This window comes from Lolium perenne, chromosome 4 (genome assembly GCF_019359855.2).
Source record: "Lolium perenne isolate Kyuss_39 chromosome 4, Kyuss_2.0, whole genome shotgun sequence".
Classification (NCBI taxonomy): Eukaryota; Viridiplantae; Streptophyta; class Magnoliopsida; order Poales; family Poaceae; genus Lolium; species Lolium perenne.
The window spans coordinates 230,020,960-230,093,048 of record NC_067247.2 but is presented as its reverse complement, the minus strand read 5'-3'; positions in this window follow the sequence as shown (position 1 = coordinate 230,093,048).

Genomic DNA, 72,089 nt, shown 5'->3' with positions numbered 1-72,089 from the left:
GGGTAGATTTTAGAAAGGGATGTGCATTGCATCGTAAATTCCGGGGAAATTTCGCGCTTTTAAAACAAAACTGCATCGAAGGGGGACAGGTTTCTCTCTCGACATCTTACAGGGTTAGGGTTTCGAGAGTGCGACGAACTTGTTCCTATTCAACTACATTAGGGTTTTGAGAAGAGAGAAGTGATATTGCATCACAATCCTAAGTTGCATAATTGAATTCCAAATTAAGTTGTATGATTGAATTCAAACCAAATTTGAATTTGAATTTCAAATTCAAACATCAAATTGATACTCCATAATTCAAACTTGAGATAATTCAATAAAAAATTATAAGTAAATAAGAATATAAATAGTACAACACTTAGATAAAGCTCATTAAGGAAAATTTGAGCTTTATTGATAAACACATATAATACATTGTTATTTACAATATCCAGATTAGAAATATGAATTATTACAACACATTACACAAATTGGAAAAAAATAGAAAAGAAAATAAAAGAAAAGTACAAGGTGAGATTCTATCCTAAATACTACAAAGTGATCTTCATTTGAACTTGGATTTGATGATCTTCATGTTCATCCTGATCAACTTCTTGATCCCTGCACACAAACAAAACCAACACAACATTATGCCAAGTGGCAATGCCACTTGGCAGGTTAGCAAAGAATTGAGAGGATATGAACAAGGCTGTCGAGCTGATCCATCTCACCACCAAGTTCCAAGCCAAGTGCATAGTATCAGGTTACACACACACAGCCTGCTCACAAGGCTGTGTGCATGGAGCACAACACACACACACACAGCTAGTGAGTCACCCAAGTATGCCAGGCTCAGCTGTCGACCATGGGAGCAAAGCAAAGATGGTATAAAACCTTTTCCACCGCCAGAACCCACAGATCATCGGCAGAATTCACTGGGTAAGTCCACCAGAAACCAAGAACTAGCAAGAACAGCTCAAGAACACCAAGAACAGGTGAACAGCTAGAGCTGTTTCACCTATTTCCCAATCACCAGAAAGTAAACCAAGATATCAAGCTTGCAAGGAGGAGCAGGGCAAGCCAAGAACTCAATCAGCAGCTGAACCTCTACACCAATACCCATTTCTAGGAGCTGGAGTGAGGTATACACAAAGAATCATGAGCAAGCATCTGTCTTGCTCATAAATAAGCATGAGCATCAATCACACACAAGCAAAAGGGTGTGAGTACCCAGTTTGTATCATCATCTGGCTACTAAGCCTTTTGGTGCAAGCAAACTAAAGAACAGTCAGAAGGAAATTACCAAGGGAACCGTGGTATGTCAACATGGTGACATACCAGAGAAATCCAACCTGGATGAATCCCTAACTAGCCATTCAAAATCATCTAGCACCTAAAGCCAAGCAAGCCATCAGACTGATAGACAATATGTGTCTATCCATGATTGTCAACATCAAAGACCACTGGGAATCCATAAAGGTGGGAGCTACCCTAACAGCAAAGATTTGCTGTCAGGGCCACCTCAACCACTTTACCAAACCCAACAGAGAAGCCATGCACAGATATCATCACCCAGATGGGTTAAAAAAGGAGCTAGGGTCCCCAACAGAAGTTGGCATCCCTCTAGCTCAATCAAATTAACTGTAAGATGATCACAACTGCCAGCAGTTCACATCATTTATCCACTTAGCCAAGCAAGGAATTACAGATAAATGAAACAGATAAGTAACCCAAAGCACTAAAATCTTGCCAGTGACCCAATGGCTCACTGCAAGCATCAGGTGATGCTTGAGCAAGCATCAACACACACCAGCACAGGTATGTGTGTCACACAGACACCAGGATGAGCACCAGATAGGCACAGGCAGTAGATAGTGAGCAAACAACATACAACAGATGACCACTGGATCATCAGTGCTTGACAAATTATGCAAGTGCTTGTCAGAGACAAGCCTAGCATCAATTCATGAATTACATAAATGAAATAGCCCAATTAAACAATAGATGCTTCTCAGATAATCACATAATAATTCATGATTGTATCCAGAGCACATCAAAGGCATGATGAGCCACTGGATCAAGATGCACAAGCAAGGCACACATCAAATCCCTATTTAATAACACTGTTAAGCCCACAGTAATGCTCAATTGAGCACAATCATAAATCTGAGCACCAGAATAAGCCACAATGGCTCTGGCACTTTGATACGCGTACAGCACGCGTCCGTTGGGAACCCCAAGAGGAAGGTGTGATGCGTACAGCGGCAAGTTTTCCCTCAGTATGAAACCAAGGTTTAATCGAACCAGTAGGAGCCAAGAAGCACGTTGAAGGTTGATGGCGGCGAGATGTAGTGCGGCGCAACACCAGGGATTCCGGCGCCAACGTGGAACCTGCACAACACAAACCAAGTACTTTGCCCCAACGAAACAGCGAGGTTGTCAATCTCACCGGCTTGCTGTAACAAAGGATTAGATGTATAGTGTGGATGATGATTGTTTGCGAAAAACAGTGAGAACAGTATTGCAGTAGATTGTATTTCAGTATAGAGAATTGGACCGGGGTCCACAGTTCACTAGAGGTGTCTCTCCCATAAGATAAACAACATGTTGGGTGAACAAATTACAGTTGGGCAATTGACAAATAAAGAGGGCATGACCATGCACATACATATTATGATGAGTATTGTGAGATTTAATTGGGCATTACGACAAAGTACATAGACCGCTATCCAGCATGCATCTATGCCTAAAAAGTCCACCTTCAGGTTATCATCCGAACCCCCTCCAGTATTAAGTTGCTAACAACAGACAATTGCATTAAGTATTGCACGTAATGTAATCAGTAACTACATCCTCGAACATAGCACCAATGTTTTATCCCTAGTGGCAACAGCACATCCATAATCTTAGAGATTTCTGTCACTTCCCCAGATTCACGGAGACATGAACCCACTATCGAGCATAAATACCCCCTCTTGGAGTTACAAGCATCTACTTGGCCAGAGCATCTACTAGTAACGGAGAGCATGCAAGATCATAAACAACACATAGACATAAATTGATAATCAACATAACATAGTATTCTCTATTCATCGGATCCCAACAAACGCAACATATAGAATTACAGATAGATGATCTTGATCATGTTAGGCAGCTCACAAGACCCGACAATTAAGCACAATGGGGAGAAGACAACCATCTAGCTACTGCTATGGACCCATAGTCCAGGGGTAGACTACTCACACATCACTCCGGAGGCGACCATGGCGGCGTAGAGTCCTTCGGGAGATGATTCCCCTCTCCGGCAGGGTGCCGGAGGCGATCTCCTGAATCCCCCGAGATGGGATTGGCGGCGGCGGCGTCTCTGGAAGGTTTTCCGTATCGTGGCTCTCTGTACTGGGGGTTTCACGACGAAGGCTATTTGTAGGCGGAAGGGCAGGTCAGGGGGCCACACGAGGGCCCCACACTACAGGTCGGTGCGGCCAGGGCTTGGGCCGCGCCGCCCTAGGGTGTGGCCACCTCATGGCCCCACTTCGTCTCCTCTTCGGTCTTCTGGAAGCTTCGTGGTAAAATAGGACCCTGGGCGTTGATTTCGTCCAATTCCGAGAATATTTCCTTACTAGGATTTCTGAAACCAAAAACAGCAGAAAACAGCAACTGGCACTTCGGCATCTTGTTAATAGGTTAGTTCCAGAAAATGCACGAATATGACATAAAGTGTGCATAAAACATTTATATAACTTCATTAATGTGGCATGGACCATACGAAATTATCGATACGTCAGAGACGTATCAGCATCCCCAAGCTTAGTTCCTGCTCGTCCCGAGCAGGTAAACGATAAACAAAGATAATTTCTGGAGTGACATGCCATCATAACCTTGATCATACTATTTGTAAAGCATATGAGCTGAGATCAAATCATTCAAAGCAAGTATCTATATTGATATAAGAGATGATAATGCAAGAGTTAGACAAGCTAGAAGTTTTCATGAACTATTGCTTTAAAGACATGCAACCGTACAAAGTTCATTAAAGATGTATTAAGTATTCAGCATAGAATTTCTATCCTTCATTCCAAGCATCAAGTAAATTTTCACAACATAAGAAGGATTCAGTCAAGTAAACATAAACATGAACGTCATGAATCAACTGTTTCGAAGTCTACTCAACCGGTGAGCGCAAGCATTTGATATTAGCACCAGGATGTTATGGCATAAAGAATGTTAATGGGGGTTTGGAAGGCCAAATGGAAGAAAGGCTTGCAAAGCTGTAAATGACCATTAGACAAGAGGAAGCCTTATGATCGATGCTATGCAAGGAGTAGTGATTGCCATGCAACGGATGCACATAGAGCTATATGTGTATGAAAACTCTCCAATGGAACTAGTGGGGGTGCATCCAACTTGGTTGCTCACGAAGACCTAGAGCACTTTTGAGGAGGCTCATCATTGGAATATACAACCCAAGTTCTATAGTGTAGTTCCCCACATAGTTATACTAGTAAAACATGAAAACTCTCTCATATGAATGTAGGTGCTGAACATGAGCACAAATGATGACTATGAATAATGCGGGTGCTAAAACATGAGCACAAGTGTGGATAAAAGATAGTAATGCTGCCCCCTTTTTCTTTATTCTCTTTTTTCTTTTTTCTTTCTTTTTTTTTCTTTTCATTTTTTTCTTTTCATTTTTTTCTTTCTTCTCTTTTTCTTTTCTTTTTGGTGGCCTCCACGGCTCTTTTCATTTTTAGGGGCAACATCCTAATATGACAACAGACTTTTTGGTACAAATAACTCATAATGAATGAAACATGATGTATGAAAATGTATGCCTCTGCCAGTGTAGCAGGATGTGCAATGATCTAGCGTAACATGGGTAAACCACACATCAGCTGTATATGATCATGCAAAGCAATATATAAATAATAAATGACAACATGGCATGTAATGTAAAATGGATGTTGCATGGCAATATATCTCGGAACAGCTATGGAAATGCTGTGGTAGGTAGGTATGGTGGCTGTTTTGAGGAGATGTATGGGCTTATGTGTAGGAGAACAAGAGAAAGTTCTCCCACGGGTTTGGATGTACCGGCGAAGTATGCACAATTCTCAATGTGAGCAAAAGGCAATGCACAGTACCGAAGAGGCTAGCAAATTTGGATGGTGGAAGTGCCAAAAACCGTAGCTTAACATTAGTCAAAAAGAACTCACAAGCTTATTGCAAACAACTAGCAGGTTCATCATTAAGAGCATGATTAAAATTTACTCCAAGGAGGGCCGTTCACGGTGGCACAAGTACCCCGCTAGCTCCCTCAACCTTCAGCACAACTTAGTTATTACGATGAACTCTCAGACATGGAAAGCTATCAAGTCCAACTACGCCTTCAACTATTTAAATAGAGTTTGTAGTACGGCACAAGCTTAAAGACAACAATCCACTACTAATTTTAACTCATTTATCCAGCAAGCCTTACCATCTAAATATCTCAAAATATTTGCAAAGAATCAAGTTATCAAAGCTCAATGTTCTACAAGTATTTATTATTCACTACCACATGCAACATTTCCCGTTTCCAACCATACAACAATTTAACGAAGAAGAAACTTCGCCATGAATATTATGAGTAAAGTCTAAGGACATACTTGTCCATATGCTACAGCGGAGCGTGTCTCTCTCCCATAAAGTGAATGCTAGGATCCATTTTATTCAAACAAAACAAAAACAAACCGACGCTCCAAGAAAAGCACATAAGATGTGATGGAATAAAAATATAGTTTCAGGGGAGGAACCTGATAATGTTGTCGATGAAGAAGGGGATGCCTTGGGCATCCCCAAGCTTAGACGCTTGAGTCTTCTTGATATATGCAGGGGTGAACCACCGGGGCATCCCCAAGCTTAGAGGTTTCACTCTCCTTGATCATGTTGTATCATCTCCCTCTCTTGATCCTTGAAAACTTCCTCCACACCAAACTTAGAACAACTCATTAGAGGGTTAGTGCACAATCAAAATATACATGTTCAGAGGTGACATAATCATTCTTAACACTTCTGGACATTGCACAAAGCTACTGAAAGTCAATGGAATCAAAATATCCATCGAACATAACAAAACTGGCAATGCGAAATAAAAGGCAGAATCTGTCAAAACAGAACAGTTCGTATTGACGAATTTTATCGAGGCACCAGACTTGCTCAAATGAAAATGCTCAAATTGAATTAAAGTTGCGTACATATCTGAGGATCACTCACGTAAATTGGCATAATTTTCTGAGTTAGCTACAGATAAAACAGCCCAGATTCGTGACAGCAAAGAAATCTGTTTCTGCGCAGTAATCCAAATCTAGTATGAACTTTACTATCAACGACTTTACTTGGCACAACAAAACACTAAACTAAGATAAGGAGAGGTTGCTACAGTAGTAAACAACTTCCAAGACACAAAATAAAAACAAAGTACTGTAGTAAAAACCATGGGTTGTCTCCCATAAGCGCTTTTCTTTAACGCCTTTCAGCTAGGCGCAGAAAGTGTGTATCAAGTATTATCAAGAGACGAAGTGTCAACATCATAATTTGTTCTAATAATAGAATCAAAAGGTAACTTCATTCTCTTTCTAGGGAAGTGTTCCATACCTTTCTTGAGAGGAAATTGATATTTTATATTACCTTCCTTCATATCAATGATAGCACCAACAGTTCGAAGAAAAGGTCTTCCCAATATAATGGGACAAAGATGCATTGCATTCAATATCCAAGACAACAAAATCAATGGGGACAAGGTTATTGTTAACGGTAATGCGAACATTATCAACTTTCCCCAAAGGTTTCTTTGTAGAATGATCAGCAAGATTAACATCCAAATAACAATTTTTCAGCGGTGGCAAGTCAAGCATATTATAAATTTTCTTAGGCATAACAGAAATACTTGCACCAAGATCACATAAAGCATTACAATCAAAATCTTTAATCTTCATCTTAATGATGGGCTCCCAACCATCCTCTAGCTTTCTAGGAATAGAGGCTTCGCGCTCTAATTTCTCTTCTCTAACTTTTATGAGAGCATTTGTAATATGTTTTGTGAAAGCCAAATTTATAGCACTAGCATTAGGACTTTTAGCAAGTTTTTGCAAGAACTTTATAACTTCAGAGATGTGGCAATCATCAAAATTCAAACCATTATAATCTAAAGCAATGGGATCATCATCCCCAATGTTGGAAAAAATTTCAGCAGTTTTATCACAGTAGCGATTTCAATGATTTTAGCGGTTTAGAGCAGTTTCTCGCGCTTTGCATTAGAAGTGGAAACATTGCTAACACCAATTATTTTATTAGTAATAGTAGCAGGTGCAGCAACATGTGTAGCATTAGCATTACTAGTGGAGGTAATAGTCCAAACTTTAGCTATATTATCTTCTTTTTCATTTTCTTCTTTTTCCCACCTAGCACGCAATTCGGCCATCAATCTTATATTCTCATTAATTCTAACTTGGATGGCATTTGCTGTAGTAAAATTTTTATTATTAAGATTCTCATGAGGCATAACTTTCGATTTCAAAAGATCAACATCAGCAGCAAGACTATCGACTTTAGAAGCAAGTATATCAATTTTCCCAAGCTTTTCTTCAACAGATTTGTTAAAAGCAGTTTGTGTACTAATAAATTCTTTAAGCATGGCTTCAAGTCCAGGGGGTGAATTCCTATTATTGTTGTAAGAATTCCCATAAGAATTACCATAGCCGTTGCCATTATTATAAGGATATGGCCTATAGTTGTTACTAGAATTGTTCCGGTAAGCATTGTTGTTGAAATTATTATTTTTAATGAAGTTCACATCAACATGTTCTTCTTGTGCAACCAATGAAGCTAACGGAACATTATTAAGATCAACATTTGTCCTATCATTCACAAGCATAGACATAATAGCATCAATCTTATCACTCAAGGAAGAGGTTTCTTCGACAGAATTTACCTTCTTACCTTGTGGAGCTCTTTCCGTGTGCCATTCAGAGTAATTGATCATCATATTATCAATAAGCTTTGTTGCTTCACCAAGAGTGATGGACATAAAGGTACCTCCAGCAGCTGAATCCAATAGGTTCCGCGAAGAAAAATTCAGTCCTGCATAAAAGGTTTGGATGATCATCCAAGTAGTCAGTCCATGGGTTGGGCAATTTTTAACCAAAGATTTCATTCTTTCCCATGCTTGTGCAACATGCTCAGTATCTAATTGTTTAAAATTCATTATGCTACTCCTCAAAGATATAATTTTAGCAGGGGGATAATATCTACCAATAAAAGCATCCTTGCATTTAGTCCATGAATCAATACTATTCTTAGGCAGAGATAGCAACCAATCTTTAGCTCTTCCTCTTAATGAGAAAGGGAACAATTTTAATTTTATAATGTCACCATCTACATCTTTATACTTTTGCATTTCACATAGTTCAACAAAATTATTGAGATGGGCAGCAGCATCATCAAAACTAACACCAGAAAATTGCTCTCGCATAACAAGATTTAGTAAAGCAGGTTTAATTTCAAAGAATTCTGCTGTAGTAGCAGGTGGAGCAATAGGTGTGCATAAGAAATCATTATTATTTGTGGTTGTGAAATCACACAACTTAGTATTTTCAGGAGTACCCATTTTAGCAACAGTAAATAAAGCAAACTAGATAAAGTAAATGCAAGTATCTAATTTTTTTGTGTTTTTGATATAGCAAACAAGATAGCAAATAAAGTAAAACTAGCAACTAATTTTTTTGTATTTTGATTTAGTGCAGCAAACAAAGTAGTAAATAAAACTAAGCAAGACAAAAACAAAGTAAAGAGATTGCGATGTGGAGACTCCCCTTGCAGCGTGTCTTGATCTCCCCGGCAACGGCGCCAGAAAAAGTGCTTGATACGCGTACAGCACGCGTCCGTTGGGAACCCCAAGAGGAAGGTGTGATGCGTACAGCGGCAAGTTTTCCCTCAGTATGAAACCAAGGTTTAATCGAACCAGTAGGAGCCAAGAAGCACGTTGAAGGTTGATGGCGGCAAGATGTAGTGCGGCGCAACACCAGGGATTCTGGCGCCAACGTGGAACCTGCAGAACACAAACCAAGTACTTTGCCCCAACGAAACAGCGAGGTTGTCAATCTCACCGGCTTGCTGTAACAAAGGATTAGATGTATAGTGTGGATGATGATTGTTTGCAGAAAACAATAGAACAATATTGCAGTAGATTGTATTTCAGTAAAGAGAATTGGACCGGGGTCCACAGTTCACTAGAGGTGTCTCTCCCATAAGATAAACAGCATGTTGGGTGAACAAATTACAGTTGGGCAATTAACAAATAAAGAGGGCATGACCATGCACATACATATTATGATGAGTATTGTGAGATTTAATTGGGCATTACGACAAAGTACATAGACCGCTATCCAGCATGCATCTATGCCTAAAAAGTCCACCTTCAGGTTATCATCCGAACCCCCTCCGGTATTAAGTTGCTAACAACAGACAATTGCATTAAGTATTGCGCGTAATGTAATCAGTAACTACATCCTCGAACATAGCACCAATGTTTTATCCCTAGTGGCAACAGCACATCCATAATCTTAGAGATTTCTGTCACTTCCCCAGATTCACGGAGACATGAACCCACTATCGAGCATAAATACCCCCTCTTGGAGTTACAAGCATCTACTTGGCCAGAGCATCTACTAGTAACGGAGAGCATGCAAGATCATAAACTACACATAGACATAAATTGATAATCAACATAACATAGTATTCTCTATTCATCGGATCCCAACAAACGCAACATATATAATTACAGATAGATGATCTTGATCATGTTAGGCAGCTCACAAGACCCGACAATTAAGCACAATGGGGAGAAGACAACCATCTAGCTACTGCTATGGACCCATAGTCCAGGGGTAGACTACTCACACATCACTCCGGAGGCGACCATGGCGGCGTAGAGTCCTCCGGGAGATGATTCCCCTCTCCGGCAGGGTGCCGGACGCGATCTCCTGAATCCCCCGAGATGGGATTGGCGGCGGCGGCGTCTCTGGAAGGTTTTCCGTATCATGGCTCTCTGTACTGGGGGTTTCGCGACGAAGGCTATTTGTAGGCGGAAGGGCAGGTCAGGGGGCCACACGAGGGCCCCACACTACAGGTCGGCGCGGCCAGGGCTTGGGCCGCGCCGCCCTAGGGTGTGGCCACCTCGTGGCCCCACTTCGTCTCCTCTTCGGTCTTCTGGAAGCTTCGTGGCAAAATAGGACCCTGGGCGTTGATTTCGCCCAATTCCGAGAATATTTCCTTACTAGGATTTCTGAAACCAAAAACAGCAGAAAACAGCAACTGGCACTTCGGCATCTTGTTAATAGGTTAGTTCCAGAAAATGCATGAATATGACATAAAGTGTGCATAAAACATGTAGATAACATCAATAATGTGGCATGGAACATAAGAAATTATCGATACGTCAGAGACGTATCACACTTGTAAACGTGCAAGAAATTGCACACTATAATCAAGCCAGGGTATCACACATGAACACACTTGAATTCTAGCAAGCATAGCAACTAGAATAGAGGCACAGATCAGGGAATGAGTGAAAACAGCAAGCACTGGCGTGGCCAGGGTAACACTGGCCAAGGTCAGAAGGGCGAATAAGAGCAAGAAAGAAGACAGGCCTATGGCCATGGCAGCAGAGCAAGAGCAGCAGCTAGCCAGAAGAGCAGCAATAGCACACACGCATGCACAGCAAGCGCAAGCAGTAGAGCACGGCACAACATCTCCATGGGGAGAGGCAGGCCAGCCACTCGAGCAGAGCACAGAGAAGGAAGAAGAAGCGGGAAAATGGAGGCGCGTACCTGGAGCGGAGCACACGACGTGCCATGGCGGCACAGCGGCACGGGCCAACCACGGCAGCGCCAAGCCGCGGCCTGGCCTGGCGTCGCCGAGCGCGAGCGCCCCAGCACCGCCACGGCAGCACCCACGGCGGTGTCACGGCGCCAGAAGCGCCGGTGAGCGACGCATCACCGTGCGGGCGAACGCGATGAGGGCAGACGAAGGAGAAGACGAGGTTCAGATCGAGCCGGTGGACCTGATGCGCCGTCGTGAGGCGGTCCAGATCCGCCGCATTCCATCACCGGAGTTGGCCGGAGATGGCCGGAGAATCTCGGCGAAGGCGGCGGCGACCACGGCATCGCCAGTGAGTCGAGGGGAAGTTAGGGTTTCTGCGCGAAAAGTTGAGGAAGAGCGAGTGGGCCGACCGAGCCGAAAGGGTGGCTCGGGTTCGACCTAACCCGCTGGGCCACCCTGACAGGTGTGGCCCAGGGGCATATTTGTCCTTTCACAAATCCTTTTAATTACAAAAACTTTGAAAATACACAAGAAATATTTAATAACTCTAAAAAAATAATTAAAAATATAAAAATTGATCAGCATAAAATGCTCTATCTAAATAAAATATCAAAGTGAATTTTTGAAGACAACTATGAATTAGTTCAAATTTGAGGATTAAAATAATCATTCAAAACACATATATTATTTTCAATAATGAAAATAAGTCCCTAAATGCATTTGTACTTTAAAAACACCTTAACAACATTTCAAGGTTGTATTTTTGCCCTAAACAGAGTATCCCCAAATCATTCTTAGTTTTAACTTCTTACATGAAATAATAATGACATCGGAAGGGGGGAACAAACCCTAAAACTAGAATCATGCATAATTGCTTCTTTAACCATTGCCCTTATCGGACAATGATGCTATTTTTCAGAAACAGAGGACAAGGGTCAGTCCACACCATCCAACTGCAAAACTTTGCAGTGTTCAGGCAATTTCATCGCTTGCTCATACCATTTGAGTATCTTTATCAAATTACTTGCAAAGTACTATGATTATCACTATTGCATAAAAACCAAAACCACTATTTTCATAACTATGAATATGACTATGTGGTGGGCAATGGAACCATGGATTGTGTGGATATGGTGGAGGTTCCATTGCAAGGGTTTATATCCATCTAGGATTAACAACAAATGTCCTCCAGTGATTCTTGTGCCGTAATACCCGTATTAACCATAAGATCCGGAGTGGGACGGAGTAGTCAAAAGTGTTTCCACCTCTCGTACATCAACGGATGCGCTCTACCGTAAACACTTGTATCTGTCGGGGGCGAGCGGTTGGCTGGGGAAGCCTTAAGTCCCCACGGCATAGTCCGTAGACACTTGTCGCCCGAAGAACAAGCGGTTGGCTGGGGAAGCCTTAAGTCCCCACGGTATTGCGGTCTATGATGGGTTGCAGCTACCGGCGAAGGAGTTTGGTTAACGAGTCCCAAACTGTTGTCGTGGTCGGGGTCCACCCGTGAGTGGGAATAATGGGACCGGCGAGGACCCAGGGTCGGGGTATGCAACAAAGGGTGGGTGTGCGAGGTAGCGGAGGAACATGATTGGCTAGACCTTATACCGGGCCTCACACCATAGGAAGTGTGAACGGGAAAGCTGCCCGGTTGGCACCAAGGTTAAGATCTCTTATGGGTAAAGCAACACACCTCTGCAGAGTGTAAAGAACCGTGACCTGTCACTCCCTGTTCCGGGATATGGAACTGCGAACGCGGCCGGAAAGGAGCTCCATGAAGTTCTAGTAAACCGGTGAAGGCTGACGGACATAGCTCTTTGAAATAAAAGCAACCTCTTGAAGAAATGTTTATCAAAACCTGCATTGGTATTAGACTTTCTGGTCTAATATCGTAGCTAGTGCATTAAACACCTCTTATCTATAATGAACTTGTTGAGTACGCTCGTACCCATCCTACTCTTAAATCCCTTGCTTAGATTGTCTGAACCGTCTGGAGGAGGACTACGACAACCCTGAAGGAGCCGAGATCATCGGCTATGAAGAACCAGACCTCTCTGGAGGTATTGAAGGCGTAGACTACCTTATAGTCTACGGAACCGGGGAGGCTTCCGGAGGAGATCAAGCCTAGAAGCACCGAGTAGTAGCAGTAGCCGAGCAGTGCGAACTCTTAATACTTAGCTGCTCGAGAGAATAAATGTATAACTTAGTGAAACTTCTATATTGTAAGTTAAGATGAGTTCGCCTCAAACCCAGGAGTATCCCTCTTAGGATCCAAGAGGAGCTCCGAGACGATATGTGTATTATGCTTGTAATAATAAATGAATGAGTTATGGACCTGCTATGTTCTGTTGTACTACTCTGAGGGATGTAATATTTGTGGAATGGTACTTCGTGAATGTTATATCAACGACTGGCATACTACAACATGCAGTGGTATGCAGGGTCACCACAGTTGGTATCAGAGCAAAAGCTTTGACCTTAGGTTGGAACCTAGTAAATGGGACCGAACGTTAGGAGTCAAATAGGACTAGTAAAGAATTCTCTAAAAATATGGTGTATATTCAATTGAGAATAAAACTATCATATCTTTTAGTGCGATAATTCTTTATTATCTCTATTATGATGCATCATTACTAATCTTATATTCTTTCTATTTCTACAGCCAACAATGGCAAGTTCACGTCCGGGACGAAACGTGAAAGTGATGGATTCAACACTGAGTGAATATGAAGGAGGACTCGCAGATATCCTTCGTGCCATGTTACTTGAATTTGGGTGTGATCCCCAGATCCAAGTAAAGAAATACATGTACTACGACGGTACTGTATTGGCAAAGTGTAGGGTAGGACTAAGACTTCCAGAATCCTTAGGAATGAGCATAGTGATGCCAGCAGGTGAGGCTAGGGCTATCAACACAGCCTACCACATAGCCATTATGAGAGCCATAACCGATATTCGGGAGCATAAGACGAAAGAGCTTATGGGTTCCGACTTCACACACATTCCTCATATGGAGGAGGAAGATGATCCTATGCTTAACCACTTCAAATTTGCAAAACGCAAACCAGCAGAAGCCGCTAAATACATGGACAATAGCCGCAACTTACTATCATTGTTCTTTCAGTTGAACCGTCATTTGACGGGAGCAATTGATACAATGCTAGAGGAGTTTACTGAACCCAAGGAGGAGACTAAGGGGAAGGAAACCATGGAGAATGAGGTGCACACACCAGTTTACTCAGCTGGTGACTACATTAGTATTGACCACCCTGAACGAGAAACTACACCCATTACACCTGGGAACTATCTCTGTAGTTCCTATAGAGGATATGAGGGTGGAGAGGAATCCGGAAACAATCAGCGTTCCGTGACTCCTATAGAGAACTCCACGGGTTGGCGTTGGGGATCTGATACTGGAACCCATAGTACTTCAGTATATTATGACGGGGAGATGAATGAGGACGCCACGACCCAGAACCAGAGTTATCCGTGTAACGGGAGAGATGATGGAGAGTATCCGATACAGGTTGAGTCGGATACAAATGTTGGAAATACCTATGGTGGAGTCACCGGGGAGTACACTCGATGGGTGGACTATGATGCACTGGATGACCAGTTCGTGAACATCGATTTCTCCCTGGGATCATCATGTGATTCTGATTACCAGCCGACGGGGAGACCTTATGTTCCAGGTTTTGTCAGGAGGACGACACGTTCGACCGGATGGAAGCCTGGGATGTACCGGGAGTGAAGCACGACTAGAGACCACCAAGGGAGGCGAGAATATAATACACAAGTACCACGTGTATTATAGTATGTAATATTTGTAGAAATTTGTACATATACTTCAATAAGTGAGTTTGCATACTCACAACGTCACTGAGTATTGTAATAAGACCACTTAAGTATGTATATACATGGTATATGTTTTGTATGATTTGGATTTGCTTCTTGATTTCCATTGCGTGACTAGTTCTGTGCACAAAGTTGAGCTCAGAAAACTTGGGCATGGAGTAATTATGAGTATCATCTTGTGTTGCAGAACTAGGGGGTTATGTCGGGACCGGTAGGTGAGGAGACAGAAGCGCAGCGCATGGAGCGCGAGGCGAAGCAAAAGGAAGAGGCTGACGAAGCAGCCAGGAATCAGTTACCACCACCACCACCACCTATGATGCAGCAGAATTTCGTCCAGTACATGCAGATGATGGAAGAGAGGCAACGTATAACGTTGGAGCAGCAGAATAAATTCTTCCAGGAGCTGCTGCAATAGAACAGGGTGGAGAGACCCGAGAATCAGGGAGTCACTTTGTCAGACTTCCAGAACACCAAGCCTATATCTTTCGCATACGCGCCCGAGCCAATGGACGCGGAGGACTGGCTTATGGACACTGAGCGAAAGCTCAACACTGTTGGTTGCAACGACCCGGAGAAGGTCCGTTATGCTACACACTTGTTGTGTGGACCTGCCGCATCATGGTGGGACAACATCGTAGCCGTTTATCCGGCTGGAAAGGTATTCACCTGGGAGGAATATGCAAGGAAATTCAGGGAATCCAATGTCCCTGAAAGCATTGTGGAACTGAAGCGTCGAGAATTTGAAAGTCTCGAGTAGAAGGATAAAGCTATCCTGACTTATGTCAGGGAGTTTTCAAAGCTGTCTCGGTACGCTGTTGAGGAGGTCAACACCGAGGACAAGAAAAAGAAGAGGTTCTTGCGGGGGTTAAGTCCCCAGTTCAAGGTACAACTCCGGATGATGAGAGCGACTGAATTCCAAGAGTTGGTGGATGCAGCCATCACTCTTGAAGACGACTTCAAGCAACTGCAGGATGAGAAAAGGAAGAAGGCTAAATTTGAGCCTAAGTGGTTTGTCAGCAACAAGCCAAATACCAGCTTGAGTTTCAAGCCAAGGTACAACAACAACAACAATAGCAACTACTACAATAGCAGGAGGAACCAAGCGTTTCAGACTGCAAATCCAATGGTTTGCCGAAGCTGTGGACTTCCAGGGCATTTTGAAAAGGATTGCAAGAAGCCAAGGATAATATGCTTTGGTTGTCGCCAGGAGGGGCACATGCTGAAGGACTGCCCCAAGTGAAATACTGGAGGAGGTCAGTCAGAGGAGGAGGAAGCCGAGGAGGAAACAACGGAGGGAACTGGAAGAACAAGAAACCCTTCGGCAAGTTGAACTGCACCAGCCTGGAGGAGGTGGTTAACTCCGATCAGGCAGTGATAGGTACGCTCCAGATACTCACTCATCCTGGCAAAGTACTTTTTGATACTGGTGCAACTACATCATTCATTTCTCAGCAATTCATCATCAAACATGGGATTAGTTGCACTAAGTTAGATACACCCATAACCATACTTTCTGCGGGAGGAACGATAGTAGTAACCCATACCAAACAAAAACAAGTCATCATGATCAATAAATGCGCGTTTGACGCAGACCTGTTCATTTTACCGATGAAGGACATTGATGTCATTCTTGGTATGAACTGGTTAGAAGCTAACGGAGCATTGATCGACTGTGTGAACAAGACCGTGTCTTTGAAAATCCCCGATGGAAGTAGAATGATCTACCAAGGAGACAAGCATACACAGATCGAAGTTGAGCTACAGCTGAACAGCATGAAGGAGGTGAAGTTGGAAGATATACCTGTAGTGAATGAATTCCAGGACGTGTTTCCTAAGGAATTACCTGGAATGCCACCAGATCGGGAGATAGAATTCACTATCGACCTAATTCCAGGAACAGCTCCGATTGCTAAAGCACCATATAAGATGGGGCCTAAGGAGTTGAAAGAACTTAAGGAGCAATTGGATGACTTGGAACAAAAAGGATTCATACAAGAGAGTGTTTCACCATGGGGATCACCTGTGATCTTTGTTGATAAAAGAGATGGAGGTAGAAGGATGTGCGGAGACTACAGGAATTTGAACAATGTCACAATCAAGAACAAGTACCCACTCCCAAGAATACAAGATCTATTCGACCAAGTTAGAGGCGCGGGAGTCTTTTCCAAAATTGATCTAAGATCCGGTTATCACCAGATAAAGATCAAGAAGGAAGACGTTCCGAAAACAGCCTTTGTCTCAAGGTATGGACATCACGAATACCTTGTAGTGCCTTTTGGATTAACCAATGCCCCATCAATTTTCATGAATCTCATGAATAAGATTTTCATGCCATATCTAGACAAGTTTGTCATCGTATTCATTGATGATATCTTGATCTATTCCAAAGACAAAGCAGAACATTCTGAACATCTGAGGTTAGTGTTACAAACACTAAGAGAACATCAACTCTATGCCAAGTTCAGCAAGTGTGAATTTTGGCTAGATCAAGTGGAATTTCTTGGTCATGTCATTAGCAAAGATGGAATAGCTGTTAACCCGAGCAAGGTAGCAGCAGTTTTAGAATGGGAAGCACCCAAGACTGTCAAGGAAATCCGAGGATTCCTAGGAATGGCAGGATACTATCGGAGATTCATTGAAGGATTCTCCAAGATAGCAGGACCAATGACGAAGCTGTTAAGAAAGAACACACCATTCGTGTGGTCCGAGGACGAATGTGAGAAGAGTTTTCAAACTCTGAAGGAGAAACTCACCACAGCACCGGTGTTAGCAGTTCCTGAAGTTGGCAAGGATTACACCGTGTACTGCGACGCATCCAAGCATGGATTGGGTTGCGTACTCATGCAGGATCGGAAGGTAATATCTTATGGATCGAGGCAACTCAGAACTCATGAAGTGAACTATCCAACACATGATCTAGAATTAGCAGCAGTCGTATTTGCACTTAAAACATGGAGACATTTTCTCTATGGAGCCAAGTGTGAGCTCTATACGGATCATAAGAGTCTCAAGTACTTCTTCATTCAGAAGGAACTCAATATGAGGCAGAAAAGATGGCTTGAACTAATCAAGGATTATGATTTGACCATCAATTATACTCCAGGAAAGGCTAATGTTGTAGCTGATGCTCTGAGTAGGAAGAGCACTGGAGGAGTGGAACAAGAGTTATCACCAGAGTTGAGGAAGGAAATAAGCCAAGCCCAAATACAACTTTGGGAGAAAGAAGCTCATGAAGGACTATCGGCTTTACAAGTAGCCGATGAGCTAAATGTTAACTTGAAGAATGAGATAATGATGGGTCAGTTGGACGATCCATTCATCGTGGAGGAGATGAGAAGGATAGATGAAGGAAGACCATCAGAATTTCACCGAGGAGAATCAGAATCATTATGGTTCCAGAAGAGGATTTGTGTTCCGGATATTGCTGAAATCAAGGAAGTAATACTCCGAGAAGCCCATCAAACACCATACTCCATACATCCGGGAAGTACAAAGATGTACATGGATCTAAAGGAGCTATTCTGGTGGAACAATATGAAGAGAGAGATAGCACAATATGTGGCGGAATGCCATACCTGCCAAAGGATGAAGGCTGAACACCAGAGTCCGGCAGGAAAGTTACAACCTTTACCCATTCCAGAATGGAAATGGGAGGAGATAGGAATGGATTTCATCACCGGACTACCCATGACCAATAAAAAGAAGGACATGATATGGGTAATCGTGGACCGGTTGACGAAAAGTGCACACTTCTTAGCGGTAAATCAGCAGGATAAAGGAGAGAAACTCATCGATCTTTACATCAAAGAGATTGTGAGTAAACATGGAGTGCCCAAGAAGATCGTGTCGGATCGAGGATCCGTTTTTACGTCAACATTTTGGAAGCAACTACATGAAGCTTTAGGATCCAAATTGGACTATAGTACCGCCTATCATCCTCAGACAGGTGGACAAACCGAGAGAACTAACCAGATCCTAGAGGATATGCTTAGGGTTTGTGCCCTAGACTTCGGAGGATCATTGGAGGAACACTTGCCAATAGCAGAATTTTCATACAACAATATCTATCAAAGTAGCATCAAGATGGCACCGTTCGAAGCTCTGTATGGAAGAAAGTGTAGATCACCCATATGCTGGTATGAAGCTGGAGCAAGCAAGGAGTTTAATCCTGATTATGTCAAGGAAAAGCAACAAATTATTGACATTATAAGAGATAGGCTCAGGATATCCCAAAGCCGACAGAAGAGTTATGCCGATCAGAAGAGAAGGACATGGGAGCCACAAGTTGGAGACATGGTATATCTCAAGGTGAGCCCGATGAAAGGACTCCAGAGATTCGGAGTAAAAGGGAAGTTAAGCCCTAGGTACATCGGACCTTTCAAGATTCTGAGTCAAAACCGAGGGTTAGCCTTTGAATTGGAACTACCAGGAAGGTTATCCCAAGTTCACAACGTATTCCATGTGTCACAACTCAGAAAGTGTTTGAAGACCCCATATGAGCCAGTATCACATGAAGAGCTCGAGCTACAACCATATTTGACATACATCGAGAAGCCAGCAAAGATTCTCGAGGAGAACTGGAAACAACTCAGGAATCGAGCCATAAAATACTGCAAGATACAATGGAAGCATCATTCCGAGAGGGAAGCCACCTGGGAAAAGGAGGAAGACCTGAGGAAAACATACCCCGAACTCTTCAGGTATTACAACCACAACTTCGGGACGAAGTTTTCTTTAAGGGGGAAAGGCTGTAATGTCGCAGGTTTAGAGACGATCGAGGGGTAGATTTTAGAAAGGGATGTGCATTGCATCGTAAATTCCGGGGAAATTTCGCGCTTTTAAAACAAAACTGCATCGAAGGGGGACAGGTTTCTCTCTCGACATCTTACAGGGTTAGGGTTTCGAGAGTGCGACGAACTTGTTCCTATTCAACTACATTAGGGTTTTGAGAAGAGAGAAGTGATATTGCATCACAATCCTAAGTTGCATAATTGAATTCCAAATTAAGTTGTATGATTGAATTCAAACCAAATTTGAATTTGAATTTCAAATTCAAACATCAAATTGATACTCCATAATTCAAACTTGAGATAATTCAATAAACAATTATAAGTAAATAAGAATATAAATAGTACAACACTTAGATAAAGCTCATTAAGGAAAATTTGAGCTTTATTGATAAACACATATAATACATTGTCATTTACAATATCCAGATTAGAAATATGAATTATTACAACACATTACACAAATTGGAAAAAAATAGAAAAGAAAATAAAAGAAAAGTACAAGGTGAGATTCTATCCTAAATACTACAAAGTGATCTTCATTTGAACTTGGATTTGATGATCTTCATGTTCATCCTGATCAACTTCTTGATCCCTGCACACAAACAAAACCAACACAACAATATGCCAAGTGGCAATGCCACTTGGCAGGTTAGCAAAGAATTGAGAATTGAGAGGATATGAACAAGGCTGCCGAGCTGATCCATCTCACCACCAAGTTCCAAGCCAAGTGCATAGTATCAGGTTACACACACACACAGCCTGCTCACAAGGCTATGTGTATGGAGCACAACACACACACACAACTAGTGAGTCACCCAAGTATGCCAGGCTCAGCTGTCGACCATGGGAGCAAAGCAAAGATGGTATAAAACCTTTTCCACCGCCAGAACCCATAGATCATCGGCAGAATTCATTGGGTAAGTCCACCAGAAACCAAGAACTAGCAAGAATAGCTCAAGAACACCAAGAACATGTGAACAGCTAGAGCTGTTTCACCTATTTCCCAATCACCAGAAAGTAAACCAAGATATCAAGCTTGCAAGGAGGAGCAGGGCAAGCCAAGAACTCAATCAGCAGCTGAACCTCTACACCAACACCCATTTCTAGGAGCTGGAGTGAGGTATACACAAAGAATCATGAGCAAGCATCTGTCTTGCTCATAAATAAGCATGAGCATCAATCGCACACAAGCAAAAGGGTGTGAGTACCCAGTTTGTATCATCATCTGGCTACTAAGCCTTTTGGTGCAAGCAAACTAAAGAACAGTCAGAAGGAAATTACCAAGGGAACAGTGGTATGTCAACATGGTGACATACCAGAGAAATCCAACCTGGATGAATCCCTAACTAGCCATTCAAAATCATCTAGCACCTAAAGCCAAGCAAACCATCAGACTGATAGACAATATGTGTCTATCCATGATTGTCAACATCAAAGACCACTGGGAATCCATAAAGGGATTAACCAGTAATGCATTCACCAAATCACAGCAAGCCAACGTAGGTGGGAGCTACCCTAACAGCAAAGATTTGCTGTCAGGGCCACCTCAACCACTTTACCAAACCCAACAGAGAAGCCATGCACAGATATCATCACCCAGATGGGTTCAAAAAGGAGCTAGGGTCCCCAACAGAAGTTGGCATCCCTCTAGCTCAATCAAATTAACTGTAAGATGATCACAACTGCCAGCAGTTCACATCATTTATCCACTTAGCCAAGTAAGGAATTACAGATAAATGAAACAGATAAGTAACCCAAAGCACTAACATCTTGCCAGTGACCCAATGGCTCACTGCAAGCATCAGGTGATGCTTGAGCAAGCATCAACACACATCAGCACAGGTATGTGTGTCACACAGACACCAGGATGAGCACCAGATAGGCACAGGCAGTAGATAGTGAGCAAACAACATACAACAGATGATCACTGGATCATCAGTGCTTGACAAATTATGCAAGTGCTTGTCAGAGACAAGCCTGGCATCAATTCATGAATTACATAAATGAAATAGCCCAATTAAACAATAGATGCTTCACAGATAATCACATAATAATTCATGATTGTATCCAGAGCACATCAAAGTCATGATGAGCCACTGGATCAAGATGCACAAGCAAGGCACACATCAAATCCCTATTTAATAACACTGTTAAGCCCACAGTAATGCTCAATTGAGCACAATCATAAATCTGAGCACCAGAATAAGCCACAATGGCTCTGGCACTTGCAAACTTGCAAGAAATTGCACACTGTAATCAAGCCAGGGTATCACACATGAACACACTTGAATTCTAGCAAGCATAGCAACTAGAATAGAGGCACAGATCAGGGAATGAGTGAAAACAGCAAGCACTGGCGTGGCCAGGGTAACACTGGCCAAGGTCAGAAGGGCCAGTAACAAGAGCAGCAGCAGCACAGCTATGGCCATGGCAGCAGAGCAAGAGCAGCAGCTAGCCAGAAGAGCAGCAATAGCACACACGCATGCACAGCAAGCGCAAGCAGTAGAGCACGGCACAACATCTCCATGGGGAGAGGCAGGCCAGCCACTCGAGCAGAGCACAGAGAAGGAAGAAGAAGGGGGAAAATGGAGGCGCGTACCTGGAGCGGAGCACACGACGTGCCATGGCGGCACGGGCCAACCACGGCAGCGCCAAGCCGCAGCCTGGCCTGGCGTCGCCGAGCGCGAGCGCCCCAGCACCGCCACGGCAGCACCCACGGCGGCGTCACGGCGCCAGAAGCGCCGGCGAGCGACGCATCACCGTGCGGGCGAACGCGATGAGGGCAGACGAAGGAGAAGACGAGGTTCAGATCGAGCTGGTGGACCTGATGCGCCGTCGTGAGGCGGTCCAGATCCACCGCATTCCGTCGCCGGAGTTGGCCGGAGATGGCCGGAGAATCTCGGCGAAGGCGGCGGCGACCACGACATCGGCAGAGAGTCGAGGGGAAGTTAGGGTTTCTGCGCGAAGAGGAGAGGAAGAGCGAGTGGGCCGACCGAGCCGAAAGGGTGGCTCGGGTTCGACCTAACCCGCTGGGCCACCCTGACAGGTGGGGCCCAGGGGCATATTTGTCCTTTCACAAATCCTTTTAATTACAAAAACTTTGAAAATACACAAGAAATATTTAATAACTCTAAAAAAATAATTAAAAATATAAAAATTGATCAGCATAAAATGCTCTATCTAAATAAAATATCAAAGTGAATTTTTGAAGACAACTATGAATAAGTTCAAATTTGAGGATTAAAATAATCATTCAAAACACATATATTATTTTCAATAATGAAAATAAGTCCCTAAATGCATTTGGACTTTAAAAACACCTTGACAACATTTAACGGTTGTATTTTTGCCCTAAACAGAGTATCCCCAAATCATTCTTAGTTTTAACTTCATACATGAAATAATAATGACATCGGAAGGGGGAACAAACCCTAAAACTGGAATCATGCATAATTGCTTCTTTAACCATTGCCCTTATCGGACAATGATGCTATTTTTCAGAAACAGAGGACAAGGGTCAGTCCACACCATCCAACTGCAAAACTTTGCAGTGTTCAGGCAAGTTCATCGCTTGCTCATACCATTTGAGTATCTTTATCAAATTACTTGCAAAGTACTATGATTATCACTATTGCATAAAAACCAAAACCACTATTTTCATAACTATGAATATGACTATGTGGTGGGCAATGGAACCATGGATTGTGTGGATATGGTGGAGGTTCCATTGCAAGGGTTTATATCCATCTAGGATTAACAACAAATGTCGTCCAGTGATTCTTGTGCCGTAATACCCGTATTAACCATAAGATCCGGAGTGGGACGGAGTATTCAAAAGTGTTTCCACCTCTCGTACATCAACGGATGCGCTCTACCGTAGACACTTGTATCTGTCGGGGGCGAGCGGTTGGCTGGGGAAGCCTTAAGTCCCCACGGCATAGTCCGTAGACACTTGTCGCCCGAAGAACAAGCGGTTGGCTGGGGAAGCCTTAAGTCCCCACGGTATTGCGGTCTATGATGGGTTGCAGCTACCGGCGAAGGAGTTTGGTTAACGAGTCCCAAACTGTTGTCGTGGTCGGGGTCTGATACGTCTCCGACGTATCGATAATTTCTTATGTTCCATGCCACATTATTGATGATATCTACATGTTTTATGCACACTTTATGTCATATTCGTGCATTTTCTGGAACTAACCTATTAACAAGATGCCGAAGTGCCAGTTGCTGTTTTCTGCTGTTTTTGGTTTCAGAAATCCTAGTAAGGAAATATTCTCGGAATTGGACGAAATCAACGCCCAGGGTCCTATTTTGCCACGAAGCTTCCAGAAGACCGAAGAGGAGACGAAGTGGGGCCACGAGGCAGCCAGACTACAGGGCGGCGCGGCCTAGGTCTTGGCCGCGCGGCCCTGTCATCTGGGCCCCTCGTGACGCCCCTTGACCTGCCCTACCGCCTACATATAGCCTTCGTCGCGAAACCCCCAGTACCGAGAGCCACGATACGGAAAACCTTCCAGAGACGCCGCCGCCGCCAATCCCATCTCGGGGGATTCAGGAGATCGCCTCCGGCACCCTGCCGGAGAGGGGAATCATCTCCCGGAGGACTCTACACCGCCATGGTCACCTCCGGAGTGATGTGTGAGTAGTCTACCCCTGGACTATGGGTCCATAGCAGTAGCTAGATGGTTGTCTTCTCCCCATTGTGCTTAATTGTCGGATCTTGTGAGCTGCCGAACATGATCAAGATCATCTATCTGTAATTCTATATGTTGTGTTTGTTGGGATCCGATGAATAGAGAATACTTGTTATGTTGATTATCAATTTATATCTATGTGTTGTTTATGATCTTGCATGCTCTCCGTTACTAGTAGATGCTCTGGCCAAGTAGATGCTTGTAACTCCAAGAGGGGGTATTTATGCTCGATAGTGGGTTCATGTCTCCGTGAATCTGGGGAAGTGACAGAAATCTCTAAGATTATGGATGTGCTGTTGCCACTAGGGATAAAACATTGGTGCTATGTTCGAGGATGTAGTTACTGATTACATTACGCGCAATACTTAATGCAATTGTCTGTTGTTAGCAACTTAATACTGGAGGGGGTTCGGACGATAACCTGAAGGTGGACTTTTTAGGCATAGATGCATGCTGGATAGCGGTCTATGTACTTTGTCGTAATGCCCAATTAAATCTCACTATACTCATCATAATATGTATGTGCATGGTCATGCCCTCTCTATTTGTCAATTGCCCAACTGTAATTTGTTCACCCAACATGCTGTTTATCTTATGGGAGAGACACCTCTAGTGAACTGTGGACACCGGTCCAATTCTCTTTACTGAAATACAATCCACTGCAATACTGTTCTACTGTTTTCTGCAAACAATCATCATCCACACTATACATCTAATCCTTTGTTACAGCAAGCCGGTGAGATTGACAACCTCGCTGTTTCGTTGGGGCAAAGTACTTGGTTTGTGTTGTGCAGGTTCCACGTTGGCGCCGGAATCCCTGGTGTTGCGCCGCACTACATCTCGCCGCCATCAACCTTCAACGTGCTTCTTGACTCCTACTGGTTCGATAAACCTTGGTTTCTAACTGAGGGAAACTTACTGCTGTACGCATCACACCTTCCACTTGGGGTTCCCAACGGTCGCGTGCTGTACGCGTGTCAAGTTAAATTTCTGGCGCCGTTGCCGGGGACGTGAAGGAACAAGATTTCTAACTCCCACGTCAACTACGCGCCAGCAAGTAAATTTCTGGTGCCGTTGCCGGGGAGATCAAGACACGCTGCAAGGGGAGTCTCCACATCCCAATCTCTTTACTTTGTTTTTGTCTTGCTTAGTTTTATTTACTACTTTGTTTGCTGCACTAAATCAAAATACAAAAAAATTAGTTGCTAGTTTTACTTTCTTGTTTGCTATATCAAAAACACAAAAAAATTAGTTACTTGCATTTACTTTATCTAGTTTGCTTTATTTACTACTGCTAAAATGGGTACTCCTGAAAATACTAAGTTGTGTGACTTCAAAACCACAAATAATAATGATTTCTTATGCACACCTATTGCTCCACCTGCTACTACAGTAGAATTCTTTGAAATTAAACCTGCTTTACTGAATCTTGTTATGCGAGAGCAATTTTCTGGTGTTAGTTCTGATGATGCTGCTGCCCATCTCAATAATTTTGTTGAACTATGTGAAATGCAAAAATATAAAGATGTAGATGGTGACATTATAAAATTAAAATTGTTCCCTTTCTCATTAAGAGGAAGAGCTAAAGATTGGTTGCTATCTCTGCCTAAGAATAGTATTGATTCATGGACTAAATGCAAGGATGCTTTTATTGGTAGATATTACCCCCTGCGAAAATTATATCTTTGAGGAGTAGCATAATGAATTTTAAACAATTAGATACTGAACATGTTGCACAAGCATGGGAAAGAATGAAATCTCTGGTTAAAAATTGCCCAACCCATGGACTGACTACTTGGATGATCATCCAAAGCTTTTATGCAGGACTGAATTTTTCTTCGCGGAACCTATTGGATTCAGCTGCTGGAGGTACCTTTATGTCCATCACTCTTGGTGAAGCAACAAAGCTTCTTGATAATATGATGATCAATTACTCTGAATGGCACACGGAAAGAGCTCCACAAGGTAAGAAGGTAAATTCTGTCGAAGAAACCTCTTCCTTGAGTGATAAGATTGATGCTATTATGTCTATGCTTGTGAATGATAGGACTAATGTTGATCCTAATAATGTTCCATTAGCTTCATTGGTTGCACAAGAAGAACATGTTGATGTAAACTTCATTAAAAATAATAATTTCAACAACAATGCTTACCGGAACAATTCTAGTAACAACTATAGGCCATATCCTTATAATAATGGCAACGGCTATGGTAATTCTTATGGGAATTCTTACAACAATAATAGGAACACACCCCCTGGACTTGAAGCCATGCTTAAGGAATTTATTAGTACACAAACTGCTTTTAACAAATCTGTTGAAGAAAAGCTTGGGAAAATTGATATACTTGCTTCTAAAGTCGATAGTCTTGCTGCTGATGTTGATCTTTTGAAATCGAAAGTTATGCCTAATGAAAATCATCATAACAAAATTGTTACTACAGCAAATGCCATCCAAGTTAGAATTAATGAGAATATAAGATTGATGGCCGAATTGCGTGCTAGGTGGGAAAGAGAAGAAAAATGAAAAAGAAGAGAATATAGCTAAAGTTTGGACTATTACCACCACTAGTAATGCTAATGCTACACAAGTTGCTGCACCTCCTACTATTAATAATAAAAGAATTGGTGTTAGCAATGTTTCCACTTCAAATGCAAAGCGCGAGAAACTGCCCGAAACTGCTAAAACTGCTGAAACTGCCTGTGATAAAACTGCTGAAATTTTTTCCAACATTGGGGATGATGATCCCATTGCTTTAGATCATAATGGTTTGAATTTTGATGATTGCCACATCTCTGAAGTTATAAAGTTCTTACAAAAACTTGCTAAAAGTCCTAATGCTAGTGCTATAAATTTGGCTTTCACGCAACATATTACAAATGCTCTCATAAAAGCTAGAGAAGAGAAACTAGAGCGCGAAGCCTCTATTCCTAGAAAGCTAGAGGATGGTTGGAAACCCATCATTAAGATGAAGGTTAAAGACTTTGATTGTAATGCTTTATGTGATCTTGGTGCATGTATTTCTGTTATGCCTAAGAAAATTTATAATATGCTTGACTTGCCACCATTGAAAAATTGTTATTTGGATGTTAATCTTGCTGATCATTCTACAAAGAAACCTTTGGGGAAAGTTGATAATGTTCGCATTACCGTTAACAATAACCTTGTCCCCATTGATTTTGTTGTCTTGGATATTGAATGCAATGCATCTTGTCCCATCATATTGGGAAGACCTTTTCTTCGAACTGTTGGTGCTATCATTGATATGAAGGAAGGTAATATTAAATATCAATTTCCTCTCAAGAAAGGTATGGAACACTTCCCTAGAAAGAGAATGAAGTTACCTTTTGATTCTATTATTAGAACAAATTATGATGTTGACACTTCGTCTCTTGATAATACTTGATACACACTTTCTGCGCCTAGCTGAAAGGCGTTAAAGAAAAGCGCTTATGGGAGACAACCCATGTTTTTACTACAGTACTTGGTTTTTATTTTGTTTCTTGGAAGTTGTTTACTACTGTAGCAACCTCTCCTTATCTTAGTTTAGTGTTTTGTTGTGCCAAGTAAAGTCGTTGATAGTAAAGTTCATACTAGATTTGGATTACTGCACAGAAACAGATTTCTTTGCTGTCACGAATCTGGGCTGTTTTCTCTGTAGGTAACTCAGAAAATTATGCCAATTTACGTGAGTGATCCTCAGATATGTACGCAACTTTCATTCAATTTGAGCATTTTAATTTGAGCAAGTCTGGTGCCTCAATAAAATTCGTCAATACGAACTGTTCTGTTTTTGACAGTTTCTGCCTTTTATTTCGCATTGCCTGTTTTGTTATGTTCGATGGATATTTCGATTCCATTGACTTTCAGTAGCTTTGTGCAATGTCCAGAAGTGTTAAGAATGATTATGTCACCTCTGAACATGTATATTTTGATTGTGCACTAACCCTCTAATGAGTTGTTCTAAGTTTGGTGTGGAGGAAGTTTTCAAGGATCAAGAGAGGGAGATGATACAACATGATCAAGGAGAGTGAAAGCTCTAAGCTTGGGGATGCCCCGGTGGTTCACCCCTGCATATATCAAGAAGACTCAAGCGTCTAAGCTTGGGGATGCCCAAGGCATCCCCTTCTTCATCGACAACATTATCAGGTTCCTCCCCTGAAACTATATTTTTATTCCATCACATCTTATGTGCTTTGCTTGGAGCGTCGGTTTGTTTTTGTTTTTGTTTTGTTTGAATAAAATGGATCCTAGCATTCATCGTGTGGGAGAGAGACACGCTCCGCTGTAGCATATGGACAAGTATGTCCTTAGGCTCTACTCATAGTATTCATGGCGAAGTTTCTTCTTCGTTAAATTGTTATATGGTTGGAATTGGAAAATGATACATGTAGTAAATTGCTATAATGTCTTGGATAATGTGATACTTGGCAATTGTTGTGCTCATGTTTAAGCTCTTTCATCATATACTTTGCACCCATTAATGAAGAAATACATAGAGCATACTAAAATTTGGTTTGCATATTTGGTCTCTCTAAGGTCTAGATAATTTCTAGTATTGAGTTTGAACAACAAGAAAGACGGTGTAGAGTCTTATAATGTTTTCAATATGTCTTTTATGTGAGTTTTGCTGCACCGGTTCATCCTTGTGTTTGTTTCAAATAGCCTTGCTAGCCTAAACCTTGTATCGAGAGGGAATACCTCTCATGCATCCCAAATACTTGAGCCAACCACTATGCCATTTGTGTCCACCATACCTACCTACTACATGGTATTTCTCCGCCATTCCAAAGTAAATTGCTTGAGTGCTACCTTGAAATTTCCATTCTTCACCTTTACAATAGATAGCTCATGGGACAAATAGCTTAAAAACTATTGTGGTATTGAATATGCACTTATGCACTTTATCTCTTATTAAGTTGCTCGTTGTGCGATAACCATGTTCACTGGGGACGCCATCAACTACTCTTTGTTGAATTTCATGTGAGTTGCTATGCATGTTCGTCTTGTCTGAAGTAAGAGCGATCTACCACCTTATGGTTAGAGCATGCATATTGTTAGAGAAGAACATTGGGCCGCTAACTAAAGCCATGATCCATGGTGGAAGTTTTAGTTTTGGACAATATCCTCAATCTCATATGAGAAAATTAATTGTTGTTACATGCTTATGCATAAAAGAGGAGTCCATTATCTGTTGTCTATGTTGTCCCGGTATGGATGTCTAAGTTGAGAATAATCAATAGCGAGAAATCCGATGCGAGCTTTCTCCTTAGACCTTTGTACAGGCGGCATAGAGGTACCCCTTTGTGACACTTGGTTAAAACATGTGCATTGCGATGATCCCGGTAGTCCAAGCTAATTAGGACAAGGTGCATACACTATTAGTATACTATGCATGAGGCTTGCAACTTGTAAGATATAATTTACATGATACATATGCTTTATTACTACCGTTGACAAAATTGTTTCTTGTTTTCAAAATCAAAGCTCTAGCACAAATATAGCAATCGATGCTTTCCTCTTTGAAGGACCATTCTTTTACTTTTATGTTGAGTCAGTTCACCTATTTCTCTCCACCTCAAGAAGCAAACACTTGTGTGAACTGTGCATTGATTCCTACATACTTGCATATTGCACTTATTATATTACTCTATGTTGACAATATCCATGAGATATACATGTTACAAGTTGAAAGCAACCGCTGAAACTTCATCTTCCTTTGTGTTGCTTCAGTGCTTCTACTATGAATTATTGCTTTATGAGTTAACTCTTATGCAAGACTTATTGATGCTTGTCTTGAAGTACTATTCATGAAAAGTCTTTGCTATATGATTCACTTGTTTACTCATGTCATATACATTGTTTTGATCGCTGCATTCACTACATATGCTTTACAAATAGTATGATCAAGGTTATGATGGCATGTCACTCCAGAAATTATCTTTGTTTATCGTTTACCTGCTCGGGACGAGCAGGAACTAAGCTTGGGGATGCTGATACGTCTCCGACGTATCGATAATTTCTTATGTTCCATGCCACATTATTGATGATATCTACATGTTTTATGCACACTTTATGTCATATTCGTGCATTTTCTGGAACTAACCTATTAACAAGATGCCGAAGTGCCGATTCTTTGTTTCTGCTGTTTTTGGTTTCAGAAATCCTAGTAAGGAAATATTCTCGGAATTGGACGAAATCAACGCCCAGGGTCCTATTTTGCCACGAAGCTTCCAGAAGACCGAAGAGGAGACGAAGTGGGGCCACGAGGCAGCCAGACTACAGGGCGGCACGGCCTAGGTCTTGGCCGCGCAGCCTTGTCATCTGGGCCCCTCGTGACGCCCCTTGACCTACCCTTCCGCCTACAAATAGCCTTCGTCGCGAAACCCCCAGTACCGAGAGCCACGATACGGAAAACCTTCCAGAGACGCCGCCGCCGCCAATCCCATCTCGGGGGATTCAGGAGATCGCCTCCGGCACCCTGCCGGAGAGGGGAATCATCTCCCGGAGGACTCTACGCCGCCATGGTCGCCTCCGGAGTGATGTGTGAGTAGTCTACCCCTGGACTATGGGTCCATAGCAGTAGCTAGATGGTTGTCTTCTCCCCATTGTGCTTAATTGTCGGATCTTGTGAGCTGCCGAACATGATCAAGATCATCTATCTGTAATTCTATATGTTGTGTTTGTTGGGATCCGATGAATAGAGAATACTTGTTATGTTGAGTATCAATTTATATCTATGTGTTGTTTATGATCTTGCATGATCTCCGTTACTAGTAGATGCTCTGGCCAAGTAGATGCTTGTAACTCCAAGAGGGGGTATTTATTATCGATAGTGGGTTCATGTCTCCGTGAATCTGGGGAAGTGACAGAAATCTCTAAGATTATGGATGTGCTGTTGCCACTAGGGATAAAATATTGGTGCTATGTTCGAGGATGTAGTTACTGATTACATTACGCGCAATACTTAATGCAATTGTCTGTTGTTAGCAACTTAATACTCGAGGGGGTTCGGATGATAACCTGAAGGTGGACTTTTTAGGCATAGATGCATGCTGGATAGCGGTCTATGTACTTTGTCGTAATGCCCAATTAAATCTCACTATACTCATCATAATATGTATGTGCATGGTCATGCCCTCTCTATTTGTCAATTGCCCAACTGTAATTTGTTCACCCAACATGCTGTTTATCTTATGGGAGAGACACCTCTAGTGAACTGTGGACCCCGGTCCAATTCTCTTTACTGAAATACAATCCACTGCAATACTGTTCTACTATTTTCTGCAAACAATCATCATCCACACTATACATCTAATCCTTTGTTACAGCAAGCCGGTGAGATTGACAACCTCGCTGTTTCGTTGGGGCAAAGTACTTGGTTTGTGTTGTGCAGGTTCCACGTTGGCGCCGGAATCCCTGGTGTTGCGCCGCACTACATCTCGCCGCCATCAACCTTCAACGTGCTTCTTGACTCCTACTGGTTCGATAAACCTTGGTTTCTAACTGAGGGAAACTTACTGTTGTACGCATCACACCTTCCACTTGGGGTTCCCAACGGTCGCGTGCTGTACGCGTGTCAGGGTCCACCCATGAGTGGGAATAATGGGACCGGCGAGGACCCAGGGTCGGGGTATGCAACAAAGGGTGGGTGTGCGAGGTAGCGGAGGAACATGATTGGCTAGACCTTATACCGGGCCTCACACCATAGGAAGTGTGAACGGGAAAGCTGCCCGGTTGGCACCACGGTTAAGATCTCTTATGGGTAAAGCAACACACCTCTGCAGAGTGTAAAGAACCGTGACCTGTCACTCCCTGTTCCGGGATATGGAACTGCGAACACGGCCGGAAAGGAGCTCCATGAAGTTCTAGTAAACCGGTGAAGGCTGACGGACATAGCTCTTTGAAATAAAAGCAACCTCTTGAAGAAATGTTTATCAAAACCTGCATTGGTATTAGACTTTCTGGTCTAATATCGTAGCTAGTGCATTAAACACCTCTTATCTATAATGAACTTGTTGAGTACGCTCGTACTCATCCTACTCTTAAATCCCTTGCTTAGATTGTCTGAACCGTCTGGAGGAGGACTACGACAACCCTGACGGAGCCGAGATCATCGGCTATGAAGAACCAGACCTCTCTGGAGGTATTGAAGGCGTAGACTACCTTATAGTCTACGGAACCGGGGAGGCTTCCGGAGGAGATCAAGCCTAGAAGCACCGAGTAGTAGCAGTAGCCGAGCAGTGCGAACTCTTAATACTTAGCTGCTCGAGAGAATAAATGTATAACTTAGTGAAACTTCTATATTGTAAGTTAAGATGGGTTCGCCTCGAACCCAGGAGTATCCCTCTTAGGACCCAAGAGGAGCTCCGAGACGATATGTGTATTATGCTTGTAATAATAAATGAATGAGTTATGGACCTGCTATGTTCTGTTGTACTACTCTGAGGGATGTAATATTTGCGGAATGGTACTTCGTGAGTGTTATATCAACGACTGGCATACTACAACATGCAGTGGTATGCAGGGTCACCACAGAAAACATATGGAACATGATCAGTGGATATATAATGATGAGTAACAATCTGGACATAAACCTTAATCCGATGGTTTCACTCAATAGCATCAAATACAACAAGTAATCAATACCGGGAGAGTTTCCCCTTCGAAATATGCGAGATACAACCCAAATAGTTACAGCAGGACGAGGTGGAGACGACGGTGATGATGATGCTGATGGTGGAGATGATGAGGATGTTGATCACGATGAAGTACAGATCAATGGCAGTGGCGATGGCGACGATTTCCCCCTCTGGGAGGGAATTTCCCCCGGCAGATTCCTATCTGCCGGAGAGCTTTTCTCTCTCTGGTGTTTTCCGCCTCGTAGTGGCGGCGGAATATTTCTGCGAGCTGCCTCCCGATCTTAGGTTTTCGTGGGGTTGATATACGCGAAAGGGCGGCATCAGATGTGGGCCAGGGCGGCCATACATGCCCTAGGCGCGGCCAGGGTAGGGCACGCGTCTGGGCATTGCATTGCCCAATGGTGGCTGATGGGTTCGATGCATGGAAAACAAAAATTTCTATCGCAAAGACTAATAAATCCAAGATCCAATCTATGGAAAAGCCAAGATCTAATCTATGAAGATCGAATCTATGGAAAATCCAAGATCCAATCTTTGATAATTATTTCATGTTTTAATATAATTACTAATGAACTCCCACTTAATACAACATTCCTCATAGTTGTTTAGTGGCACACGATCCATATCCACTACACCAAAACCGATCATCACATGTGATGATGTAACTTCAATGGTGAACATCAACATGTTGATCATATCATCCATATGATTCGTGTTCAACCTTTCGGTTTTCTGTGTTCCGAGGCCATGTCTGTACATGCTAGGCTCGTCAAGCAAACCCAAGTATTTCCGCGTGTGCAACATGGCTTACACCCGTTGTATGTGAACATAGGATCTATCACATCTGATCATCATGAGATGCTTCAAAACGACGAACTGTAGCAACGGTGCATACGAGGGGAGAACACTTTATTATCTTGATATTAATGTGAGGGATCATCTTATAATGCTACCGTCGCGATCTAAGCAAGATAAGATGCATAAAGAATTAACATCACATGCAATTCATAATATGTGATATGATATGGCCTTTGTTCTTGTGCTTTTGATCTCCATCTCCAAAGCACATGAGCATGATCTCCATCATCACCAGCATTGCACCAAGGTCCATGGCGCCGCTTCATGGTTGTCCATCATTTATAGCTACCATAACAACTACTTGAAATAAAGCTATTACATGATGAATAGACATGCAGGTCTTAACAAATTTAAAGACAACCATTAGGCTCCTACCGGTTGCCATAATACAATAATGAACATCTCATACATCAAATATAATCATCATCACATCATGGCCATATCACATCACCAAACCCTGCAAAAACAAGTTAGACGCCTCTAATTTGGTTTGCATATTTTGCGTGGTTTAGGGTTTTCGAGTAAGATCCAATCTACCTATGAACATGAACCACAACGGTGATACTAGTGTTGTCGATAGAAATAGTAAATTGAATCTTAACTATGGTGAGAGAGACAGACACCCGCAAAGCCACTTATGCAATACAAGTTGCATGTCAAGCGTGGAACAAGTCTCATGAGACGCAGTCATGTAAAGTTAGCTCGGGCCGCTTCATCCCACCATCCCTCAAGAGCAAAGTACACATAACGAAATACAACAAAAGCATCAACGCCCACAAAACCATTGTGTTCTACTCGTGCAACAGATCTATGCATAGACACGGCTCTGATACCACTGATGGGTTCGATGCATGGAAAACAAAAAAATTCTATCGCAAAGACTAATAAATCCAAGATCCAATCTATGGAAAAGCCAAGATCTAATCTATGAAGATCGAAGCAACGAGATGTATGAAGACTAACCCTCGAAGATCCAAAGCCTTACGAGATCAGATCTCATTGTTGATGTAGTCGATCATCCCGGTGCTGCAATCCGGCAGCACTTCCGTACTCGGTCGTGCGTACGGTGTCGATGAAGTCCTTCCTCTCCCCGTTCCAGCGGGCAGCGGAGGTGGTAACCCCCCTCGGAATCCCAGCAACACGACGGTGTGGTGGTGGAGGTGGAGGAGAAATTCCTGCAGGGCTTCGCCAAGCCTGCGCAGGAAGAAGGAGGAGGGAGAGAGGGGCGGCTAGGGCTTGGGGGATGATGTGTTGCGCCCCAGCCCTCCCCTCCCTCTTATATAGGCGTGGGGTCTGCCTTGGCCCCTCCTCCAAGTCCAAGGGTCGGCCAAAAAGGGGGACAACTTTCCCCCCAAGTTAAGTCCCTATTTTCAAGGGATTTGATCTTATCCACTTGATCCATCCGCATGGGCCTTGGGGGGCTGGTGTGCCTGGCCCATGTGGGCCTATGTGACCCCCCTGGGTCCATGTTGGTCGTCTGGGATAGGTGGGCCCTACTATGGTACCACCAGAACCTTCTAGAACCTCTGGTACAATACCGAAAAATCCTGAACTTTTCCGGTAACCCTGAAAATGACTTCCCATATAGTATGAATCTTATTCTCCGGACTATTTCGGACCTCCTCGTGATGTCTTGGATCACATCCGAGACTCCGAACAACATTCATTCTCCATCTCATATTCCGAATCTACTATACGATATCGAACCTTAAGCGCGTCACCCTACGGTTCGTGAACTATGAAGACATGATCGAGACTCCTCTCCGATCAATAACCAATAGAGGGATCTGGAGATCCATAATGGCTCCCACACATTCAACGATAACTTAATGATCGATTTAACCATTAACATACGATACCGATTCCCTTTGTCACGCGATACTTTACTTGTCCGAGGTTCGATCATCGGTATCTCCATACCTAGTTCAACCTCGTTTCCGATAAGTACTCTTTACTCGTACCGTGGTATGTCATCTCTTGTGACCTAGTCACATGCTTGCAAGCTAATTAGATGACATTCCACCGAGGGGGCCCAGAGTATATCTATCTGTCATCGGGATGGACAAATCCCACGCTTGATCCATATGCCTCAACTCGCACTTTCCGAATACTTAATCCCATCTTTATAACCACCCATTTACGCAATGGCGTTTGCTGTAATCAAAGTACCCTTCCGGTGTAAGTGATTTACATGATCTCATGATCGAAGGAGTAGGTAACTATGTATCGAAAGCTTATAGCAAGTTGAACTTAATGACTTGATCTCATGCTACGCTTATTTGGGTGTATGTCCATTATATCATTCACCCAATGACATAACCTTGTTATTAACAACATCCAATGTTCATGATCACGAAACCATGATCATCTATTAATCAACAAGCTAGTTATACAAGATGCTTACTAGGGACTCCTTGTTGTTTACATAAAACACATGTATCAATGTTACGGTTAATACAATTATAGCATGGGATGTAAACATTTATCATGAACACTAAGATATAACAATAACTAATTTATTATTGCCTCTTGGGCATATCTCCAACAGTGGCCCCCTCAGGTCATCCTTCTGGCTATCTCCGTCATCCGGGAAAATAAGATCTTCGTGAAAGTTTATGGAATTTTCTGATCTTCCGAAGTATGGTACCTTGATGACCACTTTTCTAGCAGAATTCCAGCTCCGGCAGCAAATCCCGTAAAAATCATCAAACATGCAAAAATAAATAAAATAACATAAGTATTATGTCTAAATATGAAATATATCAATAAATAACAGTAGATTATAATACAAAATAGTGATGCAAATTGGACGTATCACCTACCTATATAACACTTGCTATTCCAAGTATAATGTGTGTGTTTTGCCTCCAACCTTTCTAAAATATCCTTTTTGTGTAATTTAAAGCTCATAAGTGTTAGGATTTAATTAATCATGTAATTAATTAGTTAAATCTTTGCTTGTAACCACATGTGGGAAACCCCCACGATGTGGAACCGACATGTCGTTCCTGGAGCGTCGCCTCCAGGAACCACCTTCCGAAACGTCGCCTCGTTTGGAGATGGTTCCCCTGTATATAAGTGCTCAATCATCAATGAAAAGATTACATGATTCATTCATTGTCTCTCTCTCCCGATTACTCGCAACACGTTATCAGCACGTAGACTTTACCGAGATCAAACAGCCGGATAAGGACAAAGATCAGGAAAGAAGAAGAAAAGGTGAGAAACAATGCCTGCAGGAGGCTTCCTTGGATTCCTCCTTCGTCTTCTTCGCCAGGAAAGGCGCCGGAGCCACCTCATCGCGCGCCGCCGCCATGGTGCTGGTGGCCTTCGCCGCCACAACCACCGTGCACCTCGTCGCTCCGATGGTCGCCGTTATGGGGCATGCCGCTACATCGGTCGCCGCCACGGTGCCGGCGGTTACCGTGGTCGCCGCCACGGCCCAGGCGGCTTCCGCGGACCTCGTCACCAAGTCTTCCGCCGGAACGAATGCCACCGCTATGGCTTCCACTGGTATGGAGGTCGCTGCCATGGCCCTCGTCGTGGTCGTGGAAGTGGTGATGGCGCAGGGCCATCAAACGCCCAAGCCGTCCCATCCACATCCGCCCCACTGGTGATGCTGGAGGCACATCCGCTGCCGGCGTGGATCCTCGCCGGACCAGCTGCCCCAAACCTCTACGCCGACGAGGAGATGGAACTGGCGGACGACGACGTTGACATCGACGACTCGGCCCTTGCCGCTCCGCCCCCACCCCTGCCTTGTCCGGTGCACGGCTTTGCCTGCCCGAGGCTTGCACAACAGGGAATCCATGTCGAGGAGGAGGCTGAGCCCGTGGTGCCCGAGGCGGCGTCGCCGGACCTTCCGTCCCCAACTCCAGTGCACGAGCCCGCCCCGTCGAGCGTCGAGCCCGCCACGCCGAGCGCTGGACTCGCACTGATGGTCGTGCGTGACGCTGTCCTCAACAACGACGTGGGAGGCCCTGCCACTGCTGCACAGCCTCCTCAACGCCGCCTCCGCTTCATCGTGCCGCGCGCCGTGCTGCAGGCCAGCCGCGCCGGCCGGTGGCCGGGGGAGTGGAGCCCGGCGAGGCTCGGCCTCTCCAACGGCCACTCCAACGGCGTCGCCCCGGGGACTCTGCTCCCTGGAGGATCCTCCGACAAGGAAGATGGCGGCCGGAACACCCGTCGCCAGTGATTTCTGATGTGGTCGGCCGGCTTTGTGCTCTCCGCGTGGTTCAACCGTGGGAATTGGGAATCGAGATTGTGGGATTTATTTCCATAGTCTCTCTCCTTTATCTCTTGGATTGATCAGGTTGAATGCATATGTGGCCATGTGCATGCGGAGACACCACCATACCTTGCTGTCTACTACGCATTTACTAGTAGTAGTAGCTATTTACTTTATTGCTTTGTAGTGCTAGTTAAGTTTGCTACCAGATTAGCCCTTCAACAACAAGTTTTAGCAGTAATTTACTTCCTGTTGTGGTGATTACAGTACAAGTTTTTCAGTACTGTTTGTTTTTCTTCAGTTCAAGTACTATATGTATGACTGAAAATGTGTGATGTAATATATTTCCATGTTTGTCACATGTTGAGATTAATTACGTCCGTTATTTGCAATTGAGATTTTTCAATTTCTTGCAAACAATGTATGCAAAATAAGTGATTTCCTCAAATTGATGAATTGGGAACACAAGGTAGTGTGTAGATCTACTGCATTGCAGACTATCACCACTACTATTTAAGCCTATTTTTGTCAGATTTGACATTATGGTTGCTTAACAAAGTGCTATCCCACACATTTTATTAAGTTATGACATAAGGTATTAGAATATGAGCATCTAGTGAATTGATCATATTATGCTCTCTAGTACTAAGAGATAAACCCTGCAATTTCTTTTAGGGAGTGATACGCGTACAGCACGCGACCATTGGGAACCCCAAGAGGAAGGTGTGATGCGTACAGTGGCAAGTTTTCCCTCAGTAAGAAACCAAGGTTTATCGAACCAGTAGGAGCCAAGAAGCACGTTGAAGGTTGATGGCGGCGGAGTGTAGTGCGGCGCAACACCAGGGATTCCGGCGCCAACGTGGAACCTGCACAACACAACCAAAGTACTTTGTCCAAACGTAACAGTGAGGTTGTCAATCTCACCGGCTTGCTGTAACAAAGGATTAGATGTATAGTGTGGATGATGACTGTTTGCAGAAAACAGTAGAGCGAGTATTGCAGTAGATTGTATTCGATTAAAAGAATGGACCGGGGTCCACAGTTCACTAGAGGTGTCTCTCCCATAGAATAAGCATGTTGGGTGAACAAATTACAGTTGGACAATTGACAAATAAAGAGGGCATGACCATGCACATACATGTTATGATGGGTATTGTGAGATTTAATTGGGCATTACGACAAAGTACATAGACCGCTATCCAGCATGCATCTATGCCTAAAAAGTCCACCTTCAGGTTATCATCCGAACCCCCTCCAGTATTAAGTTGCAAACAACAGACAATTGCATTAAGTATGGTGCGTAATGTAATCAACGAATACATCCTTAGACATAGCATTGATGTTTTATCCCTAGTGGCAACAGCACATCCACAACCTTAGAGGTTTCTGTCACTCCCCCAGATTTAATGGAGACATGAACCCACTATCGAGCATAAATACTCCCTCTTGGAGTTACAAGCAAAAACTTGGCCAGAGCCTCTACTAGTAACAGAGAGCATGCAAGATCATAAACAACACATAGATAATAGATTGATAATCAACATAACATAGCATTCACTATTCATCGGATCCCAACAAACACAACATGTAGCATTACAGATAGATGATCTTGATCATGTTAGGCAGCTCACAAGATCCAACAATGATAGCACAATTAGGAGAAGACGACCATCTAGCTACTGCTATGGACCCATAGTCCAGGGGTGAACTACTCACTCATCACTCCGGAGGCGACCATGGCGGTGAAGAGTCCTCCGGGAGATGATTCCCCTCTCCGGCAGGGTGCCGGAGGCGATCTCCTGAATCCCCCAAGATGGGATTGGCGGCGGCGGCGTCTCTGGAAGGTTTTCCGTATCGTGGCTCTCGGTACTGGAGTTATTATCGACGAAAGCTTAAGTAGGCGGAGGAGATAGGCCAGGGGGCGCCACGAGGGCCCCACACGCCAGGCCGGCGCGGCCAGGGCTTGGGCCGTGCCGCCCTGTTGTGTGGGCGCTTCGTCGCCCCACTTCGTTTCCTCTCCGGTGTTCTGGAAGCTTCGTGGAAAAATAAGATCCTGGGCGTTGATTTCGTCCAATTCCGAGAATATTTCCTTACTAGGATTTCTGAAACCAAAAACAGCAGAAAACAGTAACTGGCTCTTCGGCATCTTGTTAATAGGTTAGTGCCGGAAAATGCATAAATATGACATAAAGTATGCATAAAAAATGTAGGTATCATCAATAAAGTGGCATGGAACATAAGAAATTATCGATACGTTGGAGACGTATCAGCATCCCCAAGCTTAGTTCCTACTCGTCCCGAGTAGGTAAACGATAACAAAGATAATTTCCGAAGTGACATGCCATCATAATCTTGATCAATACTATTGTAAGCACATGTAATGAATGCAACGATTCGAAGCAACGGTAATACAATGAGTAAACAAATGAATCATATAGCAAAGACTTTTCATGAATAGTACTTTCAAGACAAGCATCAATAAGTTTTGCATAAGAGTTAACTCATAAAGCAATAAATTCATAGTAGAGGGATTGAAGCAACACAAAGGAAGATTAAGTTTCAGCGGTTGCTTTCAACTTGTAACATGTATATCTCATGGATATTGTCAATGTAAAATAGTATAATAAGTGCAATATGCAAGTATGTAGGAATCAATGCACAGTTAACACAAGTGTTTGCTTCTTGAGATGGAGAGAGATAGGTGAACTGACTCAACATAAAAGTAAAAGAAAGGCCCTTCACAGAGGGAAGCATTGATTGCTATATTTGTGCTAGAGCTTTGGTTTTGAAAACAAGAAACAATTTTGTCAACGGTAGTAATAAAGCATACGCATCATGTAAATTATATCCTACAAGTTGCAAGCCTCATGCATAGTATACTAATAGTGCCCGCACCTTGTCCTAATTAGCTCGGATTACCTGGATTATCATCGCAATACATATGTTTTAACCAAGTGTCACAAAGGGGTACCTCTATGCCGCCTGTACAAAGGTCTAAGGAGAAAGCTCACATTGGATTTCTCGCTTTTGATTATTCTCAACTTAGACATCCATACCGGGACAACATAGACAACAGAGAATGGACTCCTCTTTAATGCATAAGCATTTAGCAACAATTAATATTCTCATATGAGATTGAGGATATTTGTCCAAAACTGACACTTCCACCATGAATCATGGCTTTATTTAGCGGCCCAATATTCTTCTCTAACAGTATGCATGCTCTAACCATTCAACTCATGGTAAATCGCCCTTACTTCAGACAAGACGGACATGCATAGCAACTCACATGATATTCAACAAAGCGTTGATGGCGTCCCCAGGAACATGGTTATCGCACAACAAGCAACTTAATAAGAGATAAAGTGCATAAGTACATATTCAATACCACAATAGTTTTTAGGCTATTTGTCCCATGAGCTATATATTGCAAAGATGAAGAATAGAAATTTTAAAGGTAGCACTCAAGCAATTTACTTTGGAATGGCGGAGAAATACCATGTAGTAGGTAGGTATGGTGGACACAAATGGCATAGTGGTTGGCTCAAGGATTTTGGATGCATGAGAAGTATTCCCTCTCGATACAAGGCTTAGGCTAGCAAGGTTATTTGAAACAAACACAAGTATGAACCGGTGCAGCAAAACTCACATAAAAGACATATTGTAAGCATTATAAGACTCTACACCATCTTCCTTGTTGTTCGACCCTTACTAGAAATTATCTAGACCTTAGAGAGACCAATTATGCAAACCAAATTTTAGCAAGCTCTATGTATTTCTTCATTACTAGGTGCAAAGTATATGATGCAAGAGCTTAAACATGAGCACAACAATTGCCAAGTATCACATTATCCAAGACATTTTACCAATTACTACATGTAGCATTTCCCGTTTCCAACCATATAACAATTTAACGAAGCAGTTCAACCTTCACCATGAATATTATGAGTAAAGCCTAAGGACATATTTGTCCATATGCAACAGCGGAGCGTGTCTCTCTCCCACACAATGAATGCTAGGATCCAACTTTATTCAAACAAAACAAAAACGAAAACAAACAGACGCTCCAAGCAAAGTGCATAAGATGTGATGGAATAAAAATATAGTTTCACTAGAGGAACCTGATAATGTTGTTGATGAAGAAGGGGATGCCTTGGGCATCCCCAAGCTTAGACGCTTGAGTCTTCTTGAAATATGTAGGGGTAAACCACCGGGGCATCCCCAAGTTTAGAGCTTTCACTCTCCTTGATCATATTGTATCATCCTCCTCTCTTGATCCTTGAAAACTTCCTCCACACCAAACTCAAAACAACTCATTAGAGGGTTAGTGCATAATCAAAATTCACATGTTCAGAGGTGACATAATCATTCTTAACACTTCTGGACATTGCACAAAGCTACTGAAAGTTAATGGAATAGAAAAATCCATCAAGCATAGCAAAACAGGCAATGCGAAATAAAAGGCAGAATCTGTCAAAACAGAACAGTTCGTAAAGATGAATTTCTAAGAGGCACCAGACTTGCTCAAATGAAAATTCTCAAATTTAATGAAAGTTGCGTACATATCTGAGGATCATTCACGTAAATTGGCAGAATTTTCTGAGTTACCTACAGAGAATTAGGCCCAGATTCGTGACAGCAAGAAATCTGTTTCTGCACAGTAATCCAAATCTAGTATGAACCTTACTATCAAAGACTTTACTTGGCACAACAATGCAACAAAACTAAGATAAGGAGAGGTTGCTACAGTAGTAACAACTTCCAAGACTCAAATATAAAAAAAAAGTACTGTAGTAAAATAAACACATGGGTTATCTCCCAAGAAGTGCTTTCTTTATAGCCATTAAGATGGGCTCAATAATTTTAATGATGCACTCCCAAGAAATAAGAGTTGAAGCAAAAGAGAGCATCAAAAAGCAAATTCAAAACACATTTAAGTCTAACCCACTTCCTATGAAAAGTAATCTTGTAAATAAACAAGTTCATGAAGCATAATGCAACAAGCATAGAAAGACTAGACAAGCGCAACTTCAAGATTTTCAGCAAAAAGAGAGGTGTTTTAGTAACATGAAAGTTTCTACAACCATATTTTCCTCTCTCATAATAATATCCAGTAGCATCATGAGCAAACTCAACAATATAACTATCAAATGAAACATTCTTATCATGAGTCTCATGCATAAAATTATTACACTCCACATAAGCATAATCAATTTTATTAGTTGTAGTGGGAGCAAATTCAACAAAGTAGCTATCATTATTATTCTCATCAAGTGTAGGAGGCATAGTATAATCATAATAAAATTTACTCTCCATAGTAGGTGGCACCAAAATACCACTATCATTATAATCATCATAAATAGGAGGCAAAGTATCATCAAAGAAAATTTTCTCCTCAATGCTTGGGGGACTAAAAATATCATGCTCATCAAAACCAGCTTCCCCAAGCTTAGATTCTTCCATAGCTTTAGAAATAATAGTGTTCATACTAATAACATTGCCACTAGCATGCAAGTAAGGTTCAATAGGTTTTTTAATTTTTGCATCAAACAATCCATGTCTTAACTCAGGAAATAGCTTCAAAAGCTCACTGTTACTTTCCATTATGCTTAACTAGTGAAATAAAAACATGCATGATATTAAGTAAAGTAAAACAAGTAACTAATTTTTTTTGTGTGTTTTTGATATAATGCAGCAAACAAAGTAGTAAATAAAACAAAGCAAGACAAAAACAAAGTAAAGAGATTGGAAGTGGAGACTCCCCTTGCAGTGTGTCTTGATCTCCCCGGCAACGGCGCCAGAAAACAGTCTTGATACGCGTACAGCACGCGACCGTTGGGAACCCCAAGAGGAAGGTGTGATGCGTACAGCGGCAAGTTTTCCCTCAGTAAGAAACCAATGTTTATCGAACCAATAGGAGCCAAGAAGCACGTTGAAGGTTGATGGCGGCGGAGTGTAGTGCGGCGCAATACCAGGGATTCCGGTGCCAACGTGGAACCTACACAACACAACCAAAGTACTTTGTCCCAACGTAACAGTGAGGTTGTCAATCTCACCAGCTTGCTGTAACAAAGGATTAGATGTATAGTGTGGATGATGATTGTTTGCAGAAAACAGTAGAACGAGTATTGCAGTAGATTGTATTCGATTAAAAGAATGGACCGGGGTCCACAGTTCACTAGAGGTGTCTCTCCCATAAGAATAAGCATGTTGGGTGAACAAATTACAGTTGGGCAATTGACAAATAAAGAGGGCATGCCCATGCACATACATGTTATGATGAGTATTGTGAGATTTAATTGGGCATTACGACAAAGTACATAGACTGCTATCCAGCATGCATCTATGCCTAAAAAGTCCACCTTCAGGTTATCATCCGAACCCCCTCCAGTATTAAGTTGCAAACAACAGACAATTACATTAAGTATGGTGCGTAATGTAATCAACGAATACATCCTTAGACATAGCATTGATGTTTTATCCCTAGTGGCAACAGCACATCCACAACCTTAGAGGTTTCTGTCACTCCCCCAGATTTAATGGAGACATGAACCCACTATCGAGCATAAATACTCCCTCTTGGAGTTACAAGCAAAAACTTGGCCAGAGCCTCTACTAGTAACGTAGAGCATGCAAGATCATAAACAACATATAGATAATAGATTGGTAATCAACATAACATAGCATTCACTATTCATCAGATCCCAACAAACACAACATGTAGCATTACAGATAGATGATCTTGATCATGTTAGGCAGCTCACAAGATCCAACAATGATAGCACAATTAGGAGAAGACGACCATCTAGCTAATGCTATGGACCCATAGTCCAGGGGTGAACTACTCACTCATCACTCCGGAGGCGACCATGGCGGTGAAGAGTTTTCCGGGAGATGATTCCCCTCTCCGGCAGGGTGCCAGAGGCGATCTCCTGAATCCCCCGAGATGGGATTGGCGGCGGCGGCGTCTCTGGAAGGTTTTCCGTATCGTGACTCTCGGTACTGGAGTTATTATCGACGAAGGCTTAAGTAGGCGGAGGAGATAGGTCAGGGGGCGCCACGAGGGCCCCACACGCCAGGCCGGCGCGACCAGGGCTTGGGCCGCGCCGCCCTGTTGTGTGGGCGCCTCGTCGCCCCACTTTGTTTCCTCTCCGGTGTTCTGGAAGCTTCGTGGAAAAATAAGATCCTGGGCGTTGATTTCGTCCAATTCCGAGAATATTTCCTTACTAGGATTTCTGAAACCAAAAATAGCAGAAAATAGCAACTGGTTCTTCGGCATCTTGTTAATAGGTTAGTGCCGGAAAATGCATAAATATGACATAAAGTATGCATAAAACATGTAGGTATCATCAATAAAGTGGCATGGATCATAAGAAATTATCGATACGTTGGAGACGTATCAGGGAGTATCTATAACGTGTCAAACTTAACAATTTGAAGTTCACACTAGATGATTTCGAGTCCACTTCTTGAAATCATCGGTAATTTTGCAACATTCATTACAACATAACCATGATGGGTTTTGTTTTACCAAATGTAAATTAATAATCTCTGGTTTACCCATGTAGATAACCGATGGCTCGAGAATTTGAGGCACTCGCCCTCAATGGACACAACTACCCTACTTGGGCCATGGACACAAAGATCGCTCTTGCATCTTGTGGGATAGTACATGCAATCCTGGATGAGCAGGATCCACTGCCGGCCGGTGTGTCAACACCCGGATTTTTAAGTCCGAATGCCTATTATGTCATACATCGCAATCCCAGGAATATTGTTGTTGCGAGGCATAATAGTTAAGTATCATAGTCATCATTCATTACAAACCATAAGTCTTACAAATTGGAATCACATGATCCATATTACACGAATAGTTGATCTATTGATCAACGAACAAACACAAGTTCATAGTTCAACATAGCGGAAGCGTAAGATACACGGACTCTCTAGTCCACAGGCCAACGCTTGACGTCGGAAGGCGCTTAGTTGTCGTAGGCGTCCTGCTGGTCATCTCCTTGGTCATCTTCATACTCTGGCCATTTGAATAGCCAGGGACAAAGCCGTGAGTACGTTGAGTACTCGCAAACTAATACTAATGTAAGTGCTAGACATTCTAGTATGGTTGGCTAAGCTCTAGTTTATTCGCAAAAAGCTAGTTTTAGTTCACAAAGTTTGAGAAAAGCTTATTCAAGTGCTAACTAACTCAAGTGGGAACATTAGTGTCATTCCCACCATTCAAGTGGTGATTTCAATTCAATTCACCACAAGTCATTTCACCATCATCCCTTTTCAACATCATTTTTAAAGATATGACATCGGAAACTGTATGGCCTTTCCAACCGTCCGTAACCGTGGACGCGGCTATTCGAATAGGTTTACACTCTGCAGAGGTTGCACACTTGTGCCACAACATTTGATTTCATCCGTCGGGATTTCCCCGAATCATCGTAACACGCACGCGGATCATCAACCATAACCTTTCACTTACGAATCCTAGTATGAGCACCTCTCCCCATGAGCTTGGCCTCCCGGTGAAGACAGACAGATCGGCACTGGAACTGCACAGGGCTTGGGCCGGACATTCACCTCATTTCGCATCATATCATATCATTTCTTTTGTTGTAGAGGCAGCTTTCGGCATAACCCCGATGACGCTTGTTTAGAGGGAACCCATACTAAGACGCATAAACTTCCAGTTAAGCCCTACCCATAATCAGGTATTGTGGGGGTACTTAATAATTGGAAAGGTATCGCATTCAAACCAACATCATTGTTTATCCAAAAATCACCATCTTCTCTTGCTCATATTCACCTTCAAAAATCATTCAATGGAAAGCATCTTCATTCCAAGGTTTCAAAAATCCTTCAAATTCACATTGTTCCCATCTAGAGTAGTCAAGTTTTAATTCATTAGCACTAGCTCTAATTCATGAGGGGTGCTAACTTGCTTTGCTTGGAGGAGACTAACTCACTACTCTGGTAATCAACTTGTACTTTGACCAAAGTTAACTATAAAGGTAACTCATTTAGAAAACAAGTAAAAACTTGTAAAGTAAAAACTTGGGATGGGTTCATATAAGAAAAGATAAGAAACATGGTGCCTTGCCCCAAGGGGTTTTGCACTTTGCAAGAATATTAGCTTGCATTGGTAATAGCTTGCCTTGGTAGTTCTCAAACTGTTCCTCCTCCTCCTCCTGGTAGCAACCTTCTTCTTCGGCGTACTCTCCGGTGCTACCGTCTAAATTTGAATACGAGTATAATTACTCACTAATTCAATGGCTATTCCATACATCACATATAACACACAAACTACTCTATGCACACAAAATAAATTAACTAGGGTGCATGGGTTGTGGGGTTTAGATAGAATTCACTTCTTTGTATTTCATATGTAAATGATAGTTTCCATAGGGTTCTTGAGAAATAATTTCCTCTCATTGAAATCTTCTTAAGATTTAATTTCTCAAACAATCATGGATGAACTCATATTGACCTAAGTCAAATGTTCATCATCATCATTTGGGAAAATGATTTAAATGAGGTAGATCACCTCATACTATTTAAATAACACTACATTTGATTTAAATCTCAAGTAATTCATATAAGAGAGTTTGGGACCAGGGGTCCAAACATCTCATGAATTCATGTGAGACAAGTTTAAATGAAGTGTAATACTCCACATAATTTACCTTAATAGTTTTGGACAATATCAACTAGTTAAACTAGCCATAATATCCATTCATTAAACCATGGCATGATCATACAAAGTTACCACACCATTTTATTGCATAAACAATTAGTGTAAGTCAAATGTGAGCTATTAGAGTTGGAATTAACTTAATATCTATTTTGGTTGATTTTTAAGAATTATTTGAATAGGGAAAAGTCCCTGTCTTGTTATTTTCATCACATTTATTCTACAAAGAATCTGGCCATGAGGCCAGTGGCATTGGTTAGATCATTTCTCTAGCTTTCCAACCATATAAAGTTCACTAAATTTGGTTTAGCCAATTTGAAACTATTGAATTTCAAAGTGGAGGCAGTATTCAAAACTATTTGAATTAATTAAACCCAGTTTGAATTAAAAAGGCCGGCGGGAAACCAACGTGGGCCGAAACGGTTTGAAAAAGGGAAAAACGGCCCAGCAACGCATCCAGTGCGCGTGGGCCTGCTGACAGGGTGGGGGCCACCCGTCAGTCTCTTTTAAAACCCGAAACGGTATGGAGACGCGTGGTGCGTTGGATTAGAACAGGATCGGACGGTGCCAGTGCATCATCTTCTCCGGCGAGAAGCAGAGGGTCTGGCGGCGAGGGTAGGGGGTCGGAGAGCTTACGGTGGCTCCAGCAAGGGTTGGCAATGTGCTCGAGGTAGATGTGGACGACGGCGAAGCAGCTGGTAGCAGTGGCGGAGCTCGAGGTGGCCTGGATCGTCGGCGATTTCTCCAGGGCTTCCGCGGCTCTGAGCTTGCGATTGTCCTTGCTCCGGCGACGATCGGGGTGGCTAACGGTGCGAGGCGAAGTGGTGAAGGGTGGGGAGTGAGGTGGTGTGCTCAGTTGCTTCCAGGGAACTCTCTATTTATAGGGTTGAGCCAGGGTTGCGGGGCAGGGTGGTGGTCGACATGCTCGCGGCGTCTCCGGTGAGCTAGCGAGCTAGGCGAGGGTGCGGTAGTGTTCTACGGTTCCTGGCGAAGCGAACGGTGGCGACAGCTTGGTCGGGCGGCGTCTGGATTGGTCGCGTTGCTTCCACGACCGCCGCGGCGTTCACGGGATGTGGTCGTCGTCTCCGGCGCCGGCGGTCACGGGTTGGTGCTGGGCGCGTGTCTGGCGGGGCTGAGGTGTCACGGCGGTGCTCAACCTGTCGAGGGAGGGACCAGGGTGTGCTCGAGGTGGTGGCGCGGCGCGTGTCCAGGGCGCGTCCGTGGCGCGCTCTCGTGCGACGTCCACGGCATGCTGGCCGCCATGGGCGCGCGTTGGTCTGGCCAGTGTCGAGCTCCTCCTCGACCGTGGCTTGTGCTAGGTGATCCAGTAGAGTGAGGTGGAGAGCAATGGCATGGTGGCCAGGGTTGGGAAGCAAGGGGAAGAGAGGGGGTGCGGCATGGATGGCATGGGCCGGCATGGCCATGCCATGCAAGCTAGGCTTGCCCTCCTTAGGTTTACTATGCTGGTGTGAGAGAGAAAGGGGACCAGGGGACCAGTAGGGAGCTAATGGGGTAGTTAGGGTTAGGTTAGATCACTATTTCAAATAGTGTGTAATAGTGTCATACTTGGAAAATGTGTAAAATGTCCAAATTTGAATTAATTCAAACGGTGAAAGTTTTTGAAATGTGAGTGTTGCTATTAGTTGTAATTGACCAGAGGTGAGTAGAGGTGGTGGTGGAAATTTAGAATTCAAGAATTTGCCAAAATTGGCTAAGTGAGGAATGTTGAATATGTTAAAAAGTTAAGACTTTGGATGAGCATTGCTCATGATCAAAGATGAATTTGGCATGGTGATCTTCACCAAAGTTGTTCACCTTGATGTTGACTTTGAAATGGTGCAAAGAGTTAGCAAGAGTTGGTTTGGGAAAATTGAATGGCAAGGGCTCAAAGTGGTGATCAGACTAGAATTGTCAAAATTGACCATTATCATATGTGAGTGGGATTTGTGTTTGAAAATCATTTGGATTGTGAAACTTTGGTTCCAAAAGTTGTAATAAGTGTTTAATAACATTATTCAACTAATGGTGAAGACCAAATTGGTCTAGGGTCAAAATTTATAAAAATGCCATAGGGCATATGTGGGGGTTTTTAGGGTTTTGCATTTTATGGAATTTCTTCCTCTTTGATTTATTGGGTTTGTGATCTTCATATGATCACACTAGGGTTTTAGAGCATATCAAATACAAGTAAAAGCAATCATCATGGCATATCACTCAAATGCACAAGTCCTATGCATGGTACTATATGCAAAAAGTTTTTGTTGGTTTGAAATTTTGTTTTCTGGAATTCTCTAACTTTCTTTTTATTGAAATTTTGGGGTGTTACAAACCCTTCCACCTTACAAAAGATCTCATCCCGAGATCGAAAAGAAAGTTAGGTACTAAAGAGATCTGGGTACTCCTTCTTCATGAAGTCTTCGCGTTCCCATGTGGCTTCATCCTCGGTATGATTGCTCCACTGGATCTTCAGAAACTTGATGCTTCGGGTGCGGGTGGTTCGGTACGCTTCTTCCAAGATGTGAATCGGCACTTCGCGATAAGTCAGATCCTTGTTGATATCCACCGATCGGTGATCGATGTTCTTGAACACTTCGGTCTTCTCCGGGACTTCAAGGCACTTCCGGAGAAGTGAGATGTGAAACACGTCGTGCACAGCCGACATTTCTTTAGGCAACTCCTGTTGATAAGATACTTCACCTCGGCGGCTAAGGACTTGGAAAGGTCCGACATAGCGGGGTGCAAGCTTTCCTTTCAGTTGGAACCTTTGCATTCCTTTCAAGGGGGATACTTTGAGATAGACGAAGTCTCCGATCTCAAAGGTCATCTCCCGACGTCTCTTGTCGGCGTAGCTCTTCTGTCTAGATTGCGCAGTCTTGAGATACTCTCGGATCTTGTGGACTTTTTCTTCGGCTTCACGAAGAACGTCTGGGCCGAAAACTTGGCTCTCTCCGACTTCTGACCAGTTCAGGGGGGTACGGCACTTCCTTCCGTACAAGGCTTCAAAGGGGGCCATCTGTAGGCTGGCTTGGTAACTATTGTTGTAAGAGAATTCTGCGTAAGGTAGGCAGTCTTCCCACTTGGATCCGTATTCCAGTACGCATGCTCTAAGCATGTCTTCCAGTATCTGGTTTACTCTCTCAGTCTGTCCGTCGGTCTGAGGGTGATAGGCGGTGCTGAAATTTAGGCGGGTGCCTAGTCCTTCATGCACTTTCTGCCAGAACCTTGAGGTGAATTGTGATCCTCTATCTGACACTATCGATTTGGGGGTTCCGTGCAGAGCGACTATTCTGGAGATGTAAAGTTCAGCTAACTTGGGGCCTTGATAGGTGGTTTTGACGGCGATGAAATGGGCGACTTTGGTCAATCTATCGACAACTACCCATATTGAATCATTGCCTTTGCTGGATTTGGGTAGTCCGGTGATAAAGTCCATTCCTACGGAGTCCCATTTCCATTCCGGAATCTGGAGGGGTTGTAACAGTCCGGCGGGTCGTTGATGTTCTGCCTTGACTCTCTGACAGATGTCACACTTAGCGATATAGCTACCGATCTCTCTCTTCATTCCGTGCCACCAAAATTGTTCTTTTAGGTCTTGGTACATCTTGGTACCTCCGGGGTGGATTGTATAAAGGGTGTCATGGGCTTCTTGCAGAATGACTTGTTTCAAGTTAGAGTCCGATGGTACGCAGAGACGTTCTTTGTACCAAAGAACTCCAGCTTCGTCTACGGTGAATCCGGGGGCTTTTCCTGCGGCTATCTGTTTCTTGATTCGGTCAATGCTAGCGTTGTCTTTCTGGGCTTCCTTGATCTGACCAACCAAGGTGGGTTGTAGTTCGATGCTGGCTAGGAATCCTTCACTAACAAGTTCAAGTCTGAACTGTTCAAACTCTTGGTGCAAGCTGGGCTGCTCGGTTGCGAGCATGGAGTTCAACTGGCACGGCAGTCGACTCAAAGCATCCGCTACCACATTGGCCTTGCCTGGGTGGTAGTGAAAATCCATGTCGTAATCCTTGATCAGTTCGATCCATCGGCGTTGTCTCATGTTCAACTCTTTCTGGGTGAAAATATATTTGAGGCTTTTGTGGTCGGAGTAGATCTCGCGTCGATTACCCATGAGGTAATGACGCCAAACTTTCAGGGCTAAGACCACGGCTGCAAGTTCGAGGTCATGGGTTGGGTAGTTCTGTTCATGTTGCTTGAGTTGTCTTGAAAGGTAGGATACAACCTTGCCTTCTTGCATAAGTACGCATCCAAGTCCAGTCTTGGAGGCGTCGCAATATACGTCAAAGGGCTTTGCGATATCTGGCATGATCAGGATTGGGGCTGTGGTTAATCTACTCTTGAGCTGTTGAAAGCTCTCTTCGCATTTGTCGGTCCACTCAAACTTTCTGTCCTTTTTCAGCAGTTGGGTCATTGGTCGAGCGATGCTCGAAAAACCTTCTACAAATCTGCGGTAATATCCGGCTAATCCAAGAAAAGCGCGGACCTCGGTTTGTGTGGTTGGGGCTTTCCATTCCATAACAGTTTTGATTTTGGCGGGATCTACGGCGATTCCTCCTGCAGACAAGATGTGTCCCAGGAATCCAACTTCTTCCAGCCAAAACTCGCACTTGCTAAACTTGGCATACAACTTGTGCTGTCTAAGGGTTTCTAGGACAATCTCCAAATGCTGTTCATGTTCCTCTTCGGACTTGGAGTAGACGAGGATATCGTCGATGAACACAACGACAAACTTGTCCAAAAAGTTCATGAAGATCTTATTCATGAGATTCATGAAATAAGCGGGGGCATTGGTCAGTCCAAATGACATGACGTTGTACTCATACAACCCATATCTGGTGGTAAAAGCAGTTTTTGGAATGTCGGTGGCTCGAATCTTCAGTTGGTGGTATCCAGTTCTAAGGTCAATCTTGGAGAAAACTCGGGATCCGGTGAGTTGGTCAAACAGGTCTTCGATCTTGGGTAGGGGGTATTTGTTTTTGATGGTGACATCGTTAAGCTTACGATAGTCCGTGCATAAACGATTTGCACCATCCTTCTTGTCGACAAACAAGACGGGGGATCTCCAGGGGGATGCACTTGGTCTAATCAAACCTTTGGCTAACATGTCATCTATTTGCTTCTTCAGCTCCACAAGCTCGGCTGCGTTCATGCTGTAGGCTCTCTGGGCTATAGGTCCAGTTCCGGGGATTAACTCGATGATAAACTCGATATCCCGATCCGGGGGCATACCGGGTAGATCATCCGGAAACACATCAGGGTAGCGACAAATGACCCTGATTTGATCCAGAGTTGGCTTGGATACGCTTTGGTTGCAGGTGAATTTTCTTGGTAGTTTTTCAGAGACGTGCTCAACTATGATACCGGTGCTGCTAGTCATGGTGATGGCTTTCTTGGCGCAGTCTATCAATCCATTGTGCTTGGACATCCAGTCCATTCCTAGGACAACTTCCAAACCTTTGGTTCCAAGTATGATTAGATTTGCAAAGAAATCTACATCATGGATTTTGATTGGCACATTTTTACAAAATTTTCTGGCTTTGGTGGTTGATCCGGGGATTTGGACTATCATAACATGCTTCAAACTGAGGGGTTGAATTTTACTTGTTGATGCAAAGTCTTCGGTGACAAAGGAATGAGATGCTCCGGAATCAAACAATACTCTGGCAGGGATGTGATTGACAGAAAACATACCCAGTACAACGTCTGGTGCTTCCTGGGCTTCTTCAGCGTTCATGTGGTAGAGGCGGCCGTTGCGGTTGTTGGGGTTGTTGGGGGCGAACTTTTTGCCGGTGGAGACACGGCGTTGCTGCTGGGCAGGTGCAGCGGTGTTGCCGGCGAGCTTGGCAAGACGCTTGGGACACTCGTTGGAGTAGTGCCCCACTACACCACACTCATAACAAGTGATAGTGGTCTTGTCCTGCTTGTTCGCAACGGGGACGGCATTGCTTCCGGTTCTGGGAGCGGTGTTGGTGTTGGTGTTGTTGTTGTTAGGGGCTCGGGGTGGAGCGCGGTTGTAGTTGTTGTTGTTGTAGTTGTTGTTGTAGCCTCCTGGCTTGGAGTTTCCTCCACTCCGGTTCTGATAACCGGGGCGAGAGTTCTGCATCTGGGGTTTGTTGTTTCTCGGAGTGAAACCTCCGCTTGAGCTAGGGCGAAACTTCTGGGGGTGGCTTGATCCACTCTGATTGGCCATGCGGCGCTTGCGGTTCTCATTCGCTTGGTTTAACTTGCCCTCCATCTGGATGGCGGAGTCAACAAGGGCTTCGAGGTCGGCGAAGGGGATGTTGACGAGGACAGTCTGCATCTCATCATGCAGTCTGTTCAGGAATCTCTCCTTCCTCTTCTCAACGGTGTCGGTCTCATCAGGGGCTTACGTTGACAAAATGAGAAACTTGTCGCGGTATTCAACCACCGTCATGCGACCTTGTTTCAGCTCACGGAATTCATCCCTCATCTTCTTGATAAGACCCGGGGGTACATGGTACTTGCTGAACTTGAGTTTGAAATCCTCCCAAGTCATGAATTGACCTCCGTTCATGGCACGGGTGCTTGTCCACCAAGCGCGGGCTGGTCCAGCGAGATAGTGAGTGGCGAACAAAACCTTCTCGTTGGCTTCTACTCCGGCTACCTCCAGATTGTTCTCCATAGTCTGGAGCCAATCGTCGGCGTCGAGGGGCTCCTCGGTCTTGCTAAACACCGGAGGGTTGGTGTTTTGGAAGTTCTTGAGCTTGGATCCGGGGTGGTCATGATTTCCATGGCCTTGGTTGGCGATGTTCTGCAAGGCGATGAGGTTGGCTTGGCGTTCGGCTCTTTCGGTTTCCCGATCTGCCAGCATGGTTTGCAGAAGTTGCAGCATCGCGTCGTTGGTGCGATTCGGAGGGGCCATCTGAAGATGTAGAAGATTATGAGATAAGAGGGGACATTCTATGGTTCATTTTGGTTAAGTTTGAAAAATATTTGAAAACTTGTAATCTTTTCATGACAAACATAACATTCATTCATTCATGCAACACATAGTACAAACTACACACATACTCCAATGGTTTTAAGAACCATTCTCATGCTACGATACAAGGGACGGGATACAACTCACACCTACTATAAGTGAACTAGTGCAACTACTCCTCATCATCGACATCGATCGGGACGTAGTCGTCGGGTCCTGCCTCCAGGAACTCGTAGTCCTCCTCCTCGGTGTTCTCGTCCTCCTCAAAGTCGTTGTCGTCACTCAGAAAGGCGTCTCCTCCCTGAATGTCGATGCCTCCATCGTCATCCTCCAGCTGACGAATCTGATCCTCCTGGGCCTTGACAGTGGCCTCAAGTGACGCGATCCGGGCGCGAAGGCGACGAATCGTAGCGTCCTTCTTGGCACGCTGCTGGCGAAGGCTCTTGCGGTCGTTGTTGAGTAGCTTGATCGCCTCACCCTGCTCGGTGATGTGAGCATGGGTCTGGTTCGCGTAAGCGCGAGAGGCGTCGAGGTCCCTCTGAGTCTGGTAGAGCATGAAGTCCAGGTGCTCAGCATGGTGCCTCAACTCCGGGTGCGGCTGCAGCTCCATGGGCACTCCCGCGGCATCACGCCTCACAAGGTGGGCGTAGCGAGAGGCGAGGATGCTCACCATGTTCTGTCCACAGAGGCGCGCAAGTGCCTCCTGTAGGCCACGGGCGAGTCCGTCGAGCCAGTTGCTCTCGCGGAAGGAGAAGAGAATCCTCTCCGAAGTGGGAGGCTCCATCTTGCCCCTCAAGTCGGCAGTGATCACCCACTGCAACTCTCCTCCGGGCGTGTCGTCCAGCTGAACCCCATGGAACTCGGGGTGTGGGCGCCCAAGGAAGTCAGAGAGGGCATTGAGGTCGTGCTCGAAGATCAAGCTTCCTCCGTTCCCAAGCTGGTAAAACTTGGTGTTGATGGGTTCATTCAGCGCCATCTGAAAGGGAATTGGATGAGTAAGTTAGAGAGTGCAAAGTGTGGCAAAGTTTTAAGTTGATTCAAATAAGATAGACATGATTCATCAATTTTTGGCAAAGTCTCAAAGACAAGAGTGTAGTAAATTTTCACAAATAGTTTCTTTCATTTGATTTCAAAGTTAAGATTTTCAGAACGCCCATTCTAACTAAGGTCTTCTAAGGTCAAACAATGGCTCTGATACCAACTTGTCAACACCCGGATTTTTAAGTCCGAATGCCTATTATGTCATACATCGCAATCCCAGGAATATTGTTGTTGCGAGGCATAATAGTTAAGTATCACAGTCATCATTCATTACAAACCATAAGTCTTACAAATTGGAATCACATGATCCATATTACACGAATAGTTGATCTATTGATCAACGAACAAACACAAGTTCATAGTTCAACATAGCGGAAGCGTAAGATACACGGACTCTCTAGTCCACAGGCCAACGCTTGACGTCGGAAGGCGCTTAGTTGTCGTAGGCGTCCTGCTGGTCATCTCCTTGGTCATCTTCATACTCTGGCCATTTGAATAGCCAGGGACAAAGCCGTGAGTACGTTGAGTACTCGCAAACTAATACTAATGTAAGTGCTAGACATTCTAGTATGGTTGGCTAAGCTCTAGTTTATTCGCAAAAAGCTAGTTTTAGTTCACAAAGTTTGAGAAAAGCTTATTCAAGTGCTAACTAACTCAAGTGGGAACATTAGTGTCATTCCCACCATTCAAGTGGTGATTTCAATTCAATTCACCACAAGTCATTTCACCATCATCCCTTTTCAACATCATTTTCAAAGATATGACATCGGAAACTGTATGGCCTTTCCAACCGTCCGTAACCATGGACGCGGCTATTCGAATAGGTTTACACTCTGCAGAGGTTGCACACTTGTGCCACAACATTTGATTTCATCCGTCGGGATTTCCCCGAATCATCGTAACACAGTACGCGGATCATCAACCATAACCTTTCACTTACGAATCCTAGTATGAGCACGTCTCCCCATGAGCTTGGCCTCCCAGTGAAGACAGACAGTCAGCCTGGGAACTGCACAGGGCTTGGGCCGGACATTCACCTCATTTCGCATCATATCATATCATTTCTTTTGTTGTAGAGGCAGCTTTCGGCATAACCCCGATGACGCTTGTTTAGAGGGAACCCATACTAAGACGCATAAACTTCCAGTTAAGCCCTACCCATAATCAGGTATTGTGGGGGTACTTAATAATTGGAAAGGTATCGCATTCAAACCAACATCATTGTTTATCCAAAAATCACCATCTTCTCTTGCTCATATTCACCTTCAAAAATCATTCAATGGAAAGCATCTTCATTCCAAGGTTTCAAAAATCCTTCAAATTCACATTGTTCCCATCTAGAGTAGTCAAGTTTTAATTCATTAGCACTAGCTCTAATTCATGAGGGGTGCTAACTTGCTTTGCTTGGAGGAGACTAACTCACTACTCTGGTAATCAACTTGTACTTTGACCAAAGTTAACTATAAAGGTAACTCATTTAGAAAACAAGTAAAAACTTGTAAAGTAAAAACTTGGGATGGGTTCATATAAGAAAAGATAAGAAACATGGTGCCTTGCCCCAAGGGGTTTTGCACTTTGCAAGAATATTAGCTTGCATTGGTAATAGCTTGCCTTGGTAGTTCTCAAACTGTTCCTCCTCCTCCTCCTGGTAGCAACCTTCTTCTTCGGCGTACTCTCCAGTGCTACCGTCTAAATTTGAATACAAGTATAATTACTCACTAATTCAATGGCTATTCCATACATCACATATAACACACAAACTACTCTATGCACACAAAATAAATTAACTAGGGTGCATGGGTTGTGGGGTTTAGATAGAATTCACTTCTTTGTATTTCATATGTAAATGATAGTTTCCATAGGGTTCTTGAGAAATAATTTCCTCTCATTGAAATCTTCTTAAGATTTAATTTCTCAAACAATCATGGATGAACTCATATTGACCTAAGTCAAATGTTCATCATCATCATTTGGGAAAATGATTTAAATGAGGTAGATCACTTCATACTATTTAAATAACACTACAATTGATTTAAATCTCAAGTAATTCATATAAGAGAGTTTGGGACCAGGGGTCCAAACATCTCATGAATTCATGTGAGACAAGTTTAAATGAAGTGTAATACTCCACATAATTTACCTTAATAGTTTTGGACAATATCAACTAGTTAAACTAGCCATAATATCCATTCATTAAACCATGGCATGATCATACAAAGTGACCACACCATTTTATTGCATAAACAATTAGTGTAAGTCAAATGTGAGCTATTAGAGTTGGAATTAACTTAATATCTATTTTGGTTGATTTTTAAGAATTATTTGAATAGGGAAAAGTCCCTGTCTTGTTATTTTCATCACATTTATTCTACAAAGAATCTGGCCATGAGGCCAGTGGCATTGGTTAGATCATTTCTCTAGCTTTCCAACCATATAAAGTTCACTAAATTTGGTTTAGCCAATTTGAAACTATTGAATTTCAAAGTGGAGGCAGTATTCAAAACTATTTGAATTAATTAAACCCAGTTTGAATTAAAAAGGCCGGCGGGAAACCAACGTGGGCCGAAACGGTTTGAAAAAGGAAAAAACGGCCCAGCAACGCATCCAGTGCGCGCGGGCCTGCTGACAGGGTGGGGGCCACCCGCCAGTCTCTTTTAAAACCCGAAACGGTATGGAGACGCGTGGTGCGTTGGATTAGAACAGGATCGGACGGTGCCAGTGCATCGTCTTCTCCGGCGAGAAGCAGAGGGTCTGGCGGCGAGGGTAGGGGGTCGGAGAGCTTACGGCGGCTCCAGCAAGGGTTGGCAATGTGCTCGAGGTAGATGTGGACGACGGCGAAGCAGCTGGTAGCAGTGGCGGAGCTCGAGGTGGCCTGGATCGTCGGCGATTTCTCCAGGGCTTCCGCGGCTCCGAGCTTGCGATTGGATTTGCTCCGGCGACGATCGGGGTGGCTAACGGTGCGAGGCAAAGTGGTGAAGGGTGGGGAGTGAGGTGGTGTGCTCAGTTGCTTCCAGGGAACTCTCTATTTATAGGGTTGAGCCAGGGTTGCGGGGCAGGGTGGTGGTCGACATGCTCGAGGCGTCTCCGGCGAGCTAGCGAGCTAGGCGAGGGTGCGGAAGTGTTCTACGGTTCTTGGCGAAGCGAACGGTGGCGACAGCTTGGTCGGGCGGCGTCTGGATTGGTCGCGTTGCTTCCACGACCGCCGCGGCGTTCACGGGATGTGGTCGTCGTCTCCGGCGCTGGCGGTCACGGGTTGGTGCTGGGCGCGTGTATGGCGGGGCTGAGGTGTCACGGCGGTGCTCAACCCGTCGAGGGAGGGACCAGGGTGTGCTCGAGGTAGCGTGCGACGTCCACGGCATGCTGGCCGCCATGGGCGCGCGCTGGTCTGGCCAGTGTCGAGCTCCTCCTCAACCGTGGCTTGTGCTAGGTGATCCAGTAGAGTGAGGTGGAGAGCAATGGCATGGTGGCCAGGGTTGGGAAGCAAGGGGAAGAGAGGGGGTGCGGCATGGATGGCATGGGCCGGCATGGCCATGCCATGCAAGCTAGGCTTGCCCTCCTTAGGTTTACTATGCTGGTGTGAGAGAGAAAGGGGACTAGGGGACCAGTAGGGAGCTAATGGGGTAGTTAGGGTTAGGTTAGATCACTATTTCAAATAGTGTGTAATAGTGTCATACTTGGAAAATGTGTAAAATGTCCAAATTTGAATTAATTCAAAAGGTGAAAGTTTTTGAAATGTGAGTGTTGCTATTAGTTGTAATTGACCAGAGGTGAGTAGAGGTGGTGGTGGAAATTTAGAATTCAAGAATTTGCCAAAATTGGCTAAGTGAGGACTGTTGAATATGTTAAAAAGTTAAGACTTTGGATGAGCATTGCTCATGATCAAAGATGAATTTGGCATGGTGATCTTCACCAAAGTTGTTCACCTTGATGTTGACTTTGAAATGGTGCAAAGAGTTAGCAAGAGTTGGTTTGGGAAAATTGAATGGCAAGGGCTCAAAGTGGTGATCAGACTAGAATTGTCAAAATTGACCATTATCATATGTGAGTGGGATTTGTGTTTGAAAATCATTTGAATTGTGAAACTTTGGTTCCAAAAGTTGTAATAAGTGTTTAATAACATTATTCAACTAATGGTGAAGACCAAATTGGTCTAGGGTCAAAATTTATAAAAATGCCATAGGGCATATGTGGGGGTTTTTAGGGTTTTGCATTTTATGGAATTTCTTCCTCTTTGATTTATTGGGTTGGTGATCTTCATATGATCACACTAGGGTTTTAGAGCATATCAAATACAAGTAAAAGCAATCATCATGGCATATCACTCAAATGCACAAGTCCTATGCATGGTACTATATGCAAAAAGTTTTTGTTGGTTTGAAATTTTGTTTTCTGGAATTCTCTAACTTTCTTTTTATTGAAATTTTGGGGTGTTACACGGTGTCACGCCACTGACAGAACAACAGAAGTATACCGCCTTATACATTATAAGGCACCATATCCACCCAGATCTCAAGTCTGAGTACTTGGAGGAGGAATCCCCTAGTACCCTATTTCAGGCCCTCAAAACAAGGTATGAACAGCAGAAGGCAGTTGTCCTGCCAGAAGCACTCCATGATTGGACTCACCTCCGTCTTCAGGACTTCAAGTCCATCGGAGAGTACAATCACGAGGTTCATAAGATCAGTTCCAAATTGCGCTTTTGCGGGAAGGAACCTACTGATGCGGAGAAGATAGAGAAAACTCTGTCGACTATGCTCCCATCTGACAGAATCCTCCAGCAGCAGTACCGTGTTCGCGACTACCAAGTCTATTCCGATCTTATTCATATCTTACTTCAGGCTGAAAAGCATGACGAGCTACTCGCTAAGAATGGCTCTCAGCGTCCGGTTGGTTCTCAACCTCTACCTGAAGTTCATATGAATGTCGCGAACGGACGAAAGTTTGATGGTGTTTTCAAAGGAAAACCCTCGAACTTCAATGGAAAGCGAAAGCGCAACCGGAACAGGAAGCCTAGAAACTCAGACCGTGGGAAAGGCACCGCAAAGTCGACAAATCTAAGCTTGGCGACAAGTGTGGATGCTACACGCACTCCACTGACAAGTGCAAGACCCCAAAGCATCTGGCCATTCTGTACCAGCAATCCCATGGACGCAACGCACCTCGAGGGAAAAGGTTTGAAGCCAACTTCAACCTTCATCCAGATGGCACCGATGGAGCTGGCTGTTCGCAAGACGTTCCCTCGGGACCAAGCAACTCCGTTACTCTCCTCCCATCAGAGGACCCTACAGGAACGGAGGACATGATGGTTGAGTACACCTCAACCGACGTGTTTGGAGACGTCGACTAGTCCCGCTACCTCCTTAGTGACTAATATATTCATGTCCATTTGTGATGTTGTAATAGAACATAAGTATTGTTATCATTTATATTGTATCAGCACTTTGATATAGTAAGATTGTAATCTATATATTTAAATAAAGGATTCTTATTGAAAATTCTTCATTTTTATATATAGTTATCTACAGGAACAATCCGATGGAAGAGGAATTATGCCTTGTGAACAGTGCTACCACCAACTCCATACTGAGGGAGTTGAAATATTTCCAAACTCTGAAAAAGATGAATGGAGATATTTTAACTATCACTGGACGCGATATGGTAATTGTTGGCACCGGACGTGCCATATTTACCCTCCCAAATGGTACACAAGTGATACTTGAGGATGTTGGAGATATGCCCAAGAGGCAATAATAAAAGTGGTTATTATATATCTTTGTGTTTATGATAAATGTTTATATACCATGCTATAATTGTATTAACCGAAACATTGATACATGTGTGTTATGTAAACAACAATGAGTCCCAAGTAAGCCTCTTAACTAGCTTGGTGCTTAATAGATGATAATAGTTTCATGATCATGAACATTGGATGTTATTAATAACAAGGTTATGTCATTATATGAATTATGTAATGGACACACCCAATTAAGCGTAGCATAAGATCACGTCATTATGTTATTTGCTATAAGCTTTCGATACATAGTTACCTAGTCCTTTCGACCATGAGATCATGTAAATCACTTATACCAGAAAGGTACTTTGATTACATCAAACACCACTGCGTAAATGGGTGGTTATAAAGGTGGGATTAAGTATCCGGAAAGTATGAGTTGAGGCATATGGATCAACAATGGGATTTGTCCATCCCGATGACGGATAGATATACTCTGGGCCCTCTCGGTGGAATGTCGTCTAATAGCTTGCAAGCATATGAATGGTTCATAAGAGACCACTTACCACGGTACGAGTAAAGAGTACTTGTCAGGAGACGAGGTTGAACAAGGTATAGAGATACCGATGATCAAACCTCGGACAAGTAAAATATCGCGTGACAAAGGGAATCGGTATCGTATGTGAATGGTTCATTCGATCACTAAGTCATCGTTGAATATGTAGGAGCCATTATGGATCTCCAGATCCCGCTATTGGTTATTGGTCGAAGAGAGGTCTCAACCATGTCTACATCCGTAGGGTGACACACTTAAGGTTTGATGTTGTATTAGTAGATATTGAATATATGGAATGGAGTTCGAAGTTTTGTTCGGAGTCTCGGATGGGATCCAGGACATCACGAGGAGTTCCGGAATGGTCCGGAGAATAAGATTCATATATAGGAAGTCATTTTATAAGTTTGAAAATGATCCGGGGCATTTATGGAAGGTTCTAGAAGGTTCTAGAAAGTCCAGAATAAATCACTATGGAAGGTGGAGTCCCGGAGGGACTCCACCAAGCTAAGCCGGCCAGCCCTAGGGGGTGGAGTCCCAGGTGGACTCCACCTAAGGTGGCCGGCCACCCCCTCCCAAGGAAAGGTGGGAATCCCACCTCAAGTGGGAATCCCACCTTGGGTAGGTTTCATGTCATATGGAAGGTTTTGGTTTGGGGTCTTATTCGAAGACTTGTAGACCAACTCTTGGGTGTTCCACCTATATAATGAGGGACAAGGGGAGGGGGCCGGCCACCTCAAGCCATAGCTTGGCCGCACACCCTAAGTGGCCGGCCACCCCTCTCCCAAACCCTAGCCGCCCGTCCTCCTACACCTCTCCCGCAAACGCTTAGCGAAGCTCCGCCGGAGATCTCCATCGACACCGCCACCACGCCTTCGTGCTGCCGGGATTCAAGGAGGATCTACTACTTCCGCTGCCCGCTGGAACGGGGAGAAAGACGTCATCTTCATCAACACCGAACGTTTGACCGAGTACGGAGGTGCTGCCCGATTGTGGCACCGTCAAGATCTTCTACGCGCTTTTGAAAGCGGCAAGTGATCGTCTACTGCAACAACGAGATCTAATCTCGTAGGCTTTGGAAATCTTCAAGGCTTAGTCTCGTTCATCCCCTCGTTGCTCCCATCTTCTAGATTGCATCTTGCCTTGGATTGCGTTCTCGCGGTAGGAATTTTTTTGTTTTCTATGCAACGAATCCCTACAGTGGTATCAGAGCCGTGTCTATGCATAGATGGTTGCACGAGTAGAACACAATTGTTTTGTGGGCGTTGATGCTTATGTTGTCTTTAGTTTGAGTACTTTGCATCTTTGTGGCATAGTGGGATGAAGCGTCTCGGGCTAACTTTCACTACAAGAAAAGTTGCCATGGCCGACGAAGTTGAAGTCGCGCCGTGGTTGCTGGTGTACCATGGCCGACGATTTTTGGTCCCTCCGTGGTGCATGTCAAAACTTTTTTTTTTCTCGTTTTTGAGGCTACCTAGCCCGACGAAAGCGGCCAAAACGTCGCGTATGGTGGCCCGGGACGTGGTGCATCTCGAAATCTCGGGTTCGCCGGCCGAGTCAACGCAAATCCGCATCGCCGAGGGATGTAGGGCCCAGATGGCAGCCTCTCTGGCATTGTTTTTTTTCTCGATCGCGCCATCTCGTTCAACGTTCTCCGATCGAGCCGTTTACGATGCAGGATCATGGGTCCCGCATGTCATCCTCTATGAACCAAAATTCTTTCTATTCTTGGATTTTTTTTGACACCCTGATTTCTGGCTACTTCCTTTTTCTTTTGATCCCTTGCCGCCTTGGAAACGTTGAGACCGCTGCTGCTAAATGGGACCCGCATGTCATCCTCTATGTGCAATCAACTTTCTTTTCTTGGAGTTTTTTTTGGCACCTCAAATTTGGTCACTTGCCTTTTTCTTTCGATCCCCTGCCGCCTCTCAAACGGTGATACCGCTGCTGCTAACTGGGACCCGCATGTCATCCTCTATGTACTATAAAACTTTCTTTTCTTGAATTATTTTTGGCACCTCATATTTGGTCACTTACCTTTTTCTTTCGATCCCCTGCCGCCTCTCAAACGGTGATACCGCTGCTGCTAAATGGGACCCGCATGTCATCCTCTATGTACTATAAAACTTTCTTTTCTTGAATTATTTTTGGCTCCTCATATTTTTTCACTTGCCTTTTTCTTTCGATCTCATGCCACGTTTGAAACGTTGAGGAACCTGCAGGCTCATGGGACCCGCATGTCATCCTCTATGTACTATAAAAGTTCCTTTTCTTGGTTTTTTTTCACCCTCTGATTTTTGGCAATTTCTTTTTTCTTTTGATCCCCTGCCGCCTCTCAAACGGTGATACCGCTGCTGCTAAATGGGACCCGCATGTCATCCTCTATGTACTATAAAACTTTCTTTTCTTGGATTATTTTTGGCACCTCATATTCGTTCACTTGCCTTTTTCTTTCGATCCCCTGCCGCCTCTCAAACAGTGAGACCGCTGCAGCTAAATGGGACCCACATGTCATCCTCTATGAGCAATCAACTTTCTTTTCTTGGAGTTTTTTTTGGCACCTCATATTTGGGCACTTGCCTTTTTCTTTCGATCTCATGCCACGTTTGAAACGTTGAGGAACCTGCTGGCTCATGGGACCCGCATGTCATCCTCTATGTGCTATAAAAGTTTCCTTTGTTGGATTTTTTTTCACCCTCTGATTTTTGGCTTGCCTTTTTCTTTTGATCCCCTGCCCCCTTTGAAACGTTGAGTAAGCTGTTGGCTCAAGGGACCCGCATGTCATCCTCTATGTCCATCAACTTTCTTTTCTTGGATTTTTTTTCACCCCCTAATTACTAGCTACTTTCTTTTTCTTTTGATCTCAAGCCGCATTACAAACATTGAGACCACTGCTGCAAAATGGGACCCACATGTCATCCTCTATGTACAATAAAGTTTCTTTTCTTGGATTATCTTTTGCTCCTGATATTTTGTCACTTGCCTTTTTCTTTCGATCTCATGCCGCCTTTGAAATGTTGAGTAAGCTGCTGGCTCATGGGTCCCGCATGTCATCCTCTACGAACAATAAAAGTTTCCTTTCTTGGAGTTATTTTTGACCCCTAATTTCTGGCTATTTGCCTTTTTCTTTTGATCTCCTGCCCCTTTGAAACGATGAGGACGCTGTTGGCAGGTCGGTCCCACAAGTCATCCTCTATGAACAATAAAAGTTTCCTTTGATGGATTTTTTTTGAACCCCTAATTAATTTCTGGATATTTCCTTTTTTTTTCTTTGATCCCCTGCCGCCTTGGAATCATTGAGGATGCTGCTGCCTCATGGGTCCCGCATGTCATCCTCTCTGAACGGTAAATGTTTCTTTTCTTGGATATTGTTTACCAAATGATTTTTGGCTTATTTTTTCTTTCGATATCCTGCCGCCTTTAAAACGTTGAGGACACTGCTGGCTCACGGGTCCCACATGTCAGCCTCTATGAACAATAAACGCTGAGGATGCTGCTGCCTCATGGGTCCCGCATGTCATCCTCTCAGAACGAAAATGTTTCTTTTCTTGGATTTTTTACCAACAGATTTTTGGTTTATTTTTTCTTTCCATCCCCTGCCGCCTTTAAAACGACGCTGCTGGCTCATGGGTCCCCGATGTCAGCCTCCCCGTACAAGAAACATGTGATATCTTGATTATTTTGCAGACAATAAACAGTGTATTGCGCTCTGAGCTATTTCAACGGATAAATTAAATCTTTATTTTTACATAAACAAATTTATATGCTGAATCTCCTTGTTTTTGTTTTTACGAAGCATAGGACTTTCTTGTTTTTTTTAGAAAAATCCGAACTATCCTGTTTTGGAGTGGGCTGAAATTGTACGAGTCAAAAGGCCCAGAAGGATAGTTCGAATGCCCAGATGTCCACATGCAGCCCAATTGAAATCGTTCTTTTTTTGGATTTTTTTCACCCCCTGATTTCTGGCTACTTCATTTTTCTTTTGGTCCTGTGCCGCCTTGGAAACGTTGAGACCGCTGCTGCAAAATGGGACCCGCATGTCATCCTCTATGTACAGTAAAATTTCTTTTCTTAGATTATTTTTGGCTCTGATATTTGGTCACTTGCCTTTTTCTTTCGATCCCGTGCAGCCTCTCAAACGGTGATACCGCTTCTTGCTAAATGGGACCCGCATGCCATCCTCTATGTACAATCAAGTTTCTTTTCTTGAATTATTTTTGGCTCACGATATTTGGTCACTTGCCTTTTTCTTTCGATCTCATGCCACGTTTGAAACGTTGAAAAACCTCTTGGCTCATGGGGCCCGCATGTCATCCTCTATGTACAATAAAACTTTCTTTTCTTCGATTTTTTGGCACCTCATATTTGGTCACTTGCCTTTTTCTTTCGATCCTGCCGCCTCTCAAACGGTGATACCGCTCTTGCTAAATGGGACCCGCATGTCATACTCTATGTACAATCAAGTTTCTTTTCTTGAATTATTTTTGGATCCTGATATTTGGTCACTTGCCTTTTTCTTTCGATCTCATGCCACGTTTGAAACGTTGAAAAACCTGCTGGCTCATGGGACCCGCATGTCATCCTCTATGTACTATAAAAGTTCATTTTCTTGGTTTTTTTTCACCCTCTGATTTTCGGCTATTTCCTTTTTCTTTTGATCCCCTGCCGCCTTTGAAACGTTGAGGACTCTGCTGGCTCATCGATAAAACTTTCCTTTCTTGGAGTTTTTTTTACCCCCTAATTTCTGGCTACTTTCTTTTTCTTTTGATCTCAAGCCGCATTTGAAACGTTGAGACCGCTGCTGCTAAATGGGACCCGCATGTCATCCTCTATGTACAATAAAGTTTTCTTTTCTTGGATTATATTTGTCTCCTGATATTTTGTCACTTGCCTTTTTCTTTCGATCTCATGCCGCCTTTGAAACGTTGAGTAAGCTGCTGGCTCATGGGTCCCGCATGTCATCCTCTACGAACAATAAAAGTTTCCTTTCTTGGAGTTATTTTTGAACCCTAATTTCTGGCTACTTCCTTTTTCTTTTGATCCCGTGCTGCCTTGGAAACGTTGAGACCGCTGCTGCTAAATGGGTCCCGCATGTCATCCTCTATGTACAATAAAATTTCTTTCTTCGATTATTTTCGGGTCCTGATATTTGGTCACTTGCCTTTTTCTTTCGATCTCATGCCGCCTTGAAACGTTGAGGAAGCTGCTGGAGCATGGGTCCCGCATGTCATCCTCTATGAACAATAAAAGTTTCCTTTCTTGGAGTTATTTTTTACCCCTAATTTCTGGCTACTTCCTTTTTCTTTTGATCCCCTGCCGCCTTTGAAACGTTGAAGACTTTGCTGGCTCATGGGTCCCACATGTCAGCCTCTATGAACAATAAACACTTCCTTTCTTGGAGTTATTTTGTACCCCTAATTTCTGGCTATTTGCCTTTTTTCTTTCGATCCCCAGTCGCCTTCTAAACGTAGAGGACGCTGCTGGCTCGTGGGTCCCAGATGTCAGCCTCCATGGACAATAAACCTCTCCTTTGTTGGATTTATTTTTCACCCTCTGATTTTGGCTATTTCCTTTTTCTTTTGATCCACTGCCGCCTTGGAAACATTGAGTAAGCTGCTGACACATGGGGCCCGCATGTCATCCTCTATGTACAATCAACTTGCAAGATCTTCGAGCGAAAGAGCTTGTATTAGTGGGACCCATATGTCAACCTCTATGTACAATAAAAGTTTCCTTTCTTGGATTATTTTTAGCTCCTGATATTCGGTCACTTTCCTTTTTCTTTCGATCTCAAGCCACCTCTGAAACGTTGAGTAAGGTGCTAGCTCATGGGACCCACATGTCATCCTCTACGTACAATAAAGTTTCTTTTCTTGGATTTTTTTTGCCCCTGATTTTTGGTCACTTGCCTTGACGCTGCTGGCTCATGGGTCCCACATGTCAGCATCTATGAACAATAAACCTTTCCTTTGTTGGATTTATTGTTTACCCCTAATTTCTGGCTATTTGCCTTTTTCTTTTGATCCCCACCGGCCTTTGAAAACGTTGAGGAACCTCTTTGGCTCATGAGACCCGCATGTCATCCTCTATGTACTATAAAATTTCTTTTCTTGGTTTTTTTTTCACCTCTGATTTTTGGCTATTTCCTTTTTCTTTTGATCCCCTGCCGCCTTGGAAACGTTGAGTAAGCTGCTGACTCATGGGACCCGCATGTCATCCTCTATGTACAATCAACTTTCTTTTTTTGGAGTTTTTTTACACCCTAATTTCTGGCTACTTTCTTTTTCTTTTGATCTCAAACCGCATTTGAAACGCTGAAACCGCTGCTGCAAAATGGGACCCGCATGTCATCCTCTATGTACAATAAGTTTCATTTCTTGGATTATTTTTGGCTCCTGATATTTGGTCACTTGCCTTTTTCTTCCGATCTCATGCCGCCTTTGAAACGTTGAGTAAGCAGCTGGCTCATGGGTCCCGCATGTCATCCTCTACGAACAATAAAAGTTTCATTTCTTGGAGTTATTTTTGACCCCTAATTTCTGGCTACTTCCTTTTTTCTTTTGATCCACTGCCGCCTTTGAAACGGTGAGGATTCTGCAGACTAATACAAGCTTTTTCTCTCCAAGATCTTGCAAGTTGATAGATTAAATCATGGAATTATTAGGATATGTTTTAAATTTCAAATCCACTTTATGAATTATTAAAAATACCGTTATCCATATGGGTATGGAGCGAACAAGGATTTTCATATTGGGCATGAGCAGTTTCAAAAATTGGAACCCAATAATTCAAAATAAATAAAAACAACTTTTATGTAGAATCTCCGCGTTTTTTTTTCTTTTGCCATTCATAGGATCTGTGTTTCATTAGAAAAGGGCCGAAATTGCATGAGCAGAAAGGCCCATTTGTAGTTATTGGGCTTCGACAGCCGGAGCAAGTAGGCCGAGAGCAATTACCATGTAGATGGCCGTTGGCAACCCAAAGTGAAATATTGGGCCCAACAGGGGAAGGCTGAACAGTACTATTTTCTAATTGGAAGGTGGTACATGGCGTAATCCTGCCAAAAAAAAAGATGGACACGGGTTGCTGAAATTTGCCCATCTGCGCCTAATATCGCCGCTGCGGCTCCGCTTTCGCCGCCGCCGCCATGCCTCGTCTCGGGTCGAGCTCGCGGTACTGCCGCGTCTCGGGCACGGGGTACCGCGGCGTCCGCGCGCGCCCCAAAGGTACGTATTACGCGGAGATACGTGACGGCGGCGAGCGCATCGGCCTCGGCACCTACGAGACCGCGCATGAGGCCGCGCGCGCGTACGACGCCGTGGCGTGGCGGCTCGGGCGCCCGCGATCGTCGATGAATTTCCATGACGTGTGGACGCGCCAGCAGGCCGAGGATCTCACGCCGCCGCCGTACATCGTTAGACAGGAGGAACAACACCGCCGCCGCGAGACGGAGCGCCGTTTGCGCATCGCCGAGTGGGACGAGCGCGCGGCGCGCGAGTGGGCGGCCCGCTTCCCCGAGGACGTTGCCGCCGAGAACGAGCACTTCCGCAGACGGAGGGCGGAGAAGGCGACGAGGCGGGCAGCGAAGAAGGAGGACCGCGCACGACGGAGGGCGGAGAAGGCGACGAAGCGGGCCTTCATCGAAGCGCAGCTCGCCGGGCCGACCACCATTGGCGAGGACGACCCCCGTTGGATTGACCTCTTCTCGTCGGATCCGGTGTCGGGCACGACACCGGACTCGTCAGATGTCGAGTTTTAGTTTAGTTTTATCGCACTACTTTGTAAAAATATGAACTACAGAGTATCTATCAAGCTAATTTTATCCTATTTGATGTCTATTTCTAGTCTTTGTTTGATCTTCTGTTTTACTGCACTCTATTTTTCATTATATTCTGTTTTTGGCGCTGCATTTATAGCACCTCTGAAAATACGCTGTTTCAGCCCTGCATTTGGCCGCCACAGTTTGCAGCTTCCGGTGAAGCTATTGCCGGCTCCATGCGCAGCATCAGCCATTCAGCCCACAGCGCCAAAATATAGAGCCACTGCTGGAGTTGCTGTAATATGTTTGTCAGCAGGAGCTTACCTAATTAGTTAAAAAAAAGATGTTCAGCGTGGGATTCGAAAAAAAGATCTTCATGTTTTTTTCCTAGCTATCCTAGTTCGGACTTTTTATTGTGTTGGCTAGTGCATGAAGCTTGACACCTGTATTATGTGATCCTGATATGAGGATAAGAACACCTTCAGCTTGCATTGCTAATGGTGTCTACTGCAGCGATGGCGTACATTCAATGGAGACTGATGCAAGAGAGTTGGTCTTGGTGAGCCTGCACTTGACATCATCGTGCCACCTGAAGTAGGTGGTGTATTGGGATTAGACTGATAAGCATAGCACCTTGCAAAGAACAAGATGATGCTAGTGTTGGTTAACGTGATTTTACGCCAAAAGTCATGTATGCTCAACAGGTGCCGTACCTAGTTTGGATATTGTGTTGTTACCCTTTTGTGGTTTGGTGTTTGTCCAACAGAGAAAGCTACTCTTTTCCCGTGTAAGTGTTATTATGTGAACAAAAGTTGTGTGTACATATATATCGGTCAGAGAACCAAGATTGCATATTCTTGCCTGGTTATAACACATAAGTCATAGTAACAATTAAAGAGAAAAGGAACATTTGCCTTTGCAATGTGATTGTGCCAAGTAGATTAGACAACCAACCACAAACATTACAGGTCAACAGCCAAACGCATGCGAAAGTCCTAAGGTAAGCTCCATAATACATGTTGAAACCAAAAGCCTAGAAACCATAAGAAAGGTAGCTCCACATCACGAGTTCCACGACAGCAGACATACGATCATAAAACATATATCAAGTCGGGACAGCTGCACCACTGGGTAAGCATCCATGGGGTCAGGCTCAAGAGCGAAGACTGTGTGAATGCTGCAAAATGTGGCTCTTGCCTCACCCCACCCATACATCTTATCATGGAACCTTACCAAATCAGCATGAATCATCTTGACATAAACATAGCTCCTCTCTCCATGCTGATGGGATTGAACAATGCGCCGATTGCGGTGCTTGACTTGTCAAACAGTATGCAGGAGATGACGAAGCATGCTGGATGGTCTTTTGTAGTGACAATGGCTTGGAGTAGCTGGTCCTGTGAACCACCCAACTGGATCTTTAGAGCTTGAAGGACAGTCCGTGCTATATAAGCTACCGTTACTGACTTCAGCTCAGGTTCAAGTGAATGACAGCTGACATCTTGTCCTAGAGATGCAGATCCTTTTTGATCAGATTCAGCGGAATCATCACCACTACTTACAGTGCGTCGGGTTCTACGAAGGCACATCAGGTACATGCTCCAGTTCATAGGAGTCGGGTGGGACAGCACCGTTTGCTGAAATCTCTACAATACCAGCTCCAGGTAGACCACTAGTCTCTACAGAGGGTAAACCACCAATATCCACTTCAGAGGATTCTCGTGGCACGACACCTTTCGCTAGAGGCTCTACCCTACCAGCTCCAGGTCCACCACCGGTCGATCTTGTGGGCATAGTCATGACGGGTTCTACCAATACAAAACCTCCTTCGGGTGCAGGATCATCAGTAGCAACTCCAGCATCAGCACCAGTTAAATCGGTCTTGAAAATAGGTAAACCGTTTTGCTCCAATTCAGAGAATTCCCGTGGCACGACACCGTTCACTAGAGGCTCTACACTAGCAGCTCCAGTTGCACCACCAGTTTCTACAGCAGGGGTAAACCCAATCCACAACCTTCTTCATGTGGCACGATGATGCCGGTATAGGCTCATCGGTACCAGGTCCAGTGCATCAGTCTCCATAGACAGTAAACAAGGTGGCGTCGGAGGTTTAAAAGATCGGCATGCCATTTCACCTTTGTCATCGGACAATATAGAGTTTTCTTCAACTCTATGTTTCTGCAATAATAAGCAAATGTACAGAAATTAGACCAGAGCATCTAGCCATCTAACGGGCAGCGGCAAAACAAGCGTCGGTCCATATGTTTACCTTGTCATACGGGATATCAGAACACACAGATTTAGAAGTCATTTCACATAGCATCCGCTTTTTCGTTCCTTCCCCTACGTCCATCTGGAATAAGTAATACTATTGATCACATAAAACTAATTAATCAAATATATGCATATGTTGAGAAGTTTGCACGGCAAATTGTGGATTCTGCTTTTATCACCTACGAA